Genomic DNA, 72,089 nt, shown 5'->3' with positions numbered 1-72,089 from the left:
AATTTGCCAAATATTCGAAAAAGAGAAAATCAATTCTTGGCTAATTTATGTCCCCTAAGTGAGAATCATAAGCCTATTTCAATTGATGCAAATATTATGCCTAGGAAGGTTTGTTATGGTACCTTATTGGTTAGTATTGCAAAAAAAAAATCCGCTATTCATAATAAGGCTATGCCTAAGTATGTTGCGTCTAACATGAGAGGACCCAAACTAGTTTGGGTACTATCGAAAAGTGGATGATTGTTTGTAGGTACCATGGCATTGGAGACTTGATTCAATGGAATTATTATTGTTCATCTTATGTTGAGTCAAGTATTGAAGCTTAGTGCAATTATATCCCAATGCCAAGTCAAAATTGAGTGAAGTCCATATGATATCAACATACAAGTGTCATATTTAAGTTGTGGGAATTTATTGATATATTTGAAGGCCTGCAAATAAGTGGAGTTGAAGCTTGCAAAGATGATCATAAGCTATCAAGGTATATCTCTTGTTGATCAAAGTTTATTTGGGAGCATATGAGTTAATTGAATTGGATATATATGCATATGTTGCTTGCTATGAGATGTTTGAATGGATTAAATGCTTAAGTAATCAAGTTTGAAGTTGGTTTGATTGAATATGTTCATAAGATTTCTTCTAGTAAGTGGTTTGAATGGACATATGTCTTGTGAGAGTATTCAAACAAGTTGATTTCAAGTTTGGTTCAAATTGGAGAAAAATAGCTCAATTATTGAAATATGTCCAATATTGAAAATCTGAGGTAGCAGTGATCATAGACATGTTTGAGTAACCAAATCTATTTGTATTGACTTGAAATCCGGTCTGCATGCTCTACACTTATAGTATTAGTTGCTGTGCAAATTTCATGAGATTTGGATAAGTGATACTTCGAATTTGGAGTAGATCTTGTCAGCTATAGTGCAGCAGTTTTCAGCATGTAGCAGTGTGGAAAGATATGAAATCTGGTAGCAATATAGAAGTCAAAAGAAGCTAAAATTTTTACAGCTACTAGAAGGCTTAGTGTGTCACATCTTCACCAAATTTTGTGGTTTTTGGATATGTACTTTGGGAGATATGATTTATTCTTTGAAGAGTACAGAATCTGCCAGGAAAGTGACAATTATTGGATTGATCAAAAGTCACTTAGATTCAAAGGTCCTCAAATTAGAATCATATCTATAAGTGATTGAGGTACCTATGTTTTGGTTTTGGTTTGAGATAGAAGCATGACAAATGATGAGTACAAGACAATTTGTTTGAAGAGTGTATCTGGTACATACTTGGTACTCAAGCTAGAGATCAAGACCAAGATCAAGATGAAGATGAAGTTTAAGTTCTAGTGATAATTGGAGATCTTTTGATAGAAATAAGAGGACTTAAACAAGTAGAAAGAAAAGGACTTAAAGAAGGATTCAAAGTTATTTATCAATTTAAGTCCAACAATATGGATCAATCAAACAAAATCTTTCAAGTGGATCAAGTGGTTTTCTTTTAAGTTATTTCAAGTGAGTATCAAGGATGGTTCTTTGGAGAGAGGTCACTTCGCCCTAGGCTTGGATGGCTAAAATTGAAGTGGTAATCTAAAGGGACATTTGAGGTACTTGGTTGAAGAAAATCAAGAGATTGGTCTAGAAAGCAAGCAACACCTAAAAGAGAACAAGTCATGAAATTTCAAGTGGTATCATAAAATTTCAAGTGGTATTACAAGTGGTGCATCTTTTAGTTCTCTCAAGCAAGCAATGATCAAAGAAGAAGCAAGCCAACCACAACAAGAAGAGTGCACTTGATCATTAGTGATTCTCAATTCATATGGGTGAAGAATAGGAATTCAAAGAATTGGTATCTATTGGTCTTCACCAAGCTTATAATTGGACTTTATGGTGCTATTGGAGAAATGAATTGAAATCTATATGACTATCTTCCTCTCCAATATAGCAAAGGTATCATTGTATTGTGCATGATCATTTTTCATCCCTTACTAGTATGCGGTTAGTGCATATAGTACATGCTTATAGGATCATGCATTATAAATGAAAATTTTTAGATTCATAGACTACCACTATTGCTTGAATGATTATATGATCTAGTGGTTAGTGTATGAGTTTGTTCATAAGCTAGTAAACCCATGTACTTGATCTATTTTGAATTGCAAACAAATGACAAGTACAACCTCTTTAAGATGACAAAGGGGGAGAGTTTAATACAAAGGGAGAGATTAGTACAAAGTTTGAACCTTAAGCACCCTTTGTGCTTTGTGTGACAGCTTGTAGCCCCTTTGTCCTTAGTATGTCGTTGTTGGACCTTTGTGGTGATAGATGACAAAGGGGGAGAGAGACTGATTAAAGCTTCAGGATAGTTTCATTTGCTTATCTTTGTACCTGAAGATATGTACTGCAGGCTGTCGGTTCTTGTTTTTGAGCTTCATTGTTGTATCTCTTGAGACATGATCTTTATCTATATATATCAGTGGTTTCTGGACTTGAGAAAATGCGTAATGAGTGCTATGTGTGAATTACATGTGTTATATTTATTTTCATAAGGACTATGCATGCTAGAATGAAAATATTTGATGTGATGCCTTTATATTTATTCTTTTGTGATATATCTTGTCATATGCATCATGGTTTCACTTTGTCACACACACATGCACCCCATGGATGCAATGATTTAGGGGGAGTCTCCTATATGTTTTAGTATGTGCAATTGACATTTGAGGTCATTTTGTGAATTCTAATCATAAGCACATATTAAGGGAGAGCCTCTCATAAATCATTGAACCCAAAAGTTTAAATGTTTATATCATTTTGTAAGCTTTAATCAAGTTGTCATCAATCACCAAAAAGGGGGAGATTGAAAGTGCATCTAGCCCTTTAGTGGGTTTTGGATGATTGAATGACAACGTGATTAAAGAACTAACATGCTTGCTAAGTGTTAGATAGGAAATTGATTTTCTCACAGATACTTGATGAAATTGTATAAAGCCAAAATGATGTATTGTTGTATAAATAATCTAGTTCAAGCACAAGACAACAATGCAAATGGAATTCATGCAAAGGCTTATTTATTGTGGGATTTCAATGATCTATGTGAAAGCAAGCACGATAAGAGTTAATTAATGAGACATGAGGGATTACATATGGAATGGTCTCATATTTGATGCTTGCTAAATTAAAATGAAAAAGATGACAATACATGAATGGATGATTCAACACAAGATGTGACCTGATGGCTTGAGATGGTGAAGATAGCAAGGAAAGGCTTCGAGGTACTAAGCAAGGGTGAAGGGCAAGCGACGGCTTGGCGGCCGAAGAACCTAGCTAGGGTGAAGAAGGAAGTACTTGCATTTAGTTGAGGTACTAATCAAGCTATGATGGCCACGTTTTTGTGGAGGATCAAATTACTATTGGAGTGTTTGATGGAAGTGACTTGATGCATTTGGAGTTATTCATATTTGATGAATGGAATCAAGTCACATGCTCAAGATGGCTATGCTCAAGTGACAAGATCAATATTGACATGTTGGCACCCTCACTTGATGAAGATTGAAAGACACGGCATCAATTTAAAGAAGATCAACTCAAAAGGTTTAATTTCATTTTTCTTTTGATCTTGAGTTAATAGGTATGCCGTACTATTAAGAGGGATGCAAGTTTAGGTGGTCTGAGGAAGATAGAGTGCTCAAGCATAATAATTAAATCAAAAGAGAGACACTCTAGCACTTCACGAGCACAAAGAATAATTTTCTGTGACTGTCGGTGTCGGAAGTCCCGACGTAAGCTGGAACTCCCGACAGTCGGAAGTCATGACTCTTGCCGGAAGTGCTGACTCCCAGTCACTACCTGTGCGATGACTGTGGACGTCGGAAGTCCCGACGTGAGTCGGAACTCCCGACAGTCGGAAGTCTCGACCCAAGCCGGGAGTCCCAGCATCGATGGTTCTACTGACCTGCTAACTGTGCACGTCGGAAGTCCCGACGTTCGTCGGAAGTTCCGACGTTGGCTGTCTCGAGTGGACTTTGACCTCGCATGAACAGTGTTTTCTTCATACGTCGGAAGTCCCGAGATCTGCGTCGGAACTCCCGACGTAGATCTGAACGGTTAGATTTTGCCTTGGAGTATATATATCCGTCTCCTCCATTCTAACCGTTGCCCACTCATTTCATTGCAACAAACACTCGGCCAAAACAGCCCCCAAGCATTCTAGGCTCGCCACTCTTCTCTCCTTTGCCTCCAACTTCAATTCCTAAAGGGTTTGAGTGATTGGAGAGTGGATTGAGTGAGAAAAACACTTTGAGCAAGCTTGAGCACTTGATTTCTTCGTCAAGCCGGTTTGATTTGCATTTGTTACTCTTGGGGATTTTCCCCTAGCCGGCGAGGCGTCGCCCAAGAGCTTCCATCTTATGGAAGAGCCTTGGGAAGTTTGTATTACCCTTGTTTTCTAGTGAAGAAACTCAAGTGACCTTTGTGGTATCCTTGAGTGAGGCAAGGAGGTGGAAGAGACTCCGACCTAAGTGGTCACCTCAACAACGAGGACGTAGGAGCTCCTTTGTGGGGCTGCCGAACCTCGGGATAAATTCTTGTCTCCCGCGTGCTTGTTGTTGTTGTGATTTGCTCGAAATTACTTGTATTTGGTTGTCTCCCTCTCTCTAGCTATTTCTTAGGGTTTGGGACTCAATCTACGGAGTGGTGGCTTATCAACGTCAAGAGAGTGACCCAACACCTTACCTTACCACTAGGAAGTGGGTTTGTAAGTTATCGGCATCACAAAGTTCATTTTAGCACTTGTAGTTCATTTCCCGTAGGGGTCGGAAGTGCTGACAGTTTGCGTTGGAAGTTCTGACCCAAACTGTTGGAACTTCTGACACGTCGGAAGTTCTGACCCAAACGTTGGGACTTCTGACACGTCAGAAGTTCTGACCCAAACTGTCGGGACTTCCGACATTAACTGACTAGTGCATTTTGATTCAACTCTTTGGTTGCCGTTGTTTGGCTCCCTAGGTTTATCTAGTATCTTTTATATACTTTGTGGCTAACTTGTGAGGGGTTGCATTACTTTGATTTGGAGTTTCCATTTTGGAAACTCCTATTACTAATCGTTTCCGCTTTTAAAGGTGTTGATTTTTCAGAAACGCCTATTCACCCCCCTCTAGGCGACATCCTAGATCCTTTCACCTAACCTGGCTGAGGCTCTACTGGTGGGGGCTGCTGCTGTGACTCCTACTATGACTCCCCCTGAGGCTGAGGATCCACAATGGGAAGACGTCGTCCTGCCATCATGACAATCCTAGATGGACTACCATGAAGACGCTCAATATGCTCAAGTCTGCCCTACGCCTCTGGTGACAGATGATCTGCAATGACAACTCCACTGCGGGCACCTCCTCACGGCACGCTCTGCGACCTCAGCAACTGCTGCTACTCTTGTTGTCTCTGCATCAGGGTACTTTCGCTTCTTTGATGCAACCTTCTTCATCGCCATGCCTTTAGTACCTGTAGGCAGGCGAGGCGAAGGCCTCCGATCATCATCTCCTGGACCACCACCAACATTCTTGGTACGAGCCATCTAATCTGACTAGAACCACTACCGCTGACAAGATCAACTGTCCACTGACACTTTCGAGGCTTGGCCTCGATTCGTACTTGCGAGCTTGGCTCCGAGTTGACTGTCAACTGCCACTGACACCTCAACGGCATCGACTCGCTGCACGATGGAATAGAAGGATATACAAGTAAATATGATATATCTAATAGATGCGAAACCCTATGAGAGCAAGCAATGTAGGTACAAAATTGAATCGACTGGCTTGCTACCTGACGAACTGATGATCCAAAGAAAAGGAAAGTGACACACGGGGAACCCCTGAATCTATGGTTAGGGTTGGCGGTGAGCAGTGAATCGACGGCCCTGTGAAATTGGCATAGTGATGAATAGCTAGGTCATGGGCGAGTTGCAATGAGGATGCATGGGCACGAGCAGGGCCTTACCAGCGCTGGACGGTAGAGGGTCGGCTTTGGACCACGGTGGCACAGGCCATGGCTCGGGAGAAACACAGCGCAGGTTAGGGCAAGACCTCGACAACGCTGGAACGGAGGCGCGCGGGTGGAGCTTGCGCTGGCGCGGAGGCTCGGTGGCCCACGGGAATGGCGCGGCGCTGGGGCAGGCACGGCGGAGCTTGCGCCGGCATGCGCATAGGCTAGCGGCAGTGCTCTAGCAGCTAGAGACGGTGGCTCAGGCATAGGAGGCAGCTGCTGCGGCAACTCAGCGGTTCTAGCGGCTTGCGGCTAGGGAAGGAATCGGATGTGGTAAGGGTACGACCAAATTTGGTTATAAAGGGTCCCCCACGTGAGTAGAAAAGGAAACAGATGAGAAGTCTGGAAAACACATGTTTTCTACTGACCGGACGCTCCGGCGGTAGCGACCGGACGCTACCACCCAGCGTTCAGTCGATTCCAGAGAGGTCCAATTCCTCTGGAATCGTGACCGGCCGCGTCCGGTGGACACCGACCGGACGTAGCCAGAGTCTGGTCAACTTAGCCTTCGTCTTCTTCACACGACCGGACGCTGAGACGTCTACTGACCAGACACTGAAAGACGAAGTCCAGTCACTCCTTCGTAGCGAGTTCACCTCCTATGAACTGACCGGACGCTGGATTGCAGAGTCCGGTGCAGCGTTCGGTCACTTTTTTCCAGCAAATCTTCAATGTTCCTTCATGCTGCCTGTTCCCAATCAAGTCCCAACTTGAATAAGATCCAAATAAACACCAATTGGGACTGATGTGAGTGACCTCTCTCAAACCCTTAAGTTTTTCAAAATATTTTGCCTTAGGCTATAATTCTTTTTATGAAAATAAGCAATAAAAGGGCAACTGGAACAAAACCACAAAACAACATTCATGCATATGCAATACTTGTCAAGTTTGATCCAAGGTTAAGCTTCTTCACACGCTTTTCGGCGGTTATCTTAACCATGTTAGACAAGCCCTACATGCATTACCAAAAATTAAACATGTTGTATATTACAATGAATGCAAGGGACAACACAAGCTCATCTTTTAGTGAAGTTACTAAAATCAAGTACATTGAGCTCATTCCGCAATCTACAAAATGTAGCCTCATCTAGCGGTTTAGTGAAGATATCCGCTAATTGTTCTTCGGTTCTTACACCTTCTAGTGATATATCTTTTTTAGCAACATGATCTCTTAGAAAGTGATGGCGGATATCTATGTGCTTGGTGTGAGAGTGTTGAACCAGATTGTTTGCAAGTTTTACCGCACTTTCATTGTCGCACAAAAGAGGTACCTTTTCTAGAACTACACCATAGTCTAGCAAAGTTTGTTTCATGTATAATATTTGTGCACAACAAGCACCCGCGGCAATGTATTCCGCTTCGGCGGTGGACAAAGCCACACTATTTTGTTTCTTGAAGGACCAAGACATAAGTGATCTACCAAGCAAATGGCACCCTCCAGATGTGCTTTTTTTTATCAACTTTGCAACTGGCATAATCCAAATTGGAATAGCCAACTAATTCAAATATAGCTCCTTTAGGATACCAAAGGCCAATGCTTGGTGTGTGCTTAAGGTACCTAAGGATTCTTTTTACGGCAATTAAATGTGTTTCCTTTGGATTAGCTTGAAATCTAGCACACATACACACACTAAACATGATGTCGGGCCTAGATGCGGTTAAATATAACAAGCTACCAATCATGGAACGGTAGAGAGTTTGATCAACCAGGTTGCCTCCCTCAACTAGGTCGAGATGTCCATTGGTAGGCATTGGTGTCTTGATTGGCTTACATTTATCCATCTTGAATCTCTTGAGAAGATCTTTTGTGTATTTCTCTTGAGAGATGAAGATGCCTTCTTTCATTTGCTTGACTTGAAAACCAAGAAAGAATGTAAGCTCACCAATCATGGACATCTCGAACTCCTTCGACATCAATTCACCAAATTCTTTGCATGAGTCTTCATTAGATGATCCAAGGATGATATCATCAACATATACTTGACAAATGAAGATATGCCCATCAAGCTTCTTGGTGAATAATGTGGTGTCGACCTTCCCAATGGTGAAGCCCTTCTCAATGAGGAAGTCCCGAAGGCGCTCATACCAAGCTTTTGGGGCTTGCTTAAGCTCATATAGTGCCTTGAACAACCTATAAACATAATTAGAATATCTTGGGTCTTCAAACCCGAGAGGTTGATCAACATAGACTAGTTCAATAATAAAGCCATTTAAAAATACACTTTTCATATCCATTTGATATAGTTTCATTTCATGATGTGATGCATATGCAAATAGGATACGGATGGCTTCTAATCTTGCAACCGGTGCAAAGGTCTCTCCAAAATCCAAACCTTTAACTTGGGAGAACCCCTTTGCAACTAGTCTTGCCTTGTTCCTCACAACAACACCTTGATCATCTTGTCTGTTGTGGAACACCCACTTTGTTCCAATGACTCTTGCACCTTTTGGTCGCTCTTCAAGAGTCCAAACTTCATATGCGAGTGAAGTTATTCAACTCTTCATGCATGGCATTGATCCAATCCGGATCTTTAAGAGCTTCTTCTATCTTGGTAGGCTCATAGCAAGAGACAAAAGAGTGATGAGCAATAAATGAAGCAAGTTTTTGAGATCGAGTCATTACACCCTTTGATGGACTCCCTATGATGAGATCTTGTGGATGATCTTGTAGGAGAGGTGTATTTCTTCTATTGACCACTTGAGGAGGAGGTTGTGGAGCATCAACATCTTGTGCTTGTACCACCATTTGCTCATGGGGGACATGAGTATCTTCATTTTCTACTCTCCCATCTTTTTCACCATCTTGTGGCACACTTTATGAAGAAGGTTGATCAATGACTTGTACATCATCTTCATCATCTTTTGGCTTGATGTCTTCCACCGGAATATTCTTCATAGCCTCCCTCAATGGTTCATCACCTATATCATCAAGATTCTCATGTGCTCCTTGGGAGCCATTAGATTCATCGAATTCCACGTCATATGTTTCTTTAACCAAGCCGGTGGCATGATTAAATACTTTATATGCTTTGGACTTTGATGAGTAACCAACAAGAAAACCAATATCACAATGTCTTTGGAACTTCCCTAGGTGTTGTCGCTTCTTGTAGATGTAGCATTTGCAACCAAACACCCTAAAGAAGGAGATGTCCGGCTTCTTCCCATTGAGCAACTCATAAGGTGTCTTGCCAAGGAACATTTGAAGGAATAGGCGGTTGGATGCAAAACATGCGGTGTTGATTGCTTCCGCCCATAGAGCTTCAGGGGTGTTGTACTCATCAAGCATTGTTCTTGCAAGAGTGATCAATGTCCGATTCTTCCTCTCAACTACACCATTTTGTTGAGGAGTATAAGTTACGGAGACTTCATGTTTGATTCCAACTTCATCACAATAGGCTTCAATGTTTGTGTTGTCAAACTCTTTACCATTATCACTTCTAATCTTCTTGAGCTTCACTTCAAATTCATTTTGTGCTCTCTTGGCAAACTTCTTGAAGCAAGATGCAACTTCAGATTTATCATGAAGAAATGATACCCATATATACCTTGAATAGTCATCAACAATCATAAGACAATAAAGATTTCCTCCCAAACTCTTGTATGTTGTTGGTCCAAATAAATCCATGTGAAGGAGTTCTAGCACTCTTGTGGTTGACATGAAAGCTTTGGTTGGATGAGTATTTGCAACTTGCTTGCCGGCTTGACATGCACTATAAAGCTTGTCCTTTTCAAACTTCACATCCTTCAACCCTCTCACAAAATTATTCTTCATAAGCTTCTTGAGTGAGCTCATCCCAACATGAGCAAGTCTTCTATGCCATAGCCACCCAAGTGTTGTTTTGGTGAATAGGCAAGTCTTCAAATTTGCATCTTCGGAGGTGGAAGGAGGTTGTTGTATCCAAGAAGGATGATGATCATGTGATATTCAAAGGATTTAGATATAACAACCTATATCTAGTGGACTTCACCTCCAAAGATGCAAACTTGAAGACATGCCTATTCACCAAAACAACACTTGGGTGGCTATGGCATAGAAGACTTGCTCATGTTGGGATGAGCTCACTCAAGAAGCTTATGAAGAATGACTTGGTGAGAGGGTTGAAGGATATGAAGTTTGAGAAGGACAAGCTTTGTAGTGCATGTCAAGCCGGCAAGCAAGTTGCAAATACCCATCCAACAAAAGCTTTTATGTCAACCGCAAGAGTGCTAGAACTCCTTCACATAGATTTATTTGGACCAACAACATACAAGAGTTTGGGAGGAAATCTTTATTGTCTTATGATTGTTGATGACTATTCAAGGTATACATGGGTATTCTTCCTTCATGACAAATCCGAAGTTGCATCTTGCTTCAAGAAGTTTGCCAAGAGAGCACAAAATGAATTTGAAGTGAAGCTCAAGAAGATAAGAAGTGACAATGGGAAAGAATTTGACAACACAAACATAGAAGCTTATTGTGATGAAGTTAGAATCAAGCATGAAGTCTCCGCAACATATACTCCTCAACAAAATGGTGTAGTTGAGAGGAAGAACTGGACATTGATCACTCTTACAAGAACAATGCTTGATGAGTACAACACCCCCAAAGCTCTATGGGCGGAAGCAATCAACACCGTATGCTATGAATCAAACCGCCTATTCCTTTAAAAGTTCCTTGACAAGACACCTTATGAGTTGCTCAATGGGAAGAAGCCGGACTTCTCTTTCTTTAGGGTGTTTGGTTGCAAATGCTACATCTACAAGAAGTGGCAACACCTAGAGAAGTTTCAAAGACGTTGTGATATTGGTTTTCTTGTTGGTTACTCATCAAAGTCCAAAGCATATAGAGTATTTAATCATGCCACCGGCTTGGTTGAAGAAACATATAATGTGGAATTTGATGAATCTAACGGCTCCCTAGGAGCACATGAGAATCTTGATGATGTAGGTGATGAACCATTGAGGGAGGCTATGAAGAACATTCCGGTTGGAGACATTAAGCCTAAAGATGATGAAGATGATGTACAAGTGATTGATCCACCTTCATCAAATATGCCACAAGATGGTGAAAAATATGGGAGAGTAGAAAATGAAGATACTCATATCTCCCATGAACAAATGGTGGTACAAGCACAAGATGTTGATGCTCCACAACCTCCCCTCAAGTGGTCAATAGAAGAAATACACCTCTACTTCAAGACCGGACTCTGTCTTTCAGCGTTTGGTCAGTTCACAGGAGGTGAACTTGCTGCGAAGGAGTGACCGGACTCTGGCTTTCAGCATTCGGTCAGAAGGCTTTCAGCGTTCGGTCGTGTGGAAGAAGATGAAGGCTGTATTGACCAGACTCTGGCTGTGTCCTATCGGTGTCCACCGGACGTGTTCGGTCATGATTCTAGAGGAATTAGACCTCTTTGGAATCGATCGGATGCTGGGTGGCAGCGTCCAGTCGCTGCCACCGGAGCGTCCGGTCAGTAGATTGCGTGTGGTTTCAGGACTCTTCTCCATTTCCTTTTCTGATCCACTGGGGGCCACCTTATTTATTCACCGCGCGTGTGAACCTAAGCCCTATTCTGCCTCCACACTGTGCCGACTTCATCACCCTAGCTGCCGAGCTCCACGCTGCCACACACCCCAACCTCTTTGCCGCTCGAGCACCATGCCGCCACTGCTCCTGCCCGCACGCCACCACAGCTCCACGCGTCGCCACTGCTCCTGCCTACGTGCCAGTGCGCTGCCGCTGTCCAGCGCCGTTGCCCACCATCGCTCGCCGGTCCCACTACTGCCGCACCTCTCTACGCCCGCGCCCGTGCCAGCGCCACCCTAGCGCCTCCCTGTGCCCATGCGTCGCCGCTGCCCTTGCCCCCGCACCGCCACAAGTCCCACCATAGTAGAGCCGCCGTGCCTCCACTGCCCTAGCTGTCGCCTAGATCCACAACAGTAGCACCTCTGTTAGATCTCTAGTGCTGCTGCCAAACCCTAGCCGTCGAGCCTCCTACGTTTTGCTAACCCCAACCCTGCCTCGTGATTCGGTGGTTCCCCGCACGTCGTTCCTCTTCTCGCCATTTCGTCGGATTCACAGGTAGCAAGCCTCACATTTCAATTTCGCACCTAATTGCTTGCTCTATTAGGGTTTCATATCTCTAGATGCATAATCTAAGTTATTTGTATACCCTATCTATTCCATCGTGCAGCGAGCCGGTTCTGTTGAGGTGTCAGTGACAGTTGTCAGTTAACTTGGGGCCAAGCTCACGAGTATGGAATGAGGCCAAGCCTCAAAAGTGTCAGATGATCTTTGTCAGGGGTAGTTGATTCTTCTTTGATCCATCAGATGGCTCGTACGAAGAATGTTGGAGGTGGTCCCGGTGACGAGGATCCGAGGCCCCCGCCTCGCCAGCCTGTAGAACCAAAAGGGAAGGCGACCAAGAAGTTGGCAGTAAGGAAGCGCAAGTATTCAGATGCAAACACAGCGAGAGCCACCGTGGTTGCTGAGGCTGTAGAGCGTGCTGAGAGAGGAGGTGCTCGCAATGGAGTTCGGATTGTTGATCCGCTTTCACCAGAGGCGATGGCTTCACTTCAGCGAGTTGAGCACCTTCATGGTGGTCTAGCTGGGACTCTCATAATTGGTAGACGGCGTGTTGCCATTGATGAGGTTCAGCCTCAGGTGGAGCCTCAGCCTGCACAGTAGACTCAGGAGACTCAGCTAGCTTAGCAGACTCAGGAGCCATAACCAGCATAGCAGTCTCAGGAGGGTGAGCAGATCCAACAGGCCGAGGAGACAGAGCCAGCACCACATCCATAGTTATGCCGCTCTGGTTGTACTCGTGTCCCAGTTCCACCGAGGCCAGCCACTCAGCGTAGGGGTTCTCATCCACCGCCTCGACAATAGGGTCCGCCTCTAGTGACCCATCTTGACCTAAGGGCTACCATGGCCAAGCAGGTGCAGCAGTTGAGGTTCGTGGACTTTGAGGTGTGGTTTCCACCCAGGAGGGATGAAAGAGCATCAGAGGGATTCTATACACCCCTACAGGAGGACTTCTATAATGCCTATCTGAACAGCGGAGCAGTTTTCATATCACAGAGGGTGTGCAACATCGAGTCTATTATTGCAGCAGCTGGAGAGCACATTCACCCCTACCTTGCATATCTACCGGGGCTAACAGATTTGATTGGATGGACTGGATTATATGTTCCATCTTGGGTTCATCAGTTCTATGCATCTCTCTGGATTGACCCACATCACAAGTTTATACACATTGCGTTCGGTGGCAGAGACTATCGGTTGATGAGCACCAGGGTCAAGTAGATTCTTAGGCTTTAGGAGTAGTTAGTCAGGCTCCATGAGGTGTGCTATGGACAGACCGCACTCCCTAGACGCCCTCATGGTGGTATGGTACCTCCTACAGACTTGGTTCGCCACTGCTTCATATAGCCCTTTGGCGAGGGGTCGAGGAGGAACCCTAGTGATCTCACGGCCACCGCTCATGTGATTGAGGCTATCATGAGGAGGACTTTACTTCTGAGGATGGGATACAGAGAGGGATTGACTCGTATACAGCTTTGGCTTCTCAACTCTCTGATGCAGCAGACAGTCTTTGATATCTAGGATCTTCTTCTGTCAGAGATGGAGGACACTATAGCTGAGGGCTTCAGAGGTCACCGACAGCTACCCTATGCTCACTGGATCACATTCCTTATCCACAGAGAAGTTATAGTTAGGTCGCCTAAGATGATTGCTGAGTACAGTGGTGCCACTACAGAGTTCCATGCTTATAACCTGACTCAGATGATCTGCCATAGTACACCATAGGCACCTAGTCGGCCGCGCCGTCATCTAGAGGTGCCAAAGACTATAGCCCAGCAGGATGATATTATCAGGGGTATTGCAGCCACAGAGGAGGAGCAACTTGCTCAGCAGGAGGGGTTGGTCACTAGCGAGCCCAGTGACAGTTCTGATGATAACTACCAGCCCATTCCACAGATGCCTCCACGACGACATGATGCTGAGGCCGGTAGCTCCAGTTCAGCACCACCTGCCCTATAGATAGACCCCGCTCTTCTTGCTATACTTGAGTGGATGAGGTAGGACCAGGCACGACAGGCTCAGGGGATAGCTGCTACGTTTGCTCAGTTCTAGACTCGGCAGGATGAGTTCCAGCGATAGCAGCTTGTAATTCAGCAGTAGACATAGGCTCTACAGTAGCAGCAGCAGGCCATGCATCAGCAACTTCTTGGATTCATACAGCATGTAGTGACAGCGATTGGGGCCCCACCGCCACAGGCTTCGCCCCAGCTTAATGAGGACATGGCACCTTCGGATACGAACAATGATTATAAGGTGCGCTCGTTCCTACATTTGTATAGTGGCTTTGGTTATAATTCACTTGGTTCCACATGTACATATCACTATTTGATTGTAGGTTCAAATGTGTTTCATAATGAAAGTTCATCAAAGTTGAACTTTTGGTTCGTCAGTAGCCCGACAGTGCCTCATTGGGAAGGCCATAACTCATCCATCCGGAGTACAATCAAGGTCAATGAGCACTTGATGCAAAGCTTGTTTGATAAGATTTCAAATAGATCTGGTCCCATATCAATATCGCATCGGCAAGGCCTCCAAATCACCAATATATTCTGTTACTATTTCTGGCGGGAGCTACACTGTCGTCATGGGCTTGTTAGACATCTTTGGGACCCAGGCCCAAGTTGGAGCACGCCCCAAGAAGATGGAGAACACCTAAGAGATGGCCTTGGATGTCCTCCTCCTTGGACACCACCTTAGGAGGCTAGCAAGGACGTCCAAGCCAAGCCAGAGGCCCAGTCCAATCCGAGTTCGAGTCTGCTTCGGCCGTCAGGACTAGTCTGCAATAAAACGGACGCCCAAGACGCATCCGAACTCTGTTTCGATGATCCACATATGGATGGAAAGCTAATTTGATAAGGAAGCCAATCCAAGTGGTTTCACGTCAATACCTCTTTGGAATCAACAAGAATAGTCAAAACAAGTCAGCATCCAGAATCTGCCAGGGTGCTGCGACACCTACTTTTGGTCCGTTGGACCGTGTATCGTGTTTGGGCCCATTAGGGGGCGCGTCCAGGGTAGGCGATGACCCTAAGACCTTTATAATCATATGCCACCACTGTCATTAGGTTTTGGGTTTTGCTTAGATTATTCTGTCAAGAAACAGTTTCGCCGTTCTTCGGTTTGTGAGACCCCAACTCGTGAGATTAATCTTTCATTCTGCAATTTGGTTGCGTTCTTTCTTGTTCTTGCTTGTGTTCTTCATTGCGCAAGTAGGGATTAGCCTTCTTGGCAAGGTTAACCTGGTCCATGACTTGGTTGATAACCAGAGGAGCGGTGGTGCTAAGATTGCAGGGTTCGATCTTTTGATCTGAAGCCGGATCGGTGTGTCATTCTCCGAACAAATCGTTGTTTATCTGATGAGGACATGGCACCTTCGGATACGAACAATGATTATAAGGTGCGCTCGTTCCTACATTTGCATAGTGGCTTTGGTTATAATTCACTTGGTTCCACATGTACATGTCACTATTTGATTGTAGGTTCAAATGTGTTTCATAATGAAAGTTCATCAAAGTTGAACTTTTGGTTCGTCGGCAGCCTGTTAGTGCCTCATTGGGGAGGCCATAACTCATCCATCCGGAGTGCGATCGAGGTCAATGAGCACTTGATGCAAAGCTTGTTTGATAAGCTTTTTAATAGATCTAGTCCCATATCAATATCACGTCGGCAAGGCCTCCAAATCATCAATATATTCTGTCGCTATTTCTGGCGGGAGCTACACTGTCCTCATGGGCTTGTTAGACATTCTTGGGACCCAGGCCCAAGTTGGAGCACGCCCCAAGAAGATGAAGAACACCTAAGAGATGGCCTTGGATGTCCTCCTCCTTGAACACCACCTTAGGAGGCCAGCAAGGACGTCCAAGCCAAGCCAGAGACCCAGTCCAATCCGAGTTCGAGTCTGCTTCGGCCGTCAGGACTAGTCTGCAATAAAACAGACGCCCAGGACGCATCCAAACTCCGTTTTCGATGATCCACATATGGATGGAAAGCTAATTTGATAAGGAAGCCAATCCAAGTGGTTTCACGTCAAAACCTCTTCAGAATCAACAAGAATAGTCAAAACAAGTTAGCGTCCAGAATCTGCCAGGGTGCTGCGACACCTACTTTTGGTCCGTTGGACCGTGTATCATGTTTGGGCCCATTAGGGGGCGCGTCCAAGGTAGGTGACGACCCTAAGACCTTTATAATCATATGCCGCTGCCGTCATTAGGTTTTGGGTTTTGCTTAGATTATTCTGTCAAGAAACAGTTTCGCCATTCTTCGGTTTGTGAGACCCCAACTCGTGAGATTAATCTTTCATTCTGCAATTTGGTTGCGTTCTTTCTTGTTCTTGCTTGTGTTCTTCGTTGCGCAAGCAAGGATTAGCCTTCTTGGTAAGGTCAACTTGGTCCATGACTTGGTTGATAACCAGAGGAGCGGTGGTGCTAAGATTGCAGGGTTCGATCTTTCGATCTGAAGCCGGATCGGTGTGTCATTCTCCGCCACAACGATAGTTACCATTACCTGACGGAAGATCAGGATCCCCGTCTCCATTACAGCTTGGTCAGCCTACCACCATGTTAATGACTCTAGTATTACAGCTTAGCGGGCTTCAGAGTTAGGGACAACCACCAGCACAGTATGCTTCATCGACAGAGCAGGTGTCCTAGTGGTTTGCTTCGCCAGTGGCAGCCCCGCAGTTCACACCACTTCAGACGGGCTTCACACCGGCACAGACGTCGTCGCTGCTAGAGCCAGACACTTCAGTCTCCAGGAGCCTTGGAGCCTCCTTCAATGAGTTGACAGGGCAGCCCACTCCTCCATACCTATATGTTCTAGGTCCTTTTATGGCTGCACCTATCACAGCGACAACAGAGACGCTCCCCTCCTCCGTGGCATCATCAGAGCCAGCTGCTTCAGTTATACCAGCCCAGCCTACAGCAGCACCAGTTCCTGATCCGACCCAGACTGCTTCAGCATCACTACCAGCTACCGAGGGTCAGATAGCTCAGAGCTCAGGATCAGACGATGATGGCACCCAGTTCCACCTCGCTCCTCGTACCTCAGCGCTCGGCTCGTCTGCTGCAGCCCCACCGACCAACCCTTAGGTTTTGGTGTTTGACACCAAAGGGGGAGAGGGTTCGAGTATGTTAGGCTTAGGGGTAGCTACTTATCTAGGGGCTGCTTAGTTATTATATTAGCTTATCTATTACATTTGGAGTTTTTATGTGTGAGATACACTATTATGCATTTGTGTGTGTGATACATTATGCATTCATGTTTACTACTATATCTATGTGATAGTGATATCTACGTGATCGTGATATATGACATGTGTGCTCTCTACTTTGAATTCTTTATATGTCATATCTCTTGTGTTTTGTTCATTTGCCTTTACTTCCGCGTTTTACTCCGATGCAAATGAGCTTCTCTCTTATACTCATGCTTATTTCATATCTTTTGTGTACATCATGTTGGCTTGGGTCATATAAGCCTGTCTAACACTTTTGTTCTTATTGCCAAAAGCTTATATGAACCAAGCATGTTAAAAACCTCATCTCTTTCACATACTCGAGGTAGTATTGTCACCAATCACCAAAAAGGAGGAGATTGAAAACATCTAGGCCCCTAGTTGGGTTTTGGTGATTAATGACAATACGTGATTACTATGACTAACATGTATTTTGTAGAAACAATTGAGTTAGGTCACGGTAATGGAGATCGATTGGGCAATCATGGTTGTCATGCCCCTACGATGGAAATCGTTTCGGTTTTCAAAGGATGGACGACAAGGTTAAGGATGGACTAGTTCTAAGTGTCGTTTGGAGTTGGAGAGACACTTAGAGTAGTTTAGGACTTTGTTTTTCCTTTGGCCATACTATTAAGGAGGGTATGAACAGGTAGCTTAACCTAGGTGAGTCTAGTGAGTTAGGTGTGGTGCACACTTATTAAAACTAGCACTAGGTAGCTCCACAACAACCCTTTGATCCAATGGAGCAAACTTCATTCACATATGTTCGAGAGTTGGAAGTGAATGGGCGAAGGCGTTCAGATCTGGAGCGTGGCCTACGACTCCAGCACGAGAGGCGACGCGGTGCGCCATCTCCTTGAACGTGTCGAATCGGCGGAGCTTCTCCACGGGGTCGTGTTCTACATTGTAGCGCGCATCCCACCGCTGGTAAAGCCCCCACAGCGACACCTCGGAGTTGAGGTCGTCGGTGGTGAACTTGACACTAGCTCTAGCAGAGCTAGCAGTGCCAGCAACACCACCACGCCTGCTAGCTTGGCAAGCTGCTGCTTCATCATGGTCGTCTAGGTGGAGCTAGCCATCGGCCTGCTAGCACTACTACTCTCTGGTTTTATTTGGCGATAGATGCTCTACAAGCTAGCTAGCTACGTACGTACATGTTCGTGTTGTGGAAGAAGCGATGGATCTAAGTGATAGATATGGGCCGGACGGTGCTCCGGTGCCTCCTTTTATAGACGGCCAGCCAGCCAGCGGTGCGCCGCGCGAGTCGAACCTCGAAGAAGACGCATGTGTGCTATGGCAAGCCAGGGATCGGACGAGCTAGCTATCTAGCTACTTGTTTGCATTGGCGTCGTTCAGCGGCGGATCCAGGAAAAATTTTAGGGGGGGCTGAACAAAAGTGCGACAGCAACATACCTCCAACTGCTGCTCAATCATAAGTCTCATCCCCATCTACACGATAGAACTTTGCCTAAAAATTCATGGGGGCTCCAGGGCTCCGGTACAGTAGGGGGGATCGAGCCCCCCCCCCCCCGCCCCACCATTGAATTTGTCGCTGCTTCTAGTTGTCTAGAGCAGAAAACATGCACACACATCATTGTTCACGTGTCCTGCCTCTCATAGGTCACACAAGAATGACAATGATCAGCGGCGGATCCAGGAAAAATTTTAGAGGGGGGCTGAACAAAAGTGCGACAACAACATACCTCCGACTGCTGCTCTATCTTAAGTCTCAGCCCCACCTACACGATAGAACTTTGTCTAAAAATTCATGGGGGCTCCACTGCTTCGGTATCGGTAGGGGGGCTCGAGCCCCCCCCCCCCCCCCCCCCGCCGTTGAATCCACCACTGCGTTGTTTGGGTAGCCGATCTAACAGTCGGTGGTTGGGCTAGCTGCTTCGGTCAGTTCGGTGTACGCCGGCCGGGTCTGACACGGCCAACTCACTCCTGGGCCAGCTCGCGCGCGCGCGTCGAGACGGTAGCTGCCGCTCATGCATGCCCGGCCGGCCTGCTGTGGGTTGCGCGAACCCGCAAGTTATTGGTTGCCATTGTCTCAAGATAAGATGGGCGGCCGAGATTAACATGGATCGAATCGAAGTACCTCGAGCTGGCCGATCGGCGGCATGCAGTTTTCACGAGCTCCTCCCCTCCCCTCGCTGCGTGGTGATGACTAGAGGTTGAGGATGAAGCTGACATGTGGGGCCCACACGTCAGAGAGTAGAGGGAGAGCAGCAGCATGGGTAAATAGGTCATTTCCCGTGCTAAGTGAGGGCTTCCAGGCTCGCTGGCATGCCCACCTGGCGTGCCACATCAGCGAAAGTGGTAAAAGCGTATTTGTGATGGAAATTATGATGGAGCGCGCATAAAACTGGCAAACGGAGGAATGCCATCTGTAAGAATGACAAAAAGTTATAAATCTCACCAAAAGTTCCACAAATAGCCTAGTGTAAATAGCAAATTATACACTAAACTAGATGCCTCTTATAATATAATATGAAATCTTACTCGTTCAAATGCTGTATTTCCTAATGAGGTTGAACTCGGCGCAGGGATAAAATTCCACGTGCGGGACGTGATGGGAGGAGAACCTCCCGCGAGCATTTGCACAGACGTGGACGGGATTTTTTTTTACCCCCACGTATATTTTTTTTTAGAAAATGAAATATATTACCCCCACGTAGATATGGATGGAGAGCTATGTTTCCCGATGAGAAAATTCCCCGTCGACATCACTAGAAAAACCCGTAGCAAAATTGAAACGGCCGCGACTGGAATTGGCAAATCGAAATCGTATTATCGCGTGAAACATCCTGTAGCTAAATGGGAACACAGTCAACTGTGGAAAAACGCATCGAAATCGAATCAGCTCTCGTGAAAATTCCCGTAGCAAATTTAGGACGGGCCAAACTGGAGTTATTAGCGGGACAGGAACAGAGCCATCAACCGCGAAAAATCGGATCGGAAAAATCTCCTGTGGAAAAAACAAATCGACTCTCCTCTCTCCCGTGGAAAATAGGATCAGAAAAAAAAATACTGTATCGGCGGAAAGATTTTAATCGGAAGCAGCAGCGTCTTAGTAATTGCTAGTACACGAGCGAAATTGAACTCTTTTTTTTTCTCTCGAGTGGGAAAAAAACATATTAGCCATCTTTCTTGACTGGCGTGTATTCTACCCGCTGCATCATCTCGTGTTGGTGATGCGTGTCAGACTAGGTTACAATTGGAAAATGAGCAGGGTTGCTCTCATATCATGATCATCGGTAGTTTATGAGTGTTTGTGTTTCCACTGTCAGCGACCTGCGTACGTATCCTTTTATTGCATTTATTTATCTCGATTATCTCCATTAGACTAGACACGCGGATGATTATGATGTTTATATTCTACTCTTTTATGAGCATTTATCATCACATAGTATTAAACTCTAAATTAATCTCCTTATATAAAGTTTAAGATTCAGTCACTTATAGCCAACATCAAAAAGGCTATTTTTCTATATTTATTTTTTTAACCTCTCAAATTAAATTATGCTTCATTTTTACTATATTCGACATCAAGAAATAATTTGAATGTTAAACAATTGAATGCAGGAAGCTGCGTTCTCTGATCTGATTGTTCCTGCCCATTTAGTTTCTGACATTACTACTACTACAGTGTATAGGCTAGTTATTTGCTCAGACGGCAGAGCGTGATCCAATCATCTGTAAAGAGTACAGACCCATCCAGGGTGATGCAGCATATTTGTTCATCAAAATCGACATATTTAAGAAACGTAGCATCTATAAAAGATAAAAGAAATAACAAGAAGCACTACTTGCACGGTGGACTTCGGTTATAACAAGCCCAGACAATGATTCATCTCCATCCCATCATCAAGCCTTTTACTTTCTGTGCATTTTCAGCATTTTTTTTAGATGATAATGAAGGTACACTAGAGCCTCTGCACCTACCAAAGATAACAGATGCAGGCAACCATACTCATTAATAATTTTTTCAGAATTCCTATTCATTGTGTTTGTGTAGATAGACGCATGAAAACATAACTTCGTATCTGCAAACTGGTAAAGTCTGAAAAACAGGACCAAGAAAACCCACTGACCGGCAGCCATCCAGATCAACATCCCAGTTCCTAGCACAGGTTAGCAGAAGAGATGTCAGGCCTTACACAATTGCACAATGCATCAAAAGATCATACAACTACAATTTCGATGACAAATAATTACTTTTGACTAGAATCATCATTCTTCCCTGTGGCATGGGCGCATGGCAGGGTGCCAAATAAGAGAGGACTGTCAAGGAATTCAACACAAACTGGTTCCTGAAATATGAACAGCACACCAGATAGCAGATCAAGCATCCAACAGGTCCTAGTTCAGCCTTTCATTTCTAGGGTTAAACTTAAACCCCGCCTGTTTTGGCAGGGCTTACTCAGTCAAGGAGACAAGGATACATAAGACCACTGTGAAAATTAGCGGGCCTTACAAGCACCAGCATGCAGATCAAATTTACATTTCAAAACGCTGGCCAAAAACCTCCAAAACAAAAACTCAAACACACACAGCAGCGCAGAACAGGCGCACACATCACCCATGGTTTAGACTCTCTAATATACAACCGAACCTATTCCAGCAGCAACTGAAACAGCACCGTTGGCGGCGACCATCACCGCACTCTGCAAACCGGGACAGCAGGGGAGCACTTGGCGTTTGGGATGGCCCTGAAGTGGACGTTGTTCCCTGTTAGCCTGCGTCGACCTCTATAGTCAGGAAGGCCAGAAGATTGGCCAGCTCCGTCGCTACCGCTACCGCCACCGCCCTGCAGTGGCTCCAGGGTCTCGACGACGTCACTCATTAGTGGCCTTGCCTTGGGGTTATGGCTCAAGCAGTAGAATGCAAGGCTGCAGGCTTTGTGAGCCGCTCTGATCGAATACTGTCCCTCCAGTTTCGGGTCGATTATTTGGAGAAGCCTCCTCTTGTCATTGAGCTTCGGGAGGGCCCAGTCAACTAGGCTCTGCTCCCTGCTGGGCCGTGACTTGTCAATTGACTTGCGCCCTGTCAAGAGCTCCAGAAGGACGACGCCGAAGCTGTAGACATCACTTCTAGCAGTCAAGTGGCCTGCACACCAGCTATATACATGAGAACAACAAATGAACACAGACAAATAGTACATACATGTGTAGGTTTTGGCCATAGTTTGCTGTACAAATGCTGAAACAAGCAGCGAACAATCTATATGTGACATCAGATCATGCATTACAAATAATACTTTTCTGTGACTATAAGTTTTGCTGCTATGAAGTAATATTCAAAAACTGAAAGAAGCAGGGAATGGCAATATATGCGATCTCAGCTCATGAGTAGAAACAATAGTTTTATGTCTGCAATTTGACATGCAGAAGTTCATATCTGAAACAATGATATCTTCTAAAAAAGAATGAAATTACTAAACATATAGAAACAATGAGGAAAGTACCAGTCATCACATATTCAGGGGCAGCATATCCATAGGTTCCCATCACCCTCGTTGACACATGAGTCTCATCACCTTCGGGGCCAGCTTTTGCCAGACCAAAGTCAGATAGTTTAGCAGTATAATCCTGTAGCCATGGAAATAAAAAGAAGTCATTATCTCATACACATATGTTCTCTTAAAACTGAAATGGGAGAAGAAAGCATGAGCAAGCAATTAACACTCAACAGAGTCCAGCAGAATATTTGAGGTCTTGAAATCTCTGTAGATTACAGGCCTTTGAGCATTGTGGAGGCAAGCAAGCCCTTTAGCAGCTCCCAGTGCAATTGACATCCTAGAACCCCAGGGTAATGGTGTAGCTGTCTCTGAGAACATGAAAAAGTAGGATATGTAGTCAGCAAAATCTCCTTCCTCTCAAGTAGCAGTTTGTTGTGAATGAATCAAGGAAAATAGCATACTGGCACACTATATATCGTACATTCTAGCAGTGGGAAGCATTCAATTATTTCTCTTTTAGTTGGGGACATTGCCAATTTGTAAAAGCATCAAGAAATGTAGCAAGTAGAAGCTATAGTACCTAATTAAAGAAGCACGACAAAAATCAACAGATGCAGAAGAAATCAACAACGTGTGGTAGTGTGCAAATGTAAAATATCTTTCAGCGGAAATAACAAGAAGTCATAAGTTCAGATTGGGAAGCTGCCTAAAAAGCTAAATACAGAAGCCAGAAAAATAGATGGTCACCAGCTAGGTAGTATGTACCACCTGTAATTAATCAAAATCAACAGTTTACCAAGCAAGTAATCATCCAGGATGTTGAGTGAGTCATCAGAAAGTTAAAGAGTTGGATGCTTGGTGGTTATTTTGGAAATAGCATGTAAAAAAGTACCAAAAATAATGAATCAGTTTTTGGTAGACAAATAAATATGCCTAACCATCTGCCAGTTAGAGAAGTTAGATCATACCGGCAATAGTTATGAAAATGAAGTATAACTCTATCAGCAACATTTTATGAGCTCAAGGTGTTGAGATCAGTGGACAACATTCAAGAAAACAGAAGATAGTATGTAAAAAGTGGCATTACAGAAACTCAGTTATGATACCGTACACAATCTGACAATAAGGAGTAGAGGATTACTTCGGAATAAGTGATTTTCTAGACTTCCTCGAAACATGAACTCATAGACAAGCAGCCGATGATCATCCTCACAGCAATATCCAATCAACTTCACCAAATTTGGATGCCTTAACTGCCCCAGGAAGTTAACCTCAGTCTGACAAAAAAAAAAAAAAGATGCGTAAACATTTTCAATATTTTTTTGAACCAAACACAGTATTGAAACAATAATTTTCTAGGCTCACATAAGCATGATAACTATGAAAACCATGAGCAAAAATAACCCAATAAGCATTTTACTAGCAGTCACTCACAGCTTGCTTAGGCATTCAAAGAAACACATTTCTTATGGATTTCCATCTTAACACATCGGGTTTCTTTGCTCAGTGATGTTGCTTATTCTGGCCAAGCAAGTGTGCTACAACATTTTCAAATTCCCAAGCATGAAAACTACAATATGCTCTGTCTAACAGCACAACACAAAGACTGCACATGTCTGTAAATGAATCAATATGGATGACCTAAGCTTATCAACTTTCCATGTCTGTTTTTCATAATAGATGCCTGACAAAACATTGTGAAAAAACAGTGAGAACCAATCCAAACAGCCATGGAAACAAAAACATGACTGCCAATGAAACAATAGTTGCATGGAGCCCTCAGTATGTGTGTTTTTACTTGTGAGCATGTTTGTTGGCAATATGAACTTGACAATATTTACATATTTCCATGCGAATGTGCCATACATAGTTGCATGTACAACATATTAATAGACAATTTTTTATGTTGCCATGCATATAACAAAAGGAACTTTCCATGAAAATCACTGAAGAACTTGGGTACTCACAAGCCATTCTCTGTGCCCTTGATGTCCATCTTTATTGAGCACCTTGACTGCAACAGGCAGTGACTTCAGCCCAACCCTGACATTCTCATCGATGTAACCTTTATAAACGGTCCCAAATCCTCCTTCACCAAGAACATAATCAGCACGGAAGCTCTTTGTGATCGTCTCTAGCTCAAACAATGTGAAGGCAATCACATCGTTGTATATGGAAATGTTCTTGGCATCTTCAATTTTCCTAGGTGTTGAAGGATCACTTATATCTGACGATGAGCGGGTGTGCTTCTTATCTGCAAGGGCGTTCTTGGCAGGATGTTGCAACAAGTGGAGCTGCTGAACTGAGAACATGGTATTCAAGAAAGAAATATAAGTCCTCGACAATATGAAGTTTAACTATTGCCCATCAAGTAACTAAAGAATTGAAGTAACAAGGATTTCTCACATATATATAAGATAAAAGGACCAAAAGCTATCCACTAGAAAATATTCTCACGCTCAGTTCTATATTAGCTAGTACAGGTCACGGATATATCCTAAGAAAAATGTATGACTCAAGGATTCGTGTAGAATTAAGCATTTACAAACAGGGTTCAATGAAAGTTAGATTACTCATGCTGAAATACAATTGCTATTTGAAAATTACAGAAGTAACATGAGAACAAGTAGAAATGAATGAATTTCCAACTGCTAGCATCCATTAAATGACATTTCCCCTAAAATACAAGCTTCTAATGGACTGTACCACTTATCTTTCTTATTAGTAGGAAACAGGGAAACAATAAAGACATAATACATGCACAAATTGATTAAAGCAAAGGGTAAACAGGTCAGGGGACCAGATCTACTGCACAGTTGCAGGGGAAAAAATCAAATTGCTTTAAAAATGCAAGTACCGACTAGAGCAGATTATGTTTATTCAACTTGGAGGATCGTAAATTTTTTAATCCATGTGAAATCGAAAGTCAATAGTGGGGAAAAGTGCCATTAGATTTTCTCAATGTACACAGTCAATTCAAGTAGGCTTTAGGTTTCAAAAAATCAAGAAGATAATGAAGCACAAGGGCACGGCGACTGGACAAGAAGATGCAGCATAGAAGAGATCACAGACCAACAACCTGAACTGTGACAAGAAGAATTAAACGAAGCTTTCAACCAAAGAACATAAAACTTGAGTAAATTCGGATTAACAGAACCAAAGTCCTAAGGCTAGGTTCATCTCCAGACTCCAGGGGGGAAATGAAAAAAAAAATCATCAAACTCCCCCTGCTGAAGTACTAGAATTAAAACATTTCGAGTGAAGATTGGCATGTGACTTTAAATCCCTAATGTCGATATGGGTTAGACCCTGAGAAAAATCGAATTTTGCAACCAAATCGCCAGTCCGAAACTACAGATAAACCAAAAGGCATCGCAATAGAAAGCCAAGAAAGAAAGCATTTTTGGTAATCCACATCCACCGTGACCATGAGCCCACCAACCAAGAGAAAGAGAAGCCAGGAAGGAGCTGGCAAATAATCCAGCAAAGACGAAATTCCGATGCAATTCGAAGTGCCCAGCCTGAGATCCAATCCAAACAACCACCGACAAGAGTCCGCCCAAGAAAACCCAGGCGCAAACAGGAAAGGATGGATACCTTGAGCGTGCGCGGCGACGACGGCATTTTCCTCTCGCGTGCCGCAGTTGCCCATCTCACCCTCTTCCTTCCCCCTCCTCCTTGTGGCCCGGTCTTGCTCTGCTTCTACCAGGGGCAGCCCAGGCTCTCATTCTTGGCAGGTTGCTTCATGCCATCCACCTCTCCCTCCACCCTCCTACTCTGAGACTGAGACGAGGCGACTAGGCGAGACGACTGCTGGAGGTAAAGCAAGCCATGGGCGTTTCCTCTTTTGGTGAGGTGAGGTGAGGTGAGGCGAGGCGTGAGGAGAGCAGAGCTGTATGCCTCCTTGCTTCCTGTGGGATGCTCGCGCGGAACAGAACAGGGGCAGCTTGGCCGGCAGCAGTGTACCAGCAACGCCTCAACCGTTAACAAGGTGGGGCAGGGCTGGCCTGCGGATGGATTGTGACTGTGATGCGAGGGGAGGGAGGGAGACAGCGAGACAGACAGTGTTCAATTCAATGGTGGTGAAACGGAACGAACGGTGGGGGAGACGGGTGGATCCCTTAAAAAGTGCTCCTAGTCCACGGTTGCCTTTTAATTGTCTGATGACTCTATTGCTTTTTCAGATATTGGATTTGCCATTCATTACCTGTATATCCTCTTTACATTTAGCTAAGCGTGCACCCACACCGGAGGCGGGCGCCTAGGGTCATCGGACCCTAGGTTCGCCACTCATGAAGCAGTGGGGCATGACAGACCAGTCCAACGAGGAGGAAAAGAAAAAGACAGAGAGTAGCCTATGTGGACAATCACCAACAAAATTTATTTAAAGCACTCGGCAGTCAAGTCATCTTGTTGGCTCGTATATTGCCAAGTCATCTAAAAAGATACCATACAGGACAAGTTCCTCAACTGGCAGTTACCTCTTAACATGAGTCCCATGTTCAATCTTCCCATCTACCCCTGTCGTTATCCTCTTGCAATCGTCGCCGCCCCCTACACCAAGACACACGGACTTGCTCAAACCAGGCTGCCGCTGACACACGCGTTTGTGCCGCTCTGAGCCGCCACCTCTGGCTATTCTGAAGATCCTAGTTCTTCTAGGCGAACTATTTGTGGATTGGCATGTTTGAGTTCTTCATTGATGTGATGAAGTGACGCTTTTGCCTCTTATATATTCTTTGCTTGAGTGTTTTTATTCTTGTTCTTGTTCTTGCCTTGGCTGCTTCTAGTTCTTTCTTTTTGATACTGAGTTGTTCCTCGAGTTCACATAGCCTTTCTTCTTGGTTGCTTTGGTTTCGTGTTGTTGTTTGATCATTCATGTTTTGCTTTTTGTGATCTTGCAGCTTCCCCCTGTCTTGGTTCGTTCTCAATTGCTTTTCCATTGTGGTATCATCTTCGTTTGTGGTGTTTTTTGCGCCATCTTCATTGCTTGGTTGATTTGTTTTCTTGGATGGCCACGACATCGTGGGCGTGGTGGTATATTGCTCACATAAACGGTGAGGGCCAGATGTTGGGGTGTAAACGCTCTATTATAAATGGAATGAGAGAGAGTAGATATTTTTGGTCTAATAAAATCCACGGCAAAGCTTTTGCCGTTCTTTCGAAAAAGAGAGAGAGAGTAGATATGGCAACATGAATCGGGTCCTCCTTCATCCCTTGGTATTGTACAATTTAGGGGGTATTTATAGGGAAAAGAATCTTTTTTATAGCACAATATGGTTCCCCCAGGTACCCATTCATTTGACACTACTACAACTAGAAATACACAACACTCCATTCACGGACAATTTAGTCATTTACATAACAAGCCTATCCCTTCTTGTCACAAGTTGTTCGTCATGTAAGTGCAAATTCCTAGTAGTGACTTGTTCAGACCTTCACCATCCTCTATCTTCATTTGTGTATACCTTCGTGCCACTTGCCTTCATTGTGCTTCACAAAGCCCTTCTCGTTATTTGAGATTTGTTCATCGGTTCCCGCAAACCCTCACTCCGTTTGGTGAGGACTTCCTTAGGCCAGTCTCAGTGGGGTTTCATCAGAGTTTCATGGGCATTAAATAGGCTGATGTGGCACTGTATTGATGAAGAGAGAGATAAGAGTTTCATGGGAGTAGAGAGAGTTTCATGGGGATGAAACTCTTCTGTACTATTTTCAAAATATGGATGCATTGGTAACAGTGCCATGAAATCCCCACTGAGACTGGCCTTAGTGTACTTCGTCCTTCCGGTGATGTCTTCATTTGGGTTCGAGTCATTGCACAGAACCTTGGGATTCCTTTTCTTCAATATAGACAACCTTCGTCGATTGGCTCCTTACGAAGCTTTGACCCGAAGGTTCATTTCCTGTGAAATCTGTTAGTTCAACGAAGGTGGTTTCCACGTGTCATTTGGGACTGCGTTCACTAAGGTTGAGCCCCTAACATTAATCTCTATTTCAATGCTTGGAATATTCCTGTACTCATATGTAATTTGGTTCATTCAATTTAATGTAGGGGGATCTCCCCGAATTGTTCGCAAAAAAAAAAAAAAACCAGTAAAACTGGGTGGTTTTTTTAGTAATAGGTAGGTAAACCTGATCTTTACTATGGTCATATCAAAATGTCACATATTTTCATGTTAATTTCTATTTATCTAAACTATCAAGATCTCATAATTTTGGCCATATATAGAATGGCCTATATCTTGGTAAGTGGCGAAGCTACAAGTGAATTGATCCTGGTGCATGTTTAATATAAGTAGAATGCATAAAAATGTACTTAGGCACAATCGCAGAAAAAAAATAGAATATATATACACAGTTTTTTGTTAGAATATATGGCGAAAGTGATGCTGTTGCGTGTCAAAAAAATTGAACCGTGGTGCATGCGGATTAGCACCAGGCAACTCGAACATAGTATCACCCTTGAGCGCAGGTACATGGACTATTGGAAAACGACCCACCTTCGGATGACAACCATTTAAGACATGCTATACACGCTAGGTGACCATGGCAAATAGACATGACCACCCATTGGACCACTTAACGAAGACCCTTTGCATGACAAAAAGGGGCCTACATGTTGATAAGAGCAAGTATATAGTATAATAGCAGGTTGTAAGCTGGCTAAATGCTAAGGTGGAGAAGAGAGAGCAGAAGTGGGTTGCAAGCTCACAACTGACTAAGACACAAGAACCAAGAAAATTTGTGAGAGAGATAAGTGGGTCATGTATTAATAGTGATGAGCTAACTACTATATGAGTAGGCTAAGAGAAGGCTATAAAGAAATTTTACAGCCAGCAACTGACTATATTATTAGTAGGGATGAAAACGGATCGGATACGGACGGATATCATCGATATTATATTTGTTTTCATATTTATGTCCGGATTCGGATTCGAATACGGATAGTGTCAACTATGTCAGATAGGATATGATTGGATATCGATATCATAAATATGCAATTTGAGTATTTGGATACGGATACGGTATCGGATGTTGGATATCCGGACTCGGATACGGACAGATCTCAACCCCTCTAAATAAATGGATTCGGTTTCGAATACGGTCGGAAAATATCCATACCGCTTTCATAATCCTTGCTCTGATGTAATGGAATGTTGTTCTTTTGTGAGTATTGCCTTGCGTATAATATATATATAATAATATATTAATAATTGAGTTGTTAAATATTAATACATTATGTTTATCATTTGCACTCCAATTTGGTTACAGACGAAGAGGCTACCGGATATGATCTTACAGCGGGTAACAACATTGAAAAGTTAAAAACACAAAGTCGCGTGAGCCTACTGTTAGTCTGTTACCAACGGCTCCATAGATTATTATTGTGGATTCTAATAGTTGATTTGCTGGATATCTTGAAGATTTGTTTCAGTGCTACCAGACAGTACGTACTACAAGGTACGAGGGAACACAGGAGCAGAGGGATCCACACCACTTTCCCAAAGATTCCTCTTGCTGGATGATGATGATTTATTTGACATTATCATTGCTTGCATATGGGTTAATAGCTAGGGATTTTTTCAGCCCTTGTAGGGAAAAAAGAATCAGGGGTGCTGCGTATATATGTTAAATTTGGCATACTTTAACATAGCTTGTTCGATGCAATGGCTCTTTCTTGCTCTAGCTTTACTAATTAAAAAACGCCTGGAAAAACAGCTTCTGCTGGCTGTTGATAAGAGTGAAACGTCCGTAATGCCTTTTTTCTTTCTCCCCCCCCCCCCTTTTTCTCTCTTTCCTTCTTCTCTCTCCGCCTGATCTCTCTCATGTCATCATCCCCACTGACCACCATACGCCACCTCTTCTCTTCCTTCTTCCTCATTCCTCATCTCCTTCTTCCTCCTCTGGTGCCTCCACCGCGTCAGCCCTCTAGCTCCGGCTCGCTGTGGCGTGTGCCTTTCTCTCCCGGGCCGCCCCCATGCTGTGCCGCCGTCGACCCTCCTAGGCCCGCCCTGCGCCGTCGCTGGATGTCCGCTCCCCGGACCTCCCAAGCTCACGCTGGCCTCGCTCGTCGAGGCAAATTGGACTTTGTCCGCGCACTGAGCCCACGGAATCGACAAGGAACCGTGCGAAGCTAATATTCTGAGCTCCTCTTCTCTCTCCTCGCTTCTCTCAGCGCGAACCAAGGGGTTTCTTTGTCGGAGCATAGCGATGCCAGAGCATTTGGGTGCCGCTCGCACGTACCAAACGCGCCCTTAGTTACACTGGCTCGTGGTGTTTAATAAAATGAAAGAATCGATCATGCTTGTAGGGCATGTTGGTTGTAAGCCTCAGCAGACAACTCCTAGACCCAGAAGAGTGACCTGAAATGGAACGTCTAGGATTTGTGTCTAGATCAGGCAGCTTTGCCTATGTTCAAACCAAACGGCTTGTAGGCTCCAATAGTACCATACCATAGCAACGTGGTGCCGCTATACTAGCGGAACCAGGGGCCCAGCAGGGGCTATGCCCCCCCCCCCCCACCCACCCCCACCACACACACAGTGAAAAGTGTTTAATAGCATATAAATATTTTAATTATGTAGCACAAAAAAATCATTTCATCTATTTTTTATGATAATACTGTGATTTTCTGCTATGAATACTAAATATATATGTAAAAGTATCGAAAAACTATTGAGACGTACACTTGATACATATATTTGTCACGTCTACGAGGTGTTATCACATTGTCCGCCCCTTCTCCCTAATCAACGCCGCTGCATGGCTGCACGATGGAAATGGACAAGGGGTCGGAGTGGAGCGGAGAAAATATAATGGGAGGACCACGGACAGGCACAATGGGGGAAGAGGAGGATGGGCAAGCGCTAGCTGCCGCGCTGGCGATGCCATGCATGCACGCATGTGTGCAATTGTGGTTGTGCACGGGCGCCTCCGGCCGGTGGTCGCTGCCTCGTCGGCCTGCTTTGTGCCTGCCACTGGCAACAACAGGAGCAGTAGCTGGGGACTGATCTGACGAGCAGAGCAGCAGCAGCACGCGGAGAAGCGAGCCGGCCGGCCTGTGAGGGCGGAGCGGAGCTGCCAAGCCAAGTGGCAAAGCATGCAAGCGAAGTGGACTTGTGGTGTGGGCGTGTGGCCATGATCATGATGGGAGGCCGGGACTGGAAGTGGGAGCAACAGCAGCAGCCATGGAGTCCAGTCCAGTCCAGTCCAGTCCACTCTGTTCCTGCATATGATGGTCTCTGACTGCGTGCCTTTTCTTTGGGCTTTGGCCACCCATGGACTCCAAAAAAAGAGAGCAAAAAAGCCAGGTAGCCGAGATACGACTTCTACACTAGCAGTAGACGATGAAGATCTTGTACCTTGGAATTCGCGAAAGCCACGCACCGTCTGCATCGATCAAAGCTGCCGCATCCCTACATTCCATGCCTTGCAGCTGCACTGCACTGCATGCAGGCAGAAGAGTACAATTACATACGTGCTTTCTTTTTTTTCAACGCAAGCGATCGACTTTTTTCATCAGTCTCAAAGCATGCGCAACAAGATCACTTTATTTTATGTAGCAGGAAGGAGTACGATCAAGTAGTACTCAGTGTTTGTTAATCCACCTTGCTTAGTAATTATTAACACACATCACCGATCGGTGTAGTAGTAGGTTAGAGCTCTGAAAAGTATTGGCAAGGACATGGGCAATTGGGCATGGGCAGGCAGCTGGTAAACAAATGCCTGCACCGCAGTGACAGTTGGGGAGAACGTGCAGCTATAGCACTTTGCTTACAGGCTTCTCTTTCCATTTGAGAGAGAGAGAGAGGGAGAGAGGGAGACGGCTCATTAGTCATTAGGCCACGCACGTATGCATCGCACCTTGCTGCTAATGAATGACGACGTATCTTTCTAAATTCCTAGTATTCCTTCCGTCCTAGAAAAAAATACAATTTTAACGTAGTGTCATGTTTTAATATCTTAAATTTGACCAACTAAAAATAAGAAATATCAATATTTATGATATCAAATAAATACTATTAGATTAATTAGGAAATGTATTTTTATAATAATTGATTTGAAATCATAAATGTGAATATCATTTGTTAAAAACTTAATTAAACATGAACCACTTTAACCGACACTAGTTGCATTTTCTTAACGAAGTGCTAATAGTTTCTTGCATTGTGAGTGTCCTGAACGATACTAGTATCTAGGAGTACATGCAAAGCGCTTGTACGTGTGTGCATGCACATGGTTATTAGTTTTAAGACACCTCGCGATATGTTAGATTAATAGTATAAGCAGGCTGATGATATCATTGTTAACTTAACTACCACTAGTTGTTCGGTAGTTGATGCCAAAACTGACTGACTGGAGACTTTAATTTAACTAGTGGCCATGCATGGACGACACGTGCGTGTCTCTATGAAAAGACATATTTATCTCTATGAAAAGGCATATTCGTATCTAAACTTGTGATGAAAATTACTCCTATGACACCAAGGACCAAGCATTACATGTGTGGAACACACATATTTGTGGTTATGATAATCAATAATATATTACATTATTGTATATTATTACAAGCAATATATATTAGCTTGACAAATATAGTACCAGAAAAAAAGCAATAATACTTATTTTATTTGCTAGCGTAACAATACTTGCCAATTAATTTCAAAGATCCTAAATAAAAATTCATTATTCTCCTCATAGTAACCACGCTCTCACCTCGAATCTCCCAGGACTAAAGTGTCTCCTTTGTATAACCCGTATAAAAAACATAATGGGCAAAACATCACAAGTGCCTCCAAGATTGCTTATTCCTGAAGGTTTTGCATTAAACAAACCAGTCATTGTTAATTTCAAAGATCCTAAATAAAAATGCCTTATTCTCTTCATAGTATCCATATATTGCTCTCCCCTGGAATCTCCCAAGACTTATACATAATTCCATCACAAGTGCCTCCATTGTACGACCCATATAAAAAACATCACAAGTGCCTCTATTGTACGACCGATATAAAAAACATCATGAGCAAAAACATCACAAGTTCCTCCGTCAAGATTGCTTATTCCTGATGTTTATGCATTATGATTGTAGTCCAGGTAAACAAAACAATCATTTGTTCAGGTATTCGTATTGGTCCGTGAGGCCTTGGAGCTGAAACATGTACACAAGAGAAAAACTTTATCAGAAGCTTAAATGACATGAAAAAAGTTACATTTTCTTGTATGAAGCCAGTATGTAAAATGACTAACTGAATATGCAAAAATGATGGTTAGCATAACCATGATATGCGTGGTTCTGACTTATATCCAATTAGTTTTTATTCCGATAAAACCAATAGATGGTTCTCAATTTTCTCTTTAAGCATGAGAGGCCTGATGAAAATTATACTTACTTGTATGTAATAATGCCACAATCTGTGAACCCAACTAACCATACAAAATCAAAATAAGCAATACAAGGTAATATATTATTGTAACTTCAGACCTGACTAATTGAATATGCAAAAATGATGGTTAGCCTAACCATGCTATGTGGATCCTGATATCCAGTTAGTTTTTATTCTGATAACACCAATAGACGGTTCTCAATTTTCTCCGTAGGCATGAGAGGTCTAATGAAAATTATACTTACTTGTATGTAATAATGCCACAAATTGTGAACCCAACTAACCATACAAAATCAAAATAAGCAATACAAGGTAATATTATTATAACTTCAGACCTGCATGAGAAGTTTATGCAGAGGCAATAATTCTGGAAACCATTTTATAATAATATCAACCTTTTGAGTTTCCTTGCTCGTAGAAACACCTAAAAAGAGGTACCGCCTCTTCAGCCATGATACATTTGGAACCTCCTGATTTAGTGGCTTAGCTCCAAACAAACAAACAAGGTAATGTCCAAAGGTACAATTTGTTAGTGCCTACAACTATGTATGGCAAGATGAAAACATAAAGATGAAGCAGGAATAACTTTTCAAAAAATCATGACAATGCATGCAACATATTTTAGCGCCAGCACGAATAAGCAATCGTTTTGAGAAGATGTTGCTTGTTGCCTTTAGCTTACCCTGATAAATCTGACAAAAAAGTAGCACCCTTCTGTAATTACAAGATAAATCAGCCAAAGGTAAAATCGTAAGCGCTTAGCACCCTTGTGCAATGACATGATAAATCAGCCGAAGGTAAAATCACACATGCTCTGCAAAAGTGAGCAGGATTGGTAGCCCTACCTGCTCAAGTGGTAGCTCCTCAACAGAGAAAAGCTTTCTTTTGTTCTGCCCATCAAAATCAAACTGCTGCTTTCCCTATCCAGTCGATGGACCTGAGCTCATAAGCCACAGGGAAAAGAGATCTCCAGAGCTCCTAAGATTATACACAGTGACCAAAAGTCAAACAGAAGAAGCAACTCGTGAGCTCACCAATTTTGGAACCTATTCATTTCCATATGACAATGCTGTCTGCAAGCACATCCATGCTGTTATGTACCCGCAAATGTCCTTTCTTGGGAACTTTGGGTGGCTTGTTAAGCGCCAATATAGCAGAGTCCTGTGATTGAAAAGCTTTAGACGTTGTTTGCATTTCTGATTTTATAGGAAAATTTTAAAAGTTAAGGTTGTCATTCCAAAGAGGAGTGTACCACAATTAAACTGACAATGCATTTGACTTAAGGCTTCATATTTTCGACAGAATATTGAGCAAAATGCAACAATGCACACGAAGGACAGTTTGATAGTAGGAGGTAAAAAGTATATGACTTTTGCAGTTGAGTACAACTTCTATCAAATACTACTTGTCATGTAAAAGTTATAAAATGCACACCAGTTATAATCCTATAGAATACAATATAGTTATAAAAGTAGAGAGATTTTTAGGTTTCTACTTTTACGCTGAATATAGCTTTTACCAAGATCGTTGATGTAGCATAAAAAAACCAAAATACCACATGGGGGTAATGGCCTACTGATTGGATTGGGCTGGCAATACAATACATGGAATCTGATTGCAGTTTATCCAAACCAAACAACATGTAACCTCTAACGACGAATAGTTAACATATATTACTAACAGTCGAACCAAATTATACGATGCCTAAAAATAAATAAATGGTAGACACACAGACTTACCCCCAAACTGTGGATCTTGCTTTATCAACCACTTTGGCTCAGTTTCTCTGCAATACATGAGTCCTTTATTCCTGCAAGGACACAAAGTGGTCCTCAATTTTGCACAGCAGCGCAGGAAGGAAAGAGAAGGGGTGGGCATACCTGCTGTGGTGGGTTCAGCGCCGCCCCCATCCGCGTGGACGCGCAGCAGAGCGCCGCCGCTGTGCAGATCCGTCGCGCCCTCGACCACGCGGATGAGCAGCAGAGTGCCGCTGCCGCCGACCTCATGCCCTCGGCCACATGGAGGTCGGGGTCGAAGCCGGACTCGATTGCAAGGTCGAGCAGGCAGCGTTGATCCCTCTCCCGCGCACGGCGCACCTCCATGTGTGCTGGTCCATCTCGGCGGCGCGAAACATGCATGGGTGATCTTCACTAAATTGCCCCTGGCCCCAGGACCCAGCCCCCAGGGGCAGGCCGCAGCCGCCCACCGGTGGTAGGAAGTTTTTCTGGTGGCAGTACCATATTAGGTGTTATCTCCTGGTTATTTTTTTAGGTGCATGCAAGTTAAAAAAAGAGAGAAAAAGTTGCATGCACGCTCGATCAGTCGATCGGTTGCAGGACAAAATTAAAGCTGGCCTGCTCTTCTGTTCTCTTCATCAACTTGATCAGTCCTGATATGTGTGTTCTGACACATATCAGCACGCACATGCAAGGATCGATGATGGAGACTTGGAGATGGAGACTTGGATTGAAGTGGAGCGACTCATTAATTTACCCAATTAATATAATCACTGCTAGTGTAGGAGTACATACATACATCAGTTAAAATGGCACCCGTACGTATCCATCTCCAGCATAAGCCATGTTATTAGGACCGGACCGGACCGGCGGTCGGACCGGTAAAAGACCGAACCAGAGCCTATACCGGTCCGGTTCACTTCACAGACCGTCTGTGCAATCGAACCGCTATAAACCGGTTGAACCGGCCAGTTTTTTGTCGAACCGCTGAACCGGGCGGTTCCTAGCGAACCGGTGGGTTTTGATTTTTTTTTCCAAAAATACCCCTCTGTGCACTGAGTGCAGCCTTATCTACTTAGGGGCATTGATGTAAATTGGTGAAAATGGGTCCTTAGGGTTGTTTGCCGGCTGTGGGAAGGAAAAAATCACGTTATCCTTTTCGCGTCGCTGCTTGCGTTCTGGGTGGTGGTACTGCTTGCGTGCGTTCTGGGCGGCGGCGGCGGCTCTGCTGATCTGCTCCTGCAGTCCTGCCTCCTAGGAGCGGCGCGCGCGCAGGCAGTCATCTGGGGCGGCGGATTCAGCGAGCCGCGGCCGAGGCGAGCAGCGCGCAGCGGCACAGGGAGCGGCCTTGGCGGGCGGATCCTGCAGCGACGGGGCAGCTGTGCCCCGCCCGCGCCGTCGTCGCAGCCGTCGAGGAGACGAGCTTGGCCCCCGCCGTCATCGCAGCACCCGTGCCTGCCGTCGTCAGCGCTCACCCCCATCTCCGCCGTCGTCAAACTGAGGTCCAGCTCTTCTCTGTATCTATATCTCTGTAGTCTGTATGCTGAGGCATTCACCAAAATATATACGGCATGCTGTTGCTTGAGCTAGCTGCAACTTTCATCTTTCATTGTGGATTTTAGCTGGGTTTTTGAATTGTGATATGTCATAACCAAGTTAGATGTATGTGGCTTGTATTTTTGGAGTACAACATTCTTGTTATTACTGTATTGTAAGACTCCGTGCTCGTGGAGCGGAGAGGCTGGCTGCGGCCGGAGCGAATGAGCTCTCGGTGGAGTGCGGACAATGTCGTGTGTCATGTTAGTAGAGGAGTTTGGGTTTCATGTAAATTCAGTTTTTGGACTGGGCCTGGAGCCTGAGTGAATGGGCCCCAATTGAGTTGTGCAATTAAATTTGTGTTGTTTATCGTCTGTCAATTATATATATATATATATATATATATATATATATATACCGGTTCAAAGTTTTTGTGGCCGGTTCAATTCGTCCGGTTCAAAATAATTGAACCGGCGGTTCAACCAGTTCTAAACGGTTCGACCAGTGAATCGATGGCCTCGTCGGTTCGATCTCCGGTCCGGTCCTAATAACTTAGAGCATAAGGTCAGAGTATCAAGTATGTATCAGCAGTAGCAGCAAAAACTGCAGCAGACACATACGTACATACTACGAATAATATCAATCCATCACGAAAAATCATCTCTCCCCCTCTTCTACACTTTCCAGCGGTACCATTGTTAACAAAGCTTGTAGCTTCTTCGTTCTACCCTGGAGTATTAGTGTGCTATGCTCATAAAGCCATACAGCACAACCACAAGTTTTTTTTACTACTACCATACAGCAGCTGCAGCCCCTTGCCATGCAACATGCATGCATGCATGCCGTGGCGGATGTATTATTAGTGGCTGCAGCCCCACCCACGCAAAAACAGAGTGATAATAGCTAAACTTTCACCATATTCACACCCTCAAAATAAAAGTCTAGGCACTCACAAGGCAAGCACACCTCCCTTGAATTTTCTCTAGCTCTGCCACTGCATGCATGCATGGAGTCAGATGAAGAACAACGGCCAGAGACCAGGAGGCAAGTGTCCAAATCAGAAATCAATGCAAAGCGAAACAACGTTGGCAAGACAAGCAAATCGATCAATCCACGGAGGATACTGTAGAAGTTGCTCCCAAGGGCGTGTTTGGAGACGTGGCCCAGCGGCCCGGCTGCGCCCGTGGGCTGCAACTCCCGTGTTTGGGGCCGCTGGGCCGCTCCTAAGCCAGGGCGCGCAGATGCAAAAGGGACGGCTCCGCCTGGCTGTGGGGAAACGAAGCTAGGGTTCGTTTTCTGGGAGCTTGGCTCCGAGCGGCGCGTGGCGGGCGATTTGGCGCGGCAGCGGGTGGCTCTGGCGGGCTCGAGCGGGAAGGGGAAAACCTCCGCGCGCCCTCCCCACCGGCGAAATCTGCCGCCTTTATAAGCGGTCGTTGTCCTCCGTTGCGTCTCCTTCCTTCGTCTCCCTCCCTCCACCCACGTGAGAGACCGACGGCGTTGGAGAGCTGGTGTCCATCGTGGCGGCTTCTTTCCTCGGCGGACTTCCTCTCTGTTCCCCTGCCTTAGATCTGCTTCGACGCAGCGCCGCTCCGTCGACCGCGGGTACTCCGTGGAGGCAGCCATCTTCTTCCATCTTCTTCCATTGCTGCAGTGGTGCGGTTGGTTTTCCCCGGCCGGATCTGTTTCCCCTCCGTCCAGATCTACTTCTTCTTACTCGTCGGTACTTCTTCTTCTCCCAGCTGCGTCGCTGCTTTGCTCCGACGGCCACCCCGAGGTGAAATCAACCCCCAATCCCCGCTCCCTCTTGATGGTGATGATGCTAGGGTTTGTTATCCTAGTTGCAGTTCACTGTTCGTTCGTGTGTTCTTAGTACAAGCTGTTGTTTCATGATAGATTAGGGTTTCATTTGTTATTGATTTGATGTTGGTAGTTACAGTAGCTTGTTCTGTCTTATTATGCCCTATCTGTTTACTCTACATTTTGCACCAAATGCGTTTCATGGTTGTGATGGTTGCCTGTATTTTTTCTTGCGGTCGATGATGTTGTCCTAGGCACTTGGGAGGCATGTTTTTACATGCAGCCGTGCTAAATCTGCTTCTTTAATCATTGTACATTCATGTTGAAGCCAGGTAGGGTATGATGATCTGAGTTCCTGTTTCATTGTTATATGCATGTAGATGGATCCCTCTGATAGCCGTGAGATGATGTGTAAACAAGCAGCAGCCATGGTTTCCTTTGTCACCACTAGGCTTAAAAAGGAAAAAGCCTGAACCTAAAACTGAACCTAACCCTTTACTGTATGCACTTAGAAATGAAGCTGAGCAACATAGGCAACAGACCCTAAATGCTATCTATAACTCCACTGATGGAGAGTGCCTTTCCATGCTTAGGATGACTAGAGCTCCCTTTTTTGCTTTATGCAATCTTTTTAGAGAGAGGAGCCTTGTATGTGAAAGGCAAGGATGCACAATAGAGGAGCAGGTTGCAATGTTTCTTCATGTTGTTGGCCACAACCAAAGGTTTAGAGTTGTCCACCAGTCATTTAGGAGGTCCATAGAGACAGTCCACATGCACTTCCATCGGGTCTTGTATGCTGTTGGTGAACTTAGGAATGAAATGATCAAGCCTCCTAGCACTGCCATTCACCCAAAGGTACTTGGAAGCCATAGATGGAATCCATATTTCAAGGTAATTGTAAAGCACAAGTTTCCTGCATTTGGTAGATGTACATATTCACATGTACTGCCATCTCACTTGCATGGTTTTTAGAAATGCATTGGTGCCATTGATGGCACACATGTGTTGGCAAGGGTGCCTAGACACATGCAAGCTGCTTTCAGGGGTAGGAAACACAACCCCACACAGAATGTCATGGCTGATGTAGACTTTGACCTAAAGTTCACTTATGTCCCTGCTGGATGGGAGGGCTCTGCCCATGATGCACTTATCCTAGCTGATGCCATTGAGAGGGATGATGGGTTCACTGTCCCACCAGGTAACTGCACTACCTAGTCACTGCACTTATGTCCTTACCATTGGCACACAAACTCACAGTAGATGTCCAATTGTAGGTAAATTCTACCTGGTAGATGCTAGGTATGCATGCCGCAGTGGCTTTCTACCCCCTTACAGGGGTGTCAGGTACCACTTGATTGAGTATGGGAACAGAAACCACCCAACCAATGCAAATGAGCTTTTCAACCTAAGGCACTCATCCCTAAGGGTCACTGTGGAGAGGACTTTTGGTGCTTTGACGAACAGGTTTCATATCCTAGACAACAAGCCCTTCCACCCATACAAGACATAGGTCAAGCTGGTATTGTGCTGTTGTATTCTGCACAATTGGATCCTAGGTTTTGGGATTGATCAAGTTGTGCCAGCTGAGGAGGGTTTCACTGGCACCCAACCTAACCCACTTGACACTCTACCTTTTAGTGAAAGCCAGTCTCAAGAGACCAATGCCATGGCTCTTAGGAGGGATGCCATCTGCAATGCTACGTGGGAAGGTAGGGGTACCTCTAGTATCTAATCATGCATTAACTATGTTCTTGAATTCAGTTATATTACCCTGCTATGGAACTCATGCTTGTGTAATGGTTGTGTAATAACTTGTGGGACATGGCTGAAACTAAGATTAATTTGTCTTCATTGTTTCAATGTTGCCTCAATGTTCATGCTATGCTCAATTGTGTCTCTTATCTGCTCAATTATGTCACTGTTACCTAGTCTTTGGCCATGAAACTCAGCCATACAGTGGTAGCAGCATAGATGAATTATGATGCTGCTGTTCTATGGCTGTGTCCCATGGCAAGAGCTTTTGTATATTTGTGACCATGATATACATGCTTGTTTGTTGTTACTCTTGCTGATGTTACTGTACTACTCTTTACTTGGGCAACTTTCGACAGAATATCGTCGGCAGTCCACCGAGGGGTATCCCGCGATGGTAGATTTGTCGGTGGGGGTGCACGTAATCAGGAACCGAATGGTGACACAAGGCGTAGAGATAGCGATTTAGACTGGCTCGGGCCATCTGATCGACGTAATACCCTATGTCCTGTGTCTTTGGTGTATTGTATTGAATACATCATGTCTAGTAGAGGACCCCTGCCTCTCCTTATATACTCTGGAGGGGTAGGGTTACAAGTAAAGTATCCTATTTGGTACTATACAATGTCTTGCGGTGCACGCCGAGCAGCGCCGTGCACGCCTTGATCTTGTGGGCTGGGCCACCTCCGATGGTACGGCCCATGTCTTGGGGGCCATACCCCCACAGCTAGTCCTCGAGCCTGATAGTAGGTGACGTAGTCACGTGGTGCTAGGGTCATAAAGTAGAAAATCAGCCGAGCAGGCAGCCAGTCCCCGAGCCTGACAGTAGGTGACGTAGTCACGTGGTGCCAGGGTCATAAAGTAGAAAACCAGCCGAGCAGATAGCCAGTCCCTGGGCGTAGCCTCGAGATGAGAACAAGCACATTCACCGCAAGGTGAAGTGTGCCCACATAGTCCCCAAGCCTGCTGGAAGATGAAGAATAAATCTTGTAGCAGGGTCAAAGAAAAAGAAGTCTGAAAGCTTGCCGATGTCGTCTGACATGCGCGTATCAAGACCCCCGACGCGCTGCCCAAGATCAGCACCCTGATCTGAATAGCATGGAGCAGCTTGATAGCACACCGATGAGATGTAGCAAGATCCGAGTAGCAAGGAACTCCCCAGCGTAGCTGGCGACGCCCGAGCACTGAGGAGCGAGGAGTCCGCGGCGTCGCTGGTGATAACCGAGCACCGAAGAGCGAGGAGTCCTCGGTGTCATGGGCGATGATTGAGCACTGAGGAGCGAGGAGTCCCCGGCGTAGGCGGTGGTGTCCGAGCACCGAGGAACAAGGAGTCCCCGGCGTAGGCGGCGATGTCCGAACATCGAGGAGCGAGGAGTCCCCGGTGTCGCTGGCGATGACCGAGCACCGAGGAACGAGGAGTCCCCAGCGTCACTGGCGACGATCGAGCACCGAGGAGCGAGGAGTCCCTGGCGTAGGCGGCGATGTCCGAGCACCAAGGAGCGAGGAGTCCTCGGCGTCGCTGGCGATGACCGAGCACCGAGGAGCAAGGAGTCCCCGGCGTAGGCGGCGATGTTCGAGCACCGAGGAGCGAGGAGTCCCCGACATCGCTGGCGATGACCGAGCACCAAGGAGTGAGGAGTCCCCGGCGTCGCTGGCGATGACCGAGCATCGAGGAGCGAGGAGTCCCCAGCATCGCTGGCAATGATCGAGCACCGAGGAGCGAGGAGTCCCCGACGTCGCTGGCGATGACCGAGCACCGAGGAGCGAGGAGTCCCCAGCGTAGGCGGCGATGTCCGAGCACCGAGGAGCAAGGAGTCCCCGGCATCGCTGGCGATGATAGAGCACCGAGGAGTGAAGAGTCCCCAGCATCGCTGGCGATGACCGAGCACCGAGGAGTCCCCGGCATAGGCGGTGATGTCCGAGCACCGAGGAGCGAGGAGTCCCCGGTGTCGCTGGCGATGACCGAGCACCAAGGAGCGAGGAGTTCCCGACATCGCTGGCGATGACCGAGCACCGAGGAACGAGGAGTCCCCGGTGTCGCTGGCGATGACCGAGCACCGAGGAGCGAGGAGTCCCTAGCGTAGGCGGCAATGTCCGAGCACTGAGGAGCGAGGAGTCCCCGGTGTCGTCGGTGATGACCGAGCATCGAGGAGCGAGGAGTCCCCGGCGTCGCTGGCGATGACTGCACCGAGGAGCGAGGAGTCCCCGGCGTAGGCGGCGATGTTCGAGCACCGAGGAGCGAGGAGTCCCTGGCGTCGCTGGCGATGACCGAGCACCGAGGAGCGAGGAGTCCCCGGCATCGCTGGCGATGATCGAGCACCGAGGAGCGAGGAGTCCCTGGCGTAGATGGCGATGTCCGAGCACCGAGGAGCGAGGAGTCCCCAGCATCGCTGGCGATGATCGAGCATCGAGGAGCGAGGAGTCCCCGACATCGCTGGCGATGTTGGAGCACCAAGGAATGAGGAGTTCCCGGCGTCGCCGGCGATGATCGAGGAGCGAGGAGTCCCCAGCGTCGCCGACGATGACCGAGCACCGAGGAGTCCCCAACGTAGGCGGCGATGTCCGAGCACCGAGGAGTCCTCGGCGAAGTTGGTGAGGTTCGAGCACCGACATAGCTGACGACGTCCGTGCAGTGAAGTGTGCCCACTTAGTCCTCGAGCATGAAGTATCCGTGCGCCGAGGAGTAACCGGCGTAGTTGGCGATGAAGCATGAGCGATGAACTGTCTGGTCAACTGGTCGGCGGCGAAGTGAGCATTGAGTAGAAGCGACCGGCGAATAGTCCGATCAACTGGTCGGCGACGGAGTCCATGAACCAAGTGGTCCGACCAGTTGATCGGTGGAGAAGTCCGAGCACCAGGTGATCTGATCACCTGGACGACGATCCTACAATACAAACATGTAGAACGAGTAGTACATGATGTAAAAATATATGAACTTCGGAGAAAAATCAGCAATGGTGATGAAACGGCGTATGCAGTTCGGCGATCAGTTGGCGTGAAAATATATTTATGTTTAATATAAACCACCCGAACAGTTAGTGTGTAGCTGAGTCTCCAGCCCTAGCTAGCCCATAGTCCATAACGTCGAGCGTGGAACCTATGCATGTGTAGAAGAAACAGGCGTGACCAAGGAACCAATGTCGACCACCCCATAACACAGAGGGCAGACGCTCGTGCACGTGTAGGGAGGAGCCAAAGACAGGGCCGTCTCTAGAGGCGTCCGAGCATCAACATGACTGTTCAGGGGTTCGGAAAATCGTTTGGAGAGCAAACATGGAGAAAATAGCTCGGAGAAACATTATGGCGATATACGAAGATCAGAGAATATTTAGAAGAATATTAAAGCGTGACTTAGCTTTAGACGGAGCGTCTGGTCGGCGACGTATGGCATTATCTGGTCGGCGTTGACGAAGTTGCTCGACGCTCGAGCTTTCCGAGCTGTCGTCATGGCGGCGGTCGTGGTTGTTGGTGAAGACGACCTCAGAGGTGGTTTCGAGATCGGATCTGCTGTCGCGGGGGCTGGTGTAGCCAACGATGAATCGTCGTCGTGGACCGGCATGGATCTCCATGAGATTGATGACGAGAACGCGCTGTTGATTTGAGGTCCATCTGGCTCGCCATGGATCAAGCGCACACCCCTACCTGGCGCGCCAACTGTTGACAGAATATCGTCGGCAGTCCACCGAGGGGTATCCCGCGATGGTAGATTTGTCGGTGGGGGTGCGCGTAATTAGGAACCAGATGGTGACACAAGGCGTAGAGACAACGATTTAGACATGTTCGGGCCATCTGATCAACGTAATACCCTACGTCCTGTGTCTTTGGTGTATTGTATTGAATACATCATGTCCAGTAGAGGACCCCTGGCTCTCATTATATACTCTGGAGGGGTAGGGTTACAAGTAAAGTATCCTTTTTGGTACTATACAATGTCTTGCGGTGCACGCCGAGCAGCGCCGTGCATGCCTTGATCTTGTGGGCTAGGCCACCTCCGATGGTGCGGCCCATGTCTTGGGGGCCATACCCCCACAACAACCAATATAGGATGGCTTTAGTCCCTGCTGATGTGCTTGGTGTTCAGGGGGCCTTTTGTGGTTGCTGTTGATGTAATGAATGCTTTGGTTAGGGGTGCTGCTGATGGTTCTGCTCCAGCAGGTGCTAGTGCTGGTGCTGCTGTTGCATCTGGTGCTGGTGCTGCTACAGTACCTGGTGATGGTCCTACTATTGCAGATGGTGCAGCTGGTGCTGGGGGTGCTAGGGCCATGAGGTGGAATAACAACACCTCTGGTTTTGTGCTTAGGAGGATGGCTCAGCTTGTTAGTGATGGTAGTAGGCCTGACAAGGTCTTCAAGGACAAAGATGTTAACTATGTGGCCAAAGCACTTAAGGAGTACAGTGGGGAGGCAGTTAGCCCAACTTAGGTGTACAACCACCTGAGGAAATGGAGGCAGAAGTGGGCTAGGATCTCTAAGCTGAAAGACCTTAGTGGTGCATTGTGGGATAGTGGTGTCAATGCTATCATGCTTGAGGGGGAGCACTACCTAGGGCACTGCAAGGTAGATCATGGTTTCCTTTCCTATTTCCAACATGGACCTATAACTTTGTATTAGTTACCTAAAAATGTACCCCCCTACTGTAGGACCATCCTAAGGATGCAGAATTTCTAAACTACCTTATAAGGTTCTACACAGAGATGGAGTCTATCTTTGGCCATGGCATGGCCACTGGTAGGTTTGCACAAGGGTCAGGTGAAGCCCTAGGGGTGAACCAGGCAGATAGTGTTGCTACTAAAGCTGAGGGTGCTCCCTTTCCCCAAGTTCCTACTGCCAAGACCCAAACTGAGGCTGGAGAAGGCAGTAAGGCCACAGAGCTGCTATCCTCAGTTGTTGGTGGAAAGAGGAAGAGAGGCAACTTTACTGAGGATGAGATGCTTATGTTGACAAACATGTCTGATGCTGTCAACAATGTTGCCAATGCTCTTAGGGAGACTGGACCAGCCCATGTTGATGCTGACATGTACCTAGCTGTGATGGAGATGCCTGGCATCACTGAGGAGGCACTGATAGTTGCCTACACCTACCTGCTGGATAATAAGGCCCAAGGCAGGGGCTTTGTTGGCATGAGTGACAGCCACATGGACATTTGGCTTAGGAACTACGTAGCCAAGAACTACTACATCTAGTTCCACTACCTGCTGGGCTACATGGCCAATGAGGGGGTTGACTGTTGAGATGTATAGTTCCTCTACCTCCCTCACCCACTCTCTCCTCTTTTGACTACAGTTGAGCACACTTTCCTATAGGTATTTTGTGCAGCTTACTTAGCTGATTCACTCCTGTCCTTTTGCTTTCTATACTGGGAGGTTGGCTAACTATATGTGCTAGAGGGCACTATGGTAGGCATTTGAGCCCTGAAATGTTGGGCAGAACCTGTTGTTGTATGGTACTATTTGTAGCCTCTGTTGGCTGCTTTATTTGAGACCACTTGATGTTTATTCTCTTAATTATGAACTCTTGGTTTTGTTTCTGTGCTTTGGTGGCAACTGTGGGATATTGAAATGGCCTATGATGCAAACATATACATGAGGTGGCTGCCCTTTTTACTTGGTTCTTGATCTTTTTCATGACTGTCATCAAACCCCACGTGTGCACATCCATTCCCTAGCAACAACACCTTCTATCTTATGCTGATGGCAGTGAATGTATGTGCACACTAGGGTTCCATGGCAGCCATGAGCTTGGATTTGCACTTGTTTGGTTCTTCTAGATTTCCACTTGCTGTTCTACTGGTTTATTATTTGTATGGTAGCCACCAATGATAGAACCAATGAATTAGGCCACCACACTCTAAAGCTGAGGCCAATGTTTTTTTATAATGGCTGTGATGTCATATTTAGTGCTCTGAACCTGATGATGTTGGTCATCATTGAGGGACTTGAGATCAACGATTTGGTTCCTCACAAACCGTAGATCTTCAAGTTCCGCACTCATGGCAAGTATCATTTATTATATTTGACTGAGGCTAAACACTCTTTTCATTTCACAGAAATGGGCAATTACTATGTGGTTTTCCATGAGAAGAATCTTGGGATTTACCTCAATTGGCATGAGTGTAGTAAACAAGTCCTTGAGGTCAGAAACTCTATATACAAGAAGTATAGTATCTATGAGAAGGCTCTTATAGCTTATCAATCAGCATTGAGAGATTTCAATGCACTTGTGGCAGCAGCACCTCCCCTGCCCCCCTGATCTGCCCCAAGATGCTTTTCCAAGGTATTCCACCTGCTGATGGTAAGGCTGGTTATTGGAAGATTGTGTTAATCATCTCACTTGTTCTTTTGCTGTTTGGGATATAGAAGGAGGTGAGCAAGATTGGATAGCACTGCTGCCCCTCTTAAGAGTTGCTATTTGCTCTTTTGTTGAAGCTGGCCCTCTTTTGCTGATGGTATTAGGCCGATGATGACAACCTTGACAAGTTAATTAGCTAGCTCCATGTGTTGTTGTTTTCCCTAGCTAATCCATGACTGAAAACTGTTGATCTCCTTTGCAAACTTTAGTTGGTGGTTCCTGTTCTCTGTTCTTACTGTCGTTTTAGCTTGTAATTACTTGGAGCTAGCAGTGGTTGTATCTGATGTAGTAATGAGGTCTGAGGCTTATTAGTGACACACTTAATTTATCTTAACTGTTGTTATTGCATTGGAACTCAATTACATATTCAAATGAAGCTGTGCAGATTGCTGTTATGTATTTGCATTGTTCTTTCTTGCTTTTGGCCGGGCTGAAACTTTCCCACGCCAAACACAATCTCACTTTGGCAGTTGGTGGCAGTTGGACTTTAGCCGAACTCCCAACTGTAAACTAAACATTATCTCTATTTGGGCATGTTCGCTGTGGTATAGGAAACCAAACAAGAGGGGTTGCTCCCCTTAGGCCGGGCCTTGGCTGGCCTGGGACGGGCCTCAAAGCCAGGCCGACCACATACATGCTACCTAACACGCCCCAAGAGACCAAGCACAAGCAGGCCCAGCACCAGATGTGTGCCCCCCCCTGGGCCCTGGGCTGCTCAATGAGGCAGATCGCATCACAGGTAGCACATCCCTTTCCAAGTTTCCATCGGCGAGCGACAACGTGTAGCATTCCAAGTAGTCAGTCGGGCAGAGCTAGCCCGGCCAGGCCCAGCTGATTGGCAGCAACCTTTTGTCAACAAAACTCAGATACTCACAGATCCATTCCAAGCATATCGTATCATCATATCCCAATCCAACATGGCAACATTGGGTTAGATTCATCCAGCAACCCAGCTCAGGTGTGCCATCAGTCACGGTTGCTATCGCTGGCCTTAATTCAGACAGTCCAGTCCATGCTCATAATTCAATTCGGATGGGAAACAGCTAGCGGCAGCAAATAGTTAATCATGTTGACATTCAGAGTTTCATGTTGTAGCCAACAATTCAGGAAAAATAACATGTGGGTCTCCAATGCAACCCAACTGGATTTCGAGCTTCTGCTCATTTAACCGATCCATATGACTTGATCTGGATTTGAAATATTCTACTGTCAATCTCATGTTCAAGCAATGGTGAGTTTTCGGCATAGTCTGGACCCCAAGATGATATAGAAATACACTCTGACTCTGCCTTGTATGGAAGCAAGCTTCATCTTCAGTTATATCAAGTAGCTGCCTAAGTTTTTGTTCAACATTTTCGAGCATCCTACTTCACAAGATTTGGCTCTCAGTTGTGTTCTCCATCTTCTCCAGCTTCTTTGCAAAACTGAAAAGAGTAACCAGTCATTGCCACCAGAGATATCTTGAGAATAGAACAAAAAGAGGGCATTGCAGTGCATTATTTTATCGAATTAAGTCACAAGCATCATAATTGTGTATGCTCATCCTTTATTGCTTCAATAAAAATGCAGACACAGAACTAAGACAAGAAACAAAGCCATGTTAATGGATTGCTTCAGTTCATGTGTAAATCTTTCCTGTTGCTTTAATTTTGCAACCCAAGGATAATGACCTCTTGCCATAAAAAGTTGACCTTTAAGCCTCTTGACAATGGCGTCCTTGCATTACTTCCCTATGTTCAGTAGCCCAGAGGCGGTAACTTGCATATTCATGTTCACAGGACTTGGCATTCTCCTCATGCACTGTCTCTTGACCATGGTTCTCTTTCACCATGAACAGTCGTATCCTGTCACAAAACCAATTAAGTTTCCAAAGGTATGCCTTGGGCCCTCCATGGGCCGTCCATGTTGGCCCATGGCACAATACCAGCTCGCCACTAGTAGACACTCAAAAAAAAAAAAAACTGACAGTACCTAACACACTTAAATAAAAAGCACCTTTGAAATTTGCTTTTGATTTGATAGCATGATCCTTATTAGACTCCACAGTGTTAGCACCCAGACGTCTGGACGGACGCTCGCGTCCGGACGCCCGCGCCTGCACTCTATCTCCCCCCCCACGCACCTGCATCCCGCTCCCGCCTACGTGGGGCCCACGCCACCCGATTGCACGTGGGGAGTCCCTGCTTGTGCCCCTCCGCTTCTCACGAGCATGCACGCGGCTAGTAGCTGCAGCTTCTTTGTGACTTCGAGCGAGCCACCGGCCTGTCCATCAATTATCACAAAACCACCTTCCTTCCTGTCGGTCTCTCCAACGAGGCTGCCTCTGATCTTTGCTAACACCTTTGGTGCTAGCGTCTCTACTTTCCCCCAAACTTACCTTGGCCTCCCTCTCTCCCCTCATAAACTCTCTGTTGCAGATTGTCTTCCCATTATCTCGTCTTGCGACCGCAACCTTTCTGGCTGGCGAGCTTCTCTTCTCAACAGGGCGGGACGCCTCATTCTTGCGTCTGCTGTCCTTAGTGCCCTTCCCCTCCACTTTATGTCGGCCATTGGGATCCACAAAACCGTCATCAAGGCTATCGACCGACGACGCAGAGCTTTTTTCTGGACCGGTGAGGACTCTTGCCATGGCTCCAAATGCTTAGTCGCCTGGGAACATGTATGTTCCAGCAAACTCTCGGGTGGCTTGGGCCTCAAAGACCTTGAGCTTCAAAATCGCAGTCTCCTTCTTAAATTCGTCAACAAGCTATTTACTGGTGCTGAAGTTCCATGGAGAGATTGGCTTCTTCGTAATGATTCCATCTTCACTGAATCTCCTTCCTCTTCTCCTTCTTATCTTTGGAAAATCATTAATGATGAACTCTCAACCTACCGTTCTATCACCACTGTTGTTGTCGGCAATGGTGCTTCCACTGCCTTTTGGCTCGATCACTGGTTAGACTCCGTTCCCATTTCCACCTCCCACCCTGCCCTCTTGTCGCACACCCTTCGGCCTAATGTTTCGGTGCAGCAAGTCTTCCGATGGGTTTGAAATGCATCTGCGACCTAGACTAACAGCTGCAGCTCACTCCGAGCTCGAGTCTATTCTGTCTATTTTGCAGGGGATTCAGCTGCAGGACAGGCAAGATACCAGGTTGATGTCTTCAACTCGCAAGCCGTTTAACACCAAGGACGCATATGCTGCACTAGCTCCCTCTCCGAGCGTACAGGATCTACATGGGAGATGGATTTGGAAATCCAGAGTGCCGAACAAAGTTAAATTTTTTTGCATGGCTGTACTGCAAGGATAGGCTGAGCACCAAATCGAACCTTTTCCACAAGCATGTGTTGGATAATTCAGTTTGTCAGCGTTGCAGCCACCCTATTGAAGACCGGTGCCATGTCTTCTTTAATTGTCCCCTGAGCAAAGAAGTGTGGAGATCCATTGGCATGCCGACGCTGTCAGAAGTAGAGGACACTGATGTCTGGTCTTTACAACCGCCCTCTGGTCAGGATCCCAGGATTTGGCCGTCGATCCTTCAAGCATTGCTCTGGCGACTTTGGGACGCTAGGAACGGGACAGTCTTCAGAAACGAGCAACTAAGCGCACGAAATGTAGTGTCCCGTGTCTGTGATGATCTCTCTGTTTGGGAAGGACGTTTTGTTTCTGCTTCTCTAGTACCTGGTCTGCGCCGTTGGCGCCTGTATCTACGTTCATGGCTTGGCTAGCTCCTGATATGTACCTGCAAACTGAACTTACTCTCGTTTCCTTAATGAAATCCAGGCGGGGAAACTCTCCCTCCGTAGTTCCTTTTCAAAAAAAAAAAAAAAAACAACATCAGGCACTTTAGTACAACAGGCTCTTGATAATGGTTTTAGGTAAGCCAGGAAACATCAATGTGGAGAAGTGATCCATCTAGCTAGATAGTTGCGCACCAGTTTGCAGACTTACTACTGAAAAAATATATTTAGTGCAGCACTGTTAACTCAGAGGATATTTAAAAAGTACGTTTCCACTCCTCAAATTCAACTATGGATTGACAGAAAGGTGGTTACAGAAAATAGATAAGAAGGCAAACCAAATTGTTTTTTTTAAAGATAAGAAGGTACAGCAAGAGGGCATCTTGCCAGCAACAGCAGTTTTCTCCACATTTTTATCAGAGGCATGATGAAAGAAACAATTTTGCGTTCTAGTAAAGCACATAAAAAATATATAGTGCAATACATGTACGTTTCAACATGAAACCGGACGTGCCTCACGGGTTAACCGTAAAGACTTGCATGTCCCTTGTCAACAAATACTGCATTCCAGGCCGCTCTGTGCAAAATCATGTTGAGCTCATCGCTCGTCAATCAGGAATTTTTGTTTTTACCATATGCAAAGTATAACATATCCATGTGGATGTGGAAAACACCAACACTGCATGACTGCAATGTATTATTTAAAACACCACCGTAAAACCACATATATCAGTTAATTTACAAAAGGAACAAAAGAAGAGAAAATGGCTGAGCTGAAGGCTATATGCCAGGAATTGCACAATAGAGTTTCATACTCCTAGAAGGACATAGCACTGGCAGGAAGCTCAGTGAGACAGAAGAGTTGTAACCTCTCCAGCACCAACAAAAAAACTAGGATGACAAATATCACAGAATTCATGACTAAAAGGCTGGCGACACACTGCTCATAGATCTTTGACAATCACAATACCCATGGAGTTGGCTGTGCCAATGATGCACTTGCACAGCGCTTCAAGCGACATGTGCTTGCAGAAGGGGTCAGCCTGCTTCAACTTTGCAATCTCATACACATGGCGGATAGTGAGGGATGACACATTTCTGTGGCCAGCGAGACCGCTGGCGGTTTCTATTCCTGCAGCCTTCTTGAGGAACCATGATACTGGGGGTGACTTGACCACAAAGTCGAAGGTGTTATCCTTGTCGGCAGTTACAGTGACGTGCATTGGAGTGTCTGCCTTGTATTTCTGGGTCCTAGCATTGAAATCCTTGCAGAAAGCCATCAAATTGAGCCGATAGGAACCAAGTGCTGGACTAATTGGTTGTCCAGGACGGGCTGCACCAGCTGGGAAAGTGCTGGACTAATTGGTTGTCCAGGACGGGCTGCACCAGCTGGGACGATAAGACGGAGTGTTGCCAGTACAGGCTTCCTTACTACTGCATCTTTCAGAGTTGCCATCGTTCAACCGTATGTCTGCATTATAAAAAGAGCTTCCATCAAACAGTGCAACATTAGTCAATGAAGCAGTAGCTGAAAATGAGATCCAACTAAGTGCCTTTAAGGCCTGCCCTCCGTTAGATGCTCAGAGTAAACAGAAACAATTTTACCATCTGTAAAGAAGCAAGTTTCGCATGAAACATTGCTGAAGCTGCATGCTCAATATTTCAATTTACAATTAGATCCAACCGAGTTCAGCTTAGATGTCAAGAAATAGTAGTACTTGCATTTGATCTAAATCAGAGTTCAAAATAACAAGTTCAACTAGTCATTTTAAAGTCATCTACTGCAATGAAACTAAGACAGAAATACCGCATGGCAAGCGCAGAGAGAAATCACACATAAAAACCTTCAAGACAGAAATGTTATTCTAAGTTCTAACTTTCAAGGAAAAGATTTATTCTTCAGATATATAACAACTGTGAACTGTCTGATCAAACAGTAACCCAACTTGGCTTGTTGCCTTTACTGAATATATATATATGACTCTGTGACTAGCCAACAGGACACATCTAGTTAGAGACCTATCTATGTCGAATTTGCATCAGGAGTTAGCCAGTGACACAGCTTCCTCTGTCAGCAGAAGCATGATTATATTATTTTCGTAGAAGCTAGAGAAACCAGGAAGAGGAGACACTTTGTATAACAGATAAAAATAACAAACATGTCAATCCCTGGGCAGTGGTATGATACAAGAACTCCGAATTGAACTCTAGAAAGGCAGAGCTGTGTCCATTTGATGGAGAATCCAAACCGCAGTAGCTTGGAGCACGTACAGGAGCAGACCCAGTAAGGACATGGGTGCACACATGTACACCCCCATAATTTTTGCAAAACAATCAAAGTTAGCAGGCATAATACATGCATAGTGTTGCATATACACTTGGAACTAGATGATCAAGATTACTGGTCACAAAGGCAAAGCTGTCTCACGACAATAAAACAACAGTAGATATCACCATCTTGGTAATCAAGATTCAGTCTTCAGTGAAAAGGAAAAATTCAGTTTTCAGTGAAAAGATCTTGGTCCTGGTAACAACAAAGTGGTTAGTTACAAGAATGTCTCTCCCGTATATTCCTGACTCTAGCCCTTCTCTTCCTTTGCCCTTATTTTCATCACCGTACAAGCAATATAATGTTGACGGGCTTCCAAAAAAAATCGAATATTGATCTAATATCAGTAAATGGGAAGCCAATTGAATATGATTCATAGTAGGTGCTGCGATTGATCAGATACTCGGAGTATTCAGACCTGTTCGGCTGCTCGTGTTCCGTTGTTTGCTGCTCAGCGCTCCGGCCTCCTCGGTGGCACGGTGCCTCGGTGCAGCACTGCCGCGGAGCCGCCGCCGCCGGCCTCAGTGGGTGCGAGCGCGCGATGATGGGAGGTAGGAGGAGATCGGAGTAGTTGGGCCGACGGAGATGATGGGAGAGCAGGGGGCTATTGTTTTGGGCTCAATTCGTGAATAGCCTATTATTTTTAATACCCATGCAAAAATATAACTGAATACTCCTAAATAAAGGTGAGCCTGCTCTTATCTAGATCAGACCCCATTACAAAAAGTCAGTTAGGATTTGAGTGCTCGGTTTCGCAAAGGGAAGACCAAGGAAAAAATAGGGTGGGCGATGGTCCATTGAACCACCCATGCGCCCTAGGTTGGATAGTCGACGCGTTGCCGAGGAAAAAAAATCAAAGTGTCGGTGGGCCCATCGCCCGCCCCATTTTTTTCCACCAACGAAGGGGTGTGCATATCCTAATTTTTATGATCTAGTCCTTTTTCCAATAGAAATTTACACATGGATCCGTGAAAGAAAGAATTACAAAAAATACACTAGTAGAGAATAAGGCTGTACTCCCGGTTCTCAACCCCCTTCAGTCCCGGTTTTGGAACCGGGAGCACGAATCCGGGACTAAAGAGCCCCTCCTTTAGTCCCGGTTTCGCGCCCGGGACTAAAGGTCCACCTTTAGTCCCGGTTGGTAATACCAATGGGGACTAAAGAGGCCTCCCGGCCTGGCCACGTGGGCCGGCCCTTTAGTCCCGGTTGGTATTACCAACCGGGACTAAAGGTTTTCATTTTTTTGTTTCTATTTTCAATTGATGATTCGTTTTGGTTTTCGAATAGGTTTTCAAATACGCATTCTACGCTCCTAATAATATATGTATTCTACACGTTTACAATGTTCGAACATTTTGTACAAACTAAAGTATGAAACTAACGTATATATTATATGCATATATATATATATTGTACGTTATTTTATGTACATATAATATGTATATATATATATATTACAAATAAAGCTTGCATTGTATATTCTATCATATTCTTGGCATAACAAATTCACTTTATCTGGTTTGGCTTCCATGTTTCGTTCACATCATTGTAGAACTCGCCGGCGGGATTTAGGACCTGGTCATTAAGAAATCCTGCTATGGTCTCTTGAATTGCTTTCAGTTGGTCACGTCGTATGACTTTTTTCTTCAACCATAGAGTCTTCAATAAAAGTTAAAGGAAAAGTATTAATATATATATGTGTGTGTTGGTCACGTGATTATTTATATATATGAGCAATAAAAGAAATTATGAATATATTTATATAACGTACTTTGAGGTTCTCTTCAGGAGTTCTTTTTTAGTACGCCATGATGAACTCGCAAACATAGTATCCGCAGTAGTTGTTCCCCTGTTCTTGTCTCAGAACCACTTTTGCGAGAAAAAAGATCCGGTGAATTGAAAGCATTCATGGTGTTAATTGAATTATATATATATATATATATATATATATATATATATATATATATAGCTAGTACTTACTTTGTGTGCGATTACATCTAGTGGCGCTTTGTAATGTTTCATGTGGTGTTCCTCAATGAAACTTTTCCAAACACTGCGTCCAATAAAATAAAAAATTAATTTGGCCTTTAATAATTATTGCAGTTAAGAGATCGGGGTATATATAATTGCTAGAGAGACCAAATTACCCTTGGATAATATCTATCATATCTTGGTACTCTGTTTGCTCTTTTCTTAATGAGTCTAAGATGCTCAACCGACTATTGGCCATATCGATGACCATCAATATCCAGTGAATGCTGCATATGTTTTTATACACAAATATGATAGACATTAACTAGAGTCAACACACACACATATATATATATATATATATATATATATATATATATATATATATATATATATATATATATATATATATATGGGAGATAGCTTAGCTAGTAAGCAAATAACTGATCAAATGTCCATATGATCGACATTAATTATTTAACACTCACTTGAAGTTGTAGGGGAAGAGTATGTCCTTGTTTTGTTGGTTCACTAAGAACCTCATGAGATTTTTCTCGAGTTCAGCTTTCCATTGAGGTGGGGGATTAGGGTATTTGAATACGATATTTGGATCAACGAAACCAACATCATTATCCTTTCTCTTTCTGAGTTCTGTCATCTCATATCTGCATATATAAAAATATAGTGTGAGGATATATAATTTATATATATACATGTAGCTTTATATATATACATTTTAATAGTAGAAAATAATCATACTTACAGACAATAGCAGCTAATGAGACTTTTGACGAGAGAGTCCAGGTGACATAGTTGGTGTAATTCTGAAAACTCGACATATATAATGTCATCGCTACGGAAGTAATGTTGGTTTCTAACTCTGACAGAAACAAAGGTCTCTCCCCGTTCACACGCCGCCATGTACCACTTGTTTAGCAGGTACATTTGCGTACCTAGTTCACCTAAGACCTCATAGTTGTATAGACTCTTTCCATGTTCAAATTTCTTCCAAGGATCCACTTTCGGAGCAGATGGTCCTTCAGCGAGCACTTGGACAAGGTCCAAACCGGTATCCTCATAAAACCGAGCCAGGTCCTCAAAATCGACGTCCAGTACGTCTAAGTTTGAACTATATTCATTACGAATGACAAGAGGGGGGACTGATTGTTGCGATTGTTGTCCGAGTTGTGCAACACCTTTCCCTGCTCTAGTCTTTTTCTGCTTAGCCTCAAATGACTTGGTGAGAGAGCGGTCGTAGTCCGATTTTGGCAGGGTCTTTTGAGATTCCCGCTTTTTCTGATCCACCTTCTTTCTTAGAAGATCTGGAGGTAGGTAGAAGTACGGTTTCTTCGGGTTCTCCCTCGCTTCTCGTTGCTTTCTTACTTTTTCAAAGAAACTGCTCACATCCTTTTGTACTGTAGCATTTAATTTCTTTTCACTTTTCTCGTAAGCCAGTTTTTGGGGAATAACTGGATCAGAGGAGGCTTTCTTCTTTGTCGGCTGGTGGGTCAACGACTTCGTTTGCGGGGCGGACCTCTTAGGAGCTGGCTACTTCTTAGTCATGAAGGGAGGCGGGGCAGCCATTGGAGACCTCCTTGGAGGCGTTGGAGACCACCTTGGAGGTGGCGGCGGTGGCGGCGTTACATAATCATTGCCCGGAGCACTATGATGATATGGAGATTGAATAATTGAACTTAGGTTGGCGGAGGCCCTGCTGTGTGAGTACAAAAAAGAATAATTAGGTATAAGAAATTGTTATTATTAATCATGCATGTCAATAGAAAATTAGTGAAAAAATTGTTTCGTTCACTTTTGTCCGCACCTATTGTCTGGCAGTTGAGGAAGCGGCGGTGGACTAGAGACCCTAGGAATAATGATGTAGCGCTTGCGCTATAGTATGAATGTCTTCTCTGCTTCTCCTAGAGTCTTCTCCCCATCACCTCTTGGAATGTCAAGAGCCAGATCACTAAAACCTTTGTTAACCCTTTCCACTAAGACGCTAGCATATCCAAGTGGTATTATTGCCCCATAGATTCTTGGTGTCTTGGTAGGATCTGGAGGAGAAAAAACACCGAGAGCCACCATGATTGTGGCATTCCCTTTTAGAATATGTAGCTCACATTATGTAAATGGTGCAGTGATGTCATCCATGGGAAAACGTAGCATTGCGTCATCTTGATTTGGCAACTCTGTGGAAGCGCAGCTGCTTTTCAACTGATCAGGGGGGCTAATATTAATGTTGATTCCTAGATCTGATGCCTACCTTTGGGCACTCATTGCTATTTGCACTTGCTTTATGATTTCGTCCTGCATTCTAGCTTGCATGTCTTTTTCGCGCTCCTATGCTTGAAGCAACGCCTCCCGTGACTCACGAACATATTCCTCCAACCTACTGATCCGCGCTGCTTCCTCATCCTTCCTTCTCTGCCGGCTTCTGTAGGTATCTCTGTCGTTAGGGAAACCATGCTCCCAAGAAATGTTCTGTCCTAAACCTCTCATTTGGCCACTGTGTTCAGTAGTCCCGATGGCATACGTCAGTTCACCCTTCTCTCTATTGGGCCTAAACGCACCAATAGCTTTAGCTTATAGAGCATAAGAAAATCTTTGTGTTGCTTTTTCGAGTTTTGGGCCATGAACTAGCTTCCCGGTCTCTAGGTCCAGTCTTCCCCCATGAGCGAAAAACCAATTCTTCACGCGTTTGGGCCAATTGAGTGATTTTGGTGTGATACCCTTGGCAAGAATGTCCGCTTCTATTTTTCCCACTTGGGAATGGCAGTCGCATAGCCACCTGATCCCATGCCATGGTGGTATACCTTCTATCGGGCACATCCTGCTGGTCACCATCGGCAAATTGAGTATCGGTGTTGATAATATCCATCATTTCTTCCTCCATGTTGTCTCTCGGGGCAGCCATCTAGCTTTTACACCACTAGATATATCTATAAAAAAAATAAAAACTAAGTCTATAAAATGGTCTCCTGTAGGACGTGCCACCTCGAGGATAGTAACATTTGTAGATGACATTTGTAGGTCTGAAGTTATCAAATATCCATCAAATTCTAGCTCAAAAACATGTTTAAATAAATAACCATCTGTACTAGTTGACCTTGCTTATGTGATCATCTCGGCGAGCATTTCTCCACTGGACGGCACCGTACTTGGTCACAGAAGAGCTTCGATTCTACAAGGAAGGGAACACGGTCTTCCACGACCGTTGCCGCTCTCCCTCGTAGAATCAAAGCTCCTCCTTGACGTCCGTTACCGCTCGGCAGAGAACATGCTAGCCGAGATGAACACGGTCCGCATGTTCAACTAGTATGGATTTTCTACAATTTTCTAACTATTTTCTAAGTTTTTCATTTCATGGAAAAATTAATTCTAAAAAATAAAAGGCATGATTTCTAAGTATTTCATTTCATGGAAAAATTAATTCTAAGTGACCTGCTCGACATCGGCGAGCTCGTAGGTGTTTCATGGAAAAATTAATTCTAAGTGACCTGCTCGACAAAATTGAGAAAAAACACACGCTCTCATGCCATCACACATCTTCTAAGATCACGTAAGCTTCCGTACTAGTTGACCTTGCTTACGTGATCATCTCGGTGGGCATTTCTCCACCGGACGGCACCATACTTGGCCACGGAAGAGCTCCGATTCTACAAGGAAGGGAACATGGTCTTCCACGACCGTTGCCACTCTCCCTCATAGAATCAAAGCTCCTCCTTGACGTCCGTTACCGCTCGACAGAGAACATGCTAGCCGAGATGAACACGGTCTGCAAGTTCAACTAGTATGGATTTTCTACAATTTTCTAACAATTTTATAAGTTTTTCATTTCATGAAAAAATTAATTCTAAAAAATAAAAGGCATGATTTCTAAGTGACCTGCTCGACATCGGCGAGCTCACGGGCGGCGGTGTCTGCGCCAAGGAGGCGGAGGTATGCCCGCCCGAGTATGAGAACTACTTGCCCTGCTACTACAACGTCATGGACGCCATCGAACGTCTCGGATCTAGGGGCCGGCGTCGTCATAAGCTACCACGCAAAAAGGAGAAAACGACGAGACATCGGGCCACGCCCGTGCTCCACTAAGCTCGATGGCTCACCGCAAAATCACATTACAAGATTGCCAGCATGAGGGCTCGGCACACGCATCCATCCGATTACAAAAGGTTGGAGCAATTAATCCATCATAAATGGATTATGGTGGCCGCGGTGGCTCACATCCAAGGTTTCAAACACGAGATCCAGCTCCTGCAGTCGTCGGAGTAGCTCCAGCAACTCGATCGAACTCTGACTGCAACAACGTGAGATGAGAGAAGATTCAGTGCGAGTTACCAATGGAACCAGCAGTGGTAAAAACGGCGGTGGCAGAACGTTGCAGAGGTGAGGAGGAGGAGGGACCTTTTCTTGGTCATTGAGGAGGACGGCCTTGATGCGCTCCATCTTGGCGAGGATAGGATCGTCGTAGCACGGCGCGCCGTCGTCGGTGATGGCCTCAGCGCGATCTGAGCTACAGAGGCTGGGCACGCTGGCGGCGCCCTCGAGGTGGAGCTGCGCTGGCATGGGTGTGGACGATGGCAGCGTCCTCCTCGGGCATGAAGGGCCGGCGCTCCGGTGAGGACAAGCGAGGTTGGCCAGGGACGAGGATGATGCGAGGCGTGCGCTGGCTAGCCGGAGAAGAAGCGCGTGTGCACGTGGGGCCGGTGACAGCGTACGCGCATGACGAGGCAAGGCTAGGGTGGTATCCTAGGGGCGGCAGCGCTGCTGGATCGGATCGATCTGGTGGAGAAGATGAGGCGATGGAGAAGAAGGCTTGGCGGCTACTGGATCTGGTTGGAGAAGAAGGCGGCGGAGACAGAGAGGAAGAGAACTAAGGGAGAAGGGCGTGGTTTATAAAAGAGGACCTGTAGTCCCAGGTGATGGTTAGAACCGGGACTAAAGGTTCTTTAGTCCTGGGTGATGGTTAGAACCGGGACTAAAGGTCTGACCTTTAGTCCTGGGTGTAGCCACGGTCCGGGAGTAAAGGTGATTTTGACGGGCCGCAAAAACGCAGCCCATCTTTAGTCCTGGGTGGTTGGTCCACCTGGGAGTAAAGGTGGGCTGTAGTTTGGCTTCCTTCCAGTTCCTAGAAGTTTTTCCTTTTTTATATATTTCTTTTATATAAATATGCAGAGAGTTGTTAATTGCCTAGTAAATAAAATATTAACAAAAAAATTACAAAAAGAATTTTGGGACCTGGTTTTGCATTATTGTACATAAGAAAAATCTATAACCTAAACTCTTTTGTTTTACCGTATAAATATTTAACATAGTGTAAATAATAATCATAATTTTCACCATGCAAAAATGTACTACTTAATTAAAATCATTAAAACTATTGTTTTTCAACAGGAAATTAGTTTTCACATCTTATTGATGTTGATCATTCGTTTTTTCATCACACATTCTCCACAGGAAATCCACCGCCAAGAAGAAAATTCATTTAAATCGTAGAAAATATGAATACACGACAAAAATATGAATACACTATATATATCAAGCGGGCACAGTAGTGAACTTCTTCTTAACATATATCCCTTAGTTATGATCGCGCTGTAACCATGGAGTGTCTTTATCATTTAACTGGATGCTTGGGTCTTTGTTCACTGTGAAGGGTGGAATTCGGTCATCCTTTTCATAATCTTCTGATATGTCTGACTTGTCTTCAATTCCGACGATGTTTCTTTTCCCTGAAAGAACTATGTGGCGCTTTGGCTCATTGATTGGGTCGTTGTTGTTTTTCCCTCTCTTCGGTTTTGTAGATATGTCCTTGACATAGAACACCTGATTCACATCCTTGGCAAGGACGAACGGTTCATCTTTGTACCCAATATTATTGAGGTCCATTGTTGTCATTCCATACTGGTTGTCGATTGCTACCCCGCCTCCAGTCGCCTTTACCCATTGACACTTGAACAAAGGTACCTTAAAAGTAGGTGCATAGTTTAGTTCCCATATCTCCTCTATGTGGCCATATTATGTTTGCTTATTTCCATTAGGGTCGGTGGCATCTATGCGAACACCACTGTTTTTGTTGGTGCACCTTTTATCTTAGACTACTGTGTAAAATGTATTCCCATTTATCTCGTACCCTTTGTATATGAGGATATGCCATAATGGCTGCCTAGCCAACAAATACAGTTGCTCATCAATACTCTCATCACCCTGATATTCTTTTCGCAACTAGTCGCTGAAAGTTTCCATGTGTTGACACGTAATCTAAGCTTCAGACTTCCCTAAAAACTCGGATCGGAGCAACTCTTTATGTGTCTCGATATACGGATCCACCAAGGAGGAGTTTTGCAGAACTATGTAGTGTGCTTTATTAAAATAATTATCCTGCGTACCAATATATGTTTTCTTCCTTAGTGTCCCCTTTCCACTTAGTCTCCCCTCGTGTCGCGATTCAGGAACACCAATCGAGTCAAGGTCGGGAATAAAGTTAACACAAAACTCAATGACCTCCTCTATTCCATAGCCCTTAGCGATGCTTTCTTCTGGCCGAGCACGGTTGTGAGCATATTTCTTTAGGACTCCCATGAACCTCTCAAAGGGGAACATGTTGTGCAGGAGCACAGGACCGAGAATGCTAATCTCCTTGACCAGGTGAACTAGGAGGTGTGTCATGATATTAAAGAAGGAAGGAGGGAACACCAACTCAAAGCTGATAAGACATTGAACGACATCATTCTGTAGTTTAGCTAGATCCATTGGATCGATTGCCTTCTGAGAAATTGCATTGAGGAATGCACATAGCTTCACGGTGGCTAGACGTACATTTGGAGGTAGAATTCCTCTTAATGCAACTGGAAGCAATTGTGTCATAAGCACGTGGCAGTCATGGGACTTTAAGTTTAGGAATTTCTTCTCTGGCACATTTATTATACCCTTTATATTCGAGGAGAATCCAGATGGTACCTTGATGCTTGCTAGGCATTCAAACATGCTTTCCTTCTCTTCTTTGCTAAGAGTGTAGCTGGCAGGACTTAAGTAATGGCGTCCATCATCTGTCTTCTCTAGATGCAGGTTGTCTCATTCTTTCAAATACCGTAGGTCCTGTCGTGCTTCAAGTGTGTCCTTAGGCTTCCCATACACACCCATGAAGCCTAGTAGGTTCACACAAAGATTCTTTGTTAGGTGCATCACGTCGATCGCACTACAGACCTCTAGGACTTGCCAATAGGGTAGCTCCCAAAATATGGACTTCTTCTTCCACATGGGTGCATGACCGTCGGCGTCGTTCGGAATAGGTTCGCTGCCATGTGCCTTTCCAAATACTACTTTCACATCCTTGACCATATTGAGTACATCCTCACCAGTTCGGTTGCCCAGCTTGGTCTGGTGGTCTGCCTTACCTTTAAAATGCTTGCCTTTCTTTCTTAGGGGGTGATTCGCAGGAAGAAATCGATGATGGCCAAGGTACATGACCTTTTGACATTTTTTCAAGAATATACCTTTAATATCATCAAAACAATGTGTGCATGCATTATATCCCTTGTTTGATTGTCCTGAAAGATTACTTAGAGCATGCCAATCATTGATTGTTACGAACAACAATGCTCGCAGATCAAAGTGCTCCTGTTTGTGCTCATCCCACACACGTACACCTGGTCTGTTCCACAAAAGTAGAAGTTCTTCAACTAGTGGCCTCAGGTACACATCGATGTTGTTGCCAGGTTGCCTTGGGCCTTGGATGAGCACTGGCATCATAATAAACTTACGCTTCATGCATAACCAGGGATGAAGGTCGTAGATACATAGAGTAACAAGCCAAGTGCTATGACTACTGCTCTGGTCCCCGAAAGGATTCATACCATCCGTACTTAAAGCAAACCTTAAGTTTCTTGCGTCATTTGCAAACTCCGGGAATTCTCTATCGATTGCTCTCCACTGGGACCCATCAGCAGGGTGTCTCAACATATTGTCTACCTTACGGTCTTCTTTGTACCATCACAACAACTTTGCATGGTCTTTGTTTCTGAATAGACGTTTCAAACGTGGTATTATAGGAGCATACCACATAATCTTGGTAGAGATTTTCTTCGTGGGATGTTCGCCCTCAACATCATTAGGGTCATCTCGCCTGATCTTATACCGCGATGCATGACATATCGGGCATGCATCTAACTTCTCATACTCCTCGCCACGGTAGAGGATGCAGTCATTAGGACATGCATGTATCTTCTGGATTTCTAATCCTAAAGGGCAGACTACCTATTTTGCTTCGTGCGTAGTGATGGACAATTCGTTATCCTTCGAAAGCATCTTCTTTTGGATTTTTAGTAACTCCCCAAATCCCTTGTCAGATACACTATTCTTTGCCTTCCATTACAGCAATTCCAGTGTGGTACCCAACTTTTTCTGCCCCGCATCACAAGTTGGGTATAGCAATTTCTTGTGATCCTCTAGCATGCGCTCAAACTTGATCATCTCCTTTTCACTTTCGCATTCTCTTTGTGCGTCACGAATGGCCTGACCAAGATCATCAGTGGGCTCATCTTCTGCACCTACCTCTTCTTTAGCTTCCCCCATTGCAGTATCATTGAAGACACCATATTCAGCAATAATGTCATCATCGTCCCATTGTTCTTCTTCACCTTCTTCCATTACAACCCCGGTTTCTCCTTGCTTTGTCCAACAAATATAGTTTGACATGAAACCTGACTTCAACAAGTGTGAATGAAGACTCCTTGAGCTAGCATATTCCTTCAAATTCTTACATATGGCACATGGGCAGCACATGAAACCATCACGTTTGTTTGCCTCGACCACACGTAAGAAAGAATGCACGCCCTCAATGAACTCTTGTGAGCGGCGATCAGCATTGTATATCCAATGCTGGCTCATCTGCATTACATGACATACATACCATATTAAAACCTAGAACATAATTAGTTAATTATACGACATGCATGCCACCACACAAGGTATTAATTTATGAAAGTCTCGCTACAATGTAGACAATTCCAACTACCACTAAAAAACTAAAGCTAAAATGCACTTCAGCAGCATAAGGATTTCGCGACCAATCCCAACTAAAACAGACAGATCATGCGTTTGTTCAACATCTATGGGCTTCTTCCGCAGGATCACTGCCTCATCAGCCGCCGTAGCCGCCTGTGCAAGAGAGTTTTGCACGTGTTCAACATACTCTTCCTCCCAGTACCAGCCTGAATATCCAGTGCCATCCCACTGAAATTAAAACAAAAAATTAGAACTCTAATCACAATCATCATGAAAATAAGTATAAATTAACCATAATCATCAAATGCGATAAAATAACTCACATTGCGATCTGGACACTTGTAGAAGATACGACCCTTGTTGGGACACTCCTTCCTCACCCGGTACTCCATCACAATCTTCTCCTCACACTTGCCGCATGCAACAAGAGGGAGGTCCGGCCTCAGTCGCTTTGGAACCCGATGAGAGGCCGAGGACCCGAAAGCAGTTGCCATCTACTCTCTATACTCAATTTTAATATAATATAAATTTCTCATTTTATAAACAAATAAAATAAAAAAACTCTAAAATTCTCTATATCTCTAAACCATGAAGTGTGCTATGCATGCTAGAAATGAAAGCTGAATACTAGTTTTGAATAACTACTTAACCTTCCTTCATCCAAATATGCAAACTTTTAAGTGATTTTGTGCTTAAATGGCTTACAAATAAAAAAAAATCCACCATAAAAAACCACATATATCTAGTCCACAAAATGAGATATGCTACTGATGAAACATGAGAGTATAAAGTTGGTAACCTTTAGAACCAAAGAATCGATGGAGGAATCGAAGAAATCTTGTGATTATCGGCGATGAGGAAGAAGAGAGGCCGGCGATGAAGCAAGAATACTAAGCTCGAAGTGGCTCGGGCTCGGGGAGGAAGAAGGGGTATATAGGAGGGGACCTTTAGTCCCGGTTGGAGATAGCAACTGGGACTAAAGGTCACTTTCTAGTCCTGGACGGAGCCTCCAGCCGGGAGTAGACTTTTACTCCCGGTTGGAGGGACCAACCGGGAGTAAAAGTTAACCTTTAGTCCCGATTGGTAGCTCCAACCGGGACTAAAGGTCCCCTGCAGCAAAAGCCTGCCGCAGTAGTCATTGGGCAGGGTCCTTTAGTCCCGGTTGGAGCTACCAACCGGGACTAAAGGTTTCTCTAGTCCTGGGTGCAAAAAATACCGGGACTAAAGCCAAATTTCGAAGTGGATCAAAGGTCGTTTCTCTACTAGTGTTACGCTTCTCCCTAACCCGGTCGTGTCATCTCTAGCTGCCTGAATCGGCCGTACGCCGGAGGTTCGCTGCGGTTGTCCGTCAGCGCCGCCACGAGGATCTCCGTCGTGGCCAGCCCACTACAGTGGCTCTCGTCCTCTCGTCTTTTGTTTTAGCTGCGCCATGGTGCCGTGATGCTTATCGGCTCGTTGGTTGCGATGAGGATACACATGACGCACCGGAACACCGATTCGATCGCCAGTTCTTGTCGCCGTCTCTGTCCTCGACGCCGGCAGCGCCTTCTCTGCCTCCGCTTTAATCGGGTAGCCGACCAAGTCTCGGTGAGCACCTCGGAGCCGTCCTGTCCCTTGGGCGTGTGCACAAGGTCAAGAGGGACATGTAGATGTCATGCAGGTCTCGTCGCCGGCGAGAACCCGCTGGTCAATGCTGTGTACCCACGGCCAATGCGAGGACGCCTAGGGCCCGTGGCTGGCACCCATGGCCATGCCCAAGTCGACGCCGAGGCCCAGTGACGGCGCTTCGCCAAGATGATGATTACACCTGCACCCATAGTAATGGGGACGTTGCATGTGTCAGGGGTTTTCTGCTCAAATCTTGTCCACGTGGATGACCACGTCAGCTTCTAACTCTTCTTGTGTCTATTTTGGACCTAGATGAGATCACTTAAATAGATTAGGGAGCTAAACATGCGAGTTTAATAGTTTTGGGGATCCAAATGAGAACCACTGAATACTTTAAGGACCGATCGTGCAATTTACTCTTTTAGATACGTAGATTTTGCTATATATCTAGATATACACTTACATCTAGATACATAGTAAAATCAATGGATCTAGAAAAGCCAAAACATCTTATAAGTTGGATCGGAGAGAGTAGCAAATATGTCCAAGACGATAACACCAAGATGACGATTACACCTGCACCCATAGTAATGAGCAGACTTAGAAATACTACTACTACTACTACTACTACTTAGGGTAGCTTGATCTTGGACAAATAAAACACAGGCTGCTTGTAAATTATTATTGAACCACCCCTTTGCTTCCTGCCTATTTCTTCACCACCACCTTCTCAGCCTAGTATGTGACCTCCTTTTCGTAGGCAAAGCCAAAAGCTTGGTACTAATTGATGAGGGCTTGATGATATGCGCTGTTCTTAGCATTGATGACCTCGGTAATGGCATACATTTGGGGGAAACGCTCAGGACACTTGGCCATCTCCTCGTAAGAGAGTTCTCTCATCATGCCTGGATTTTCCTTAATGTAATCGATGTAATTATCGGGCAAAACTACCCTGACCACCTTCTTCTTGCCGGCGACGGCGGGCACCTGCGTGGTCTTCTTCCTCTCCAACCAGTGATCCAACGCCTCCGGGACAAGCGCGCTTCTCCCTCCACAGACGCTCCGCCTCCCATAACTCCTCCCTCAGCTTCAGCATCTCACCCTCCTTCCACAAGCTATCACCCTCCTTCTTCTTCTTGAGGGCGGTAGCGTCGTCCTCCGATGGGCTAGTGGCCTCCTTCCTCTTCATCCCAGCCCTAACACATTCCGTCCTGCAGTCGAAATAGATTAACAGACAGAGGGCCATGAATAATTAAGGAAGGCGAGGAGGCGGAGGAAATTGAATTGGATACGTGTGCGATAGTGATACGGATACGGATATGGGTGCGTGAGGGTCTCCGAAAGTTCTAGGATTGGATTGCCGGCCGGGCTGTATATCTACTGCAGCTGCGGCTCTCCTTTCCTTCCCATCTCCGTGTCGCGTCCTCTCCTCGCAGTTAATATAATCCAGCTGAATCATCTTTTTCGAGAGGGAGATCGATCGATCGATCCATCGATCGCGGGCGATAGGGTCCCATCGTCGGTACCACAAGAGGAAGGCGGCGGCGGGCGCTTCCGCATCGTCGGAGGCCGGTGACTCTGTCCCTATACACAAGAGGAAGAAGAACCAGCCGAGCGCGTCGGACTCGGACTCGGATGAAGCAAAGATCCTGAAGCTGGAGGAGGCGGGCGCGTCTGATGAAGGCAAGATCCTGAAGCTGAAGGAGTTTGTCGCTGCGAACCGGGCGGCGTCAGTGGCGAGGATTCCCTTCTTCACGGCGCCGATGGTGGAGGAGGAGGAGGCGGCAGCCCTGGCCCTGGCATAGCCGGACGGTAAGACGAAGAAGATGAAGAAGGTGCTGATCAAGAGGGTTGTGCCGGCGCGGGTCATCGAACATTTCAAGGCGAGGCTCTTCACGATTATCCCCCCGACGAGTGTATTCTCACCGAAGACAAGCTCGCCAAACACTCCCAGCACTTCCAGAAATCCTACACCGAGAACATGGATCTCATGAACAAGATGCGGGCTTGGTAGAAGGCACTCCTTGAGCAGTACGATAAGTTTGGCTATGCCGTTGACGAATCGGAGGCCGAGGTCACCGACGACGAAGACGATGACGACAACATGGTGGTGAAATAAATGGCTAGTTTGACACAGATAGGAGGTTTATTTTTGACACAAATTTCATTTACAATTTCGGCGAAATATCGCCGAAATTTCCAAAATATCGCCTTTTTCGCTGAGGCCCGAAAAAAATTTATATCGGTTAAACTCATCTTCCGCTCCAAAATTACACAAACCACATTAAAATGACCCTCCATATCCTCTAGTCTTATCAAAGCTCTAAATTTCATCAAATTTATTTAATTTCCTCACTCACACATTTGATGGCACTAGCATATGCACCTCGCCCACAGTCAGTCCACTGTATTACCGCGGTGATATATTGTGTTATTTCATTGATGTTATATAAATTTGTGATGGATGATGGACTAGAGAGTTTTTCTAGTGAAATGACGTCAAATTTTTTTAAAAGTCATTTTGAATTTATTTAATTTTGACCCGATATTTCTGAAATTTCATATTTATCATCGGGACCGAAATTTTTTTCCTACAGGTTACTTTGCCTTTTGACTAATTAATTAGGTTTGCTCCCGTGTGTTGCTATGGAAAGATCCATGGTATCCTCATCGATGGCAGTAAAAATGATTGTCACTGTCAACTCATTATGCAGACCAGCGACGCTGGCTTCGGTCACATGCTGATGGTGATAATCATTTTGACCTCTGGTTCCATTACAAGAGGCGGTGGAAATACAATTGCGAAAATGTTTTTTTATTGTAGTGTATAAGAGTCGAGCTTGGCTTCCTGCGGCACCCACGTTGAGGGTCAAGCTTGAGAGGCTTGTTAGCACACGAAACGATCACCAAAAGACTCGCCTCAATGAGGACGTAGGTTGCCGACAAGCAACCGAACCTCGGGGATAAATCTTATCTATCTCTGCCCCCGATGATTTGCACTACTACATTGTACTTTACATTCTTGTACTTAGCTTGTGCAGTTGCTGCTGCTTGAGTAGCTCTCTAGCTGTAGTAGTATCTCTAGTTGTGGTTGAGTAGCTAGTTTAGTTGCTACTCTTGTTTAGCTCAACTAAGAGTAGTCACTAGCCTCTGCTTGTTTGAATGATCTAGTAGTAGTGCGCAGTGTTCGCCTAAATGGCCTAAACAGCCGTTTAAAAGGCCAGTAAACGGTGGTAAACTGTCTTGTTTAGGGGATAAACGGAAATTAAACGGTTGACCGTTTAAATGGTCAAAAAACGGGGAAAACGGTCTAAACGGCCTAAACGGAACATAGATAAATAGCATTAAACGGGCTAAACAGCTGTTTAAATGGCTGTTTAGGCGAACACATGGTAAATATAGTTAAGTTTTGTATGGATAAATTTGTATAGTTAAGTTTATTATATTTATAAATGTGTACACTTGATATGTTACATGCATAAATATCTATATTTGGTTCTTTTCACATGCATAAATATATATACATACCAAAATAATTGATTTTTACTCGGATAAATATGTATAAATACTAGAATACTTGATTTTTTACATGCACATATATAATTATATGTATTTTTTTAAAGTACAAAACCGTTTAGACCGTTTAACTTTGTTTAAACACCATGTAAACAGCCTAAACGCTAAACGAAGGACGACCGTGTAAAGACCGTTTACCGTTTAGGAAAACATTGGTAGTGCGTGTTTTGCTACTAAAATTATTCATAAGGCTTGCTTTGTGGCGAGTAGACTAGACAAATTAGTGGCTATTAGAATTGTGTTTTATTCTAGCCATTTTCTCTTAGCATTGTGAGTTTGTAGAGAAACTTTTAATAGGCTATTCAACATCCCTGCTCTAGTCATCTAGATCCTTTCACATACTTTGACGATGGCAACGACAAGATCATCGGTGCAGGAATTCATTCCATAGGAAGAAAGTCAATTTGTGATTACTAAATGTAAGGACCAGGATGTTCGTGTACACTGCAGCATGTATATAGTAACTCCTTGTCATCGGCCTCACTGTCGATGACCATGGAGAGGAAATCAAGCATTCAACTTAATGGTTCAAGGGTTGGAGGTGTTGGGTCTACATCCTTTGTTGTACTCAACGATCAAACCACCAATGTTTTTTCGTAGATTCATATGTTTTTTGTTCTAGTTCTAGAATGTTGGGTATTGCGATATGTCTAAGATTTTAAGGTTGGTGGACGAATTTGGCATACATATTGTACTCTGGCTTTGCCTGACTCTATTAATCTGGAGAGATGCATCGACCAAAACCACTAGGAAAGAAGACGATGGCAGGACTTGGATAGAATATTCGTTAGCGGGAGAAGCACAAACCATACTAGAATTGGCCTGACAAGAATATTTGGTGGGCTAGGGTTGAATCAAAAGGAAAAAGAAGAAGAAAATAATAAGGTTTTGTGGATTAGGACCAAGGGGTTTCAGCCCAAAACACAATGTAGCAAATTCTATTTTTAATTTTTTTGTAAACTTGTTTTAATGTTTAAATTCAAACCTTTTTGAACAAAATAAGTTTTAAAACTCATTTATAATCATTAGCATTTTACAATTGACAACAAATTTTTTGAAATAGGTTTTGATGTTTTGAAATAAAATTTTAATAATTCACTTTTGAATAGAATTAAACATATTTGTAACCTAACTAAGTTTTTTAATAATTAATGTTTCATACAACAAAAATGGATACAGGCAGCACAAATGCAACCACTTTTGTAGCCTATGTCAAGATTAATTCAATTTATAAAATATCATTAAATCTAACTTGGAATATGACTTGATAGTGCATTTGTTTTGTATTCTATATGTTACTGTGTTAGTCCAAAATAGAGAAGTTTAATTTACGATAAAACTAGATTACATTTCAGGTCCGAGGGAGTAAGGTTCGTATTAAGGGTGAGTGTGTGCTATTTTAAAGCTTTATTTTTCTAGGCCGTATAGTATAACAAACCCCCATCTTATTTACATGGCGTATTCAAACAAAAAAGTGTTTGGGAGTACACATGAGCACAGATTCGCTCATTGTGCCACGAGGAGTCAAAAAAAGAATGTGGCTAGGTTCAAATTGGACGGGCAATGAAAGATGCAAGCTAAAAAGTTTGGGAGTTGAATATGGAAAGGTATAGAGTAAGTGCGTGAGGCTTGGGCCAAAGATTAAAAGATTATCTGGGCTGGATCAAGAGGCCCAAAGTTATGATCGAACCCTAGAAGCTTACTCATTTCGCAACCCTACCCTATATATCGCCACCTACCCACCCATATATAATAGGCATACGCAACACCTTCCCTACCGCCGCCGGTCCGCCGCCATCCGCAAGTCTTCATCTTCTTATTTGTTCCGCCATATGTGAGCAATTTCTTCACCTTCCCTACTGTCGTCGATCCACCGCCATCCGCAAGTCTTCATCTTCTTCTTTGTTCCGCCATATGTGAGTGATTTCTTCAGCTTCCCTATCCGCCGGTCCGCTGCCATCCGCAAGTCTTCATCTTCTTCTTTGTGTCCACCATATGTGAGTGATTTCTTTCATTCTACTCGAAATAGTTAACTAGTGATGTGTGTTCTAATAGAGAATTGCACGCAACAAGAGAAGGAGAACTAAATATTGATGTTTGGTCCTTGCAATAGGGAGGAATGGTTCGATGGTGCCACATGAGATTTGCGAACAATGGGACTATATCGATCTTGCCTATTTGGTGGCTAAGATGCTCGACCATGTTACCTGCCTATCTGGTATGATGAGATATATGAGGTTGTTTGATTCTACACCGCCATCGTTTACCATGTAACAAACTAGCGATGACACAACAAAATTAAGGTTCGTGTTTGGTTATTGAAAAAGTTGAGACAACCATGCAAAAAGAAAGTAGGAATTCACCACAGAGTGTGGCTTTGGTTTTCGACACCACAGCCACAGCGTCACCGCACATGAAGCGTGGCAGGCTGTGGCCGTAACCAAATAGCCCCTATATGCCCCGAGGTAACTATTCATATACCACAAGCAATTCACATAATTTTGTGATTATATTTTTTCCTTTATGTTGGTTTCCCATATGAA

General features: G+C 44.8%; 2 protein-coding genes, 1 long non-coding RNA gene and 2 pseudogenes across 6 annotated transcripts; 2 read left to right on the top strand and 3 right to left on the bottom strand.

Moving 5' to 3' along the window:
• Positions 1 to 21,765: 21,765 nt before the first annotated feature.
• LOC136506826 (probable serine/threonine-protein kinase PBL8) lies at positions 21,766 to 26,743 on the bottom strand. Of its 2 annotated transcripts, none has more exons than XM_066501735.1 (6): positions 26,382 to 26,743; positions 24,752 to 25,086; positions 23,926 to 24,061; positions 23,016 to 23,152; positions 22,791 to 22,914; positions 21,766 to 22,432 (listed from the first exon to the last, which is right to left on the bottom strand). In XM_066501735.1, exons 1-6 carry the CDS (start codon positions 26,434 to 26,436, stop codon positions 21,981 to 21,983), a joined length of 1,239 nt encoding a protein of 412 aa, XP_066357832.1. In that variant the 5' UTR covers positions 26,437 to 26,743; the 3' UTR covers positions 21,766 to 21,980. The 2 variants fall into 2 exon arrangements, with proteins under 2 accessions (XP_066357832.1, XP_066357833.1); XM_066501736.1 differs by having other exon boundaries at positions 24,752 to 25,038; positions 26,382 to 26,741.
• Positions 26,744 to 33,556: 6,813 nt separating this feature from the next.
• Positions 33,557 to 36,311, bottom strand: LOC136506830 (uncharacterized). Of its 3 annotated transcripts, none has more exons than XR_010771730.1 (5): positions 36,049 to 36,311; positions 35,908 to 35,978; positions 35,014 to 35,329; positions 34,564 to 34,650; positions 33,557 to 33,933 (listed from the first exon to the last, which is right to left on the bottom strand). It is a non-coding gene; the product is annotated as an uncharacterized lncRNA (long non-coding RNA). The 3 variants fall into 3 exon arrangements; XR_010771729.1 differs by having other exon boundaries at positions 34,564 to 35,105; positions 35,203 to 35,329; XR_010771728.1 differs by having other exon boundaries at positions 34,564 to 35,329.
• A 3,354-nt stretch (positions 36,312 to 39,665) lies between these two features.
• LOC136506827 (protein ALP1-like) lies at positions 39,666 to 40,969 on the top strand (annotated as a pseudogene).
• Positions 40,970 to 45,053: 4,084 nt separating this feature from the next.
• On the top strand, positions 45,054 to 46,171 carry LOC136506962 (uncharacterized; annotated as a pseudogene).
• Positions 46,172 to 51,775: 5,604 nt separating this feature from the next.
• Positions 51,776 to 54,014, bottom strand: LOC136506829 (large ribosomal subunit protein uL11m-like). The gene is made up of 4 exons (XM_066501739.1): positions 53,804 to 54,014; positions 53,076 to 53,697; positions 52,443 to 52,527; positions 51,776 to 52,398 (listed from the first exon to the last, which is right to left on the bottom strand). The coding sequence occupies exons 3-4, from the start codon at positions 52,510 to 52,512 to the stop codon at positions 52,001 to 52,003; spliced, it is 468 nt and encodes a 155-aa protein (XP_066357836.1). The 5' UTR covers positions 52,513 to 52,527; positions 53,076 to 53,697; positions 53,804 to 54,014; the 3' UTR covers positions 51,776 to 52,000.
• Between the last annotated feature and the right edge of the window lie 18,075 nt (positions 54,015 to 72,089).

This window comes from Miscanthus floridulus, chromosome 15 (genome assembly GCF_019320115.1).
Source record: "Miscanthus floridulus cultivar M001 chromosome 15, ASM1932011v1, whole genome shotgun sequence".
In the NCBI taxonomy this organism is placed as follows: Eukaryota; Viridiplantae; Streptophyta; class Magnoliopsida; order Poales; family Poaceae; genus Miscanthus; species Miscanthus floridulus.
This window is presented reverse-complemented; position numbering and strand designations above follow the sequence as displayed.

Coding starts and splice junctions, on each gene's coding strand:
- LOC136506829 (XM_066501739.1), bottom strand. CDS start 52,512: ATGGCAACTCTGAAAGATGCAGTAGTAAGGAAGCCTGTACTGGCAACA. Junction 52,399..52,442: donor CCGTCTTATCGTCCCAGCTG/GTGCAGCCCGTC, acceptor GCACTTTCCCAG/CTGGTGCAGCCCGTCCTGGA.
- LOC136506826 (XM_066501735.1), bottom strand. CDS start 26,436: ATGGGCAACTGCGGCACGCGAGAGGAAAATGCCGTCGTCGCCGCGCAC. Junction 25,087..26,381: donor CGTCGCCGCGCACGCTCAAG/GTATCCATCCTT, acceptor CCATGTTCTCAG/TTCAGCAGCTCCACTTGTTG. Junction 22,915..23,015: donor CAAATATTCTGCTGGACTCT/GTTGAGTGTTAA, acceptor CCATGGCTACAG/GATTATACTGCTAAACTATC.